Source organism: Desmodus rotundus, chromosome 12 (genome assembly GCF_022682495.2).
Source record: "Desmodus rotundus isolate HL8 chromosome 12, HLdesRot8A.1, whole genome shotgun sequence".
Lineage (NCBI taxonomy): Eukaryota > Metazoa > Chordata > Mammalia > Chiroptera > Phyllostomidae > Desmodus > Desmodus rotundus.
The window spans coordinates 74,719,193-74,776,563 of record NC_071398.1 but is presented as its reverse complement, the minus strand read 5'-3'; the positions used below and the strand labels follow the sequence as shown (position 1 = coordinate 74,776,563).

At 39.8% G+C, this 57,371-nt stretch overlaps 1 protein-coding gene and 1 pseudogene across 1 annotated transcript; one reads left to right on the top strand and one right to left on the bottom strand.

The window, feature by feature from the left end:
* The first annotated feature begins 12,257 nt into the window (after positions 1-12,257).
* Positions 12,258-13,272, top strand: LOC112314783 (annexin A2-like; annotated as a pseudogene).
* SLAMF1 (signaling lymphocytic activation molecule family member 1) lies at positions 13,061-49,950 on the bottom strand. Its single transcript, XM_024571326.4, has 7 exons — positions 49,604-49,950; positions 42,956-43,294; positions 40,801-41,085; positions 30,901-30,999; positions 25,996-26,069; positions 15,672-15,764; positions 13,061-14,258 (listed from the first exon to the last, which is right to left on the bottom strand). The coding sequence occupies exons 1-7, from the start codon at positions 49,677-49,679 to the stop codon at positions 14,208-14,210; spliced, it is 1,017 nt and encodes a 338-aa protein (XP_024427094.1). The 5' UTR covers positions 49,680-49,950; the 3' UTR covers positions 13,061-14,207.
* Positions 49,951-57,371: the final 7,421 nt, after the last annotated feature.

Genomic DNA, 57,371 nt, shown 5'->3' with positions numbered 1-57,371 from the left:
AATCAGCCACTCAGCTGCTCACAGTATGAGTCAATCTCCTGCACGGAGCCTGAGACAAGTGGGGTGCACGGTTCCCCTCCGACACTCACTCTGGGTGTGCACAGCTGAAATCTCCCTCAGGGCACGCCAGACACTGCTGGAAAGTTCCTTACAAAGCAGCTGCCCACCGTTCTTAACAAACGCCTGGCTTTTCACACTGCCCACTTTTCAAGCAGTCTGGAGACTATCCAAGTCAAGGTCTAACACAGCCCAACTCCTCCCTTCTCCAGGTGTCACCAAGCACCCCAGTTTCTCTGGTGCCAGTGTCCACAGTCCCAGCGGATGTGTACCGTCTCTGTGTGTCTTCCACTTCCACTCTACTTCCCCCAGCGACTTCCAGCACCCAGGTCCCTCCTAGTGCAGGGCTGCCCTCCCTGTTCTGGTAGGGGAGGGAGCTGGTGCTCTAACTCTCCTCCTGGTATCCTGCAGCAGGTGCCACGCCAAGGGCCACAGCAGCCTTGGTCCTGGCACAGATCCCAGGGACCTTACCATCCCAGAGCACTCTCCTCACTGTCTGTTTTTCAATGTCCTCTGCAAATTTTTGCCTCCAAACTTAATATAAGCTGGGATTATATTGGCTGTTCACTCTGTTCCTTGGAAGATCAGTTAGGTGCTCCAGCTGGGCACAAGGAGAACTGGGCCCCACTCCCACCTACCTCATCGCCATCTTCCGTCCCCTTTGAAGTTTTCTTTCTTTGTTGTGCCATTATCTGGTTTGGGGATTAGGATGATGTTGGCTTCATAAAAAGATTTTGGGAGTCTTCCCTCTTGGATTTTTTGGGAAAGTCTGTGAAGGATAGGGGTTAGCTATTCCTTAAATGTTTTGTAAAATTCTCCTGTGAAATTGTCCAGTCCAGGGCTTTTGTGTGCTAGGTGTTTTTTGACTACTGCTTCAATTTCATTGGCTGTTATTGGTCTGTTCAGGCTTTCTGCTTCTTCTTTCTTCAGTTTTGGAAGACTATATTTTTCTAGAAATTGGTCCATTTCACTTAGGTTTTCAAATTTGGCATATCATTCTTCATAGTACTTTTTTATAATACTTTGTGTTTCTGTGGTGTCAGTTGTAATTTCTCCTCTTTCGTTTCTGATTGTGTTTATTTGAGTCCTCTCTCTTTTTTTTCTTGATGAGTCTGCTTAAAGGCTTGTTGATTTTGTTTAAGTTTTCAAAGAAGCAGTTCCTAGATCTATTGATCCTTAGAATTGTTTCTTCAGTCTCTATTGTTTAATTCTGCTCTGATCTTGGTTATTTTTCTCCTATTTGTTCTGGGCTGTGTTTGTTGTTGTTCCCCCAGTTCTTGTAGGCATAGGGTTATGAAATGTTTCCATCTTTTTTAGGTAGGCCTGTATCACTATGTACTTCCCTCTGAGGACTGCCTTCGCTGTGTCCCATAAGTTTTGGACTGTTGTGAGTTCATTTTCATTTCTTTCCAGAAACTTTTTGATTTCTTCTTTGAACTAAGTCTTGACCCATTCATTGTTTAATAGGATGCTATTCAACCTCTATGAGTTTGAGTGTTTTTGAGTTTTTCCCTTGATGTTGGTTTCTAGTTTCAGGCCCTTGTGGTCTGAGAAGATGCTTGATATGATTTCAATTTCCTTGAGTTTGTTGAGGCTGGTTTTGTGTCCTATCATGTGGCATTTTTGAAAATGTTCCATGTGTATTTGGAAAGAATGTGTATTTGCTTCTTTGGGATGAAAGGCTCTATAGATATCAGTTAAGTTCATTTGATCTAAGCCATTATTCAATGCTTCAATATCTTTGTTGATATTTTGTTTGGAAGATCTATCCATTTTTGACAGTGGGGTGTTAAAATCCCCTTGTATAATTATGTTGCTGTCTATATCTTTCATGAAGTCCTCCAAGATTTCCCTTATGTATTTGGGTGCTCCTATGTTTGGTGCATATATGTTTATAATGTTTATGTCTTGTTGATGGATTCTTCCCTTGAGTATTAAGAAGTGTCCTTCTGGGTCTCTTTTTATGGCCTTTGTTTTGAAGTCTATTTTGCCAGATATAAGTATTGCTACCCTGGCTTTTTTCCCTGTGCATTTGCATGGAATACTTGTTTCCAGTCCTTCACTTTCACTCTGTGTAGGTCTTTTGTTCTGAGGTGGGTCTCTTGTAGGCAGCATAAGTATGGGTCATGTTTTCTTATCTATTCAGCTACCCTATGTCTTTAATTGGAGCATTTAATCCAGTCATGTTTAAGATAATTATTGATACTTACTTATTCATTCCCATTTTACTTCCTTCATACCTTTTGTTTTTCTCTTTCTCACTCTTTTTCTTCCTTTTCTAAAGCAGTCCCTTTAGCATCTCTTGTAGTGCTGATTTGGTGGAGGTATATTCTTTGAACCTTCTTTGTCTGGGAAGCTCCTTATTTTGCCTTCCATTTTAGGTGAGAGTCTTGTTGGATAAAGTAGTCTCTTTTGCATGCCTTTGGTTTTGCTTACTTGGAATATTTCTTGCCATTCCCTTTTGGCTTGGAGCATTTCCATTGAGAAGTCAGCTGCTAGTCTTATTGGGGCTCCCTTTTATGTTACTTCTTATTTCTCCCTTGCTGCCTTTAGGGTTCTCGCTTTGTCTTGGGATTTTGCCATTTTAATATGATATGTCTTGGAGTGGGCCTCTTTGGGTTCCTCTTGATTGGGACTCTTTGTGTTTCCTGGATTTGTGTGACTTTTTCTCTCATCAAATTAGGGAAGTTTTCCATCATTAGTTTTTCAGACAGGTTTTCTGTCCCTTTTTCCTCTTCTTCTCCTTCTGGTATCCCTATTATATGGATATTATTCCATTTCATGTTGTCCTGCATTTCCCTTTGTCCCTCTTCATTTTTTTTTTCAGTCTGTTTTCTTTTACTTGCTCTTTCTGGGAGTTTTTTCTACTTTGTCCTGCAGCTGGCTGATTAGATCCTCTTCTTTATCTAACCAGTGTTTGATTCCTTTTACTGTGTTCTTTATTTCAGAAACTGTATTCTTCACTTCCTCTTGGCTCTGGTTGATAGTTTGTATTTCCTTTTTTATGTTGATATAGTTGTAGTGAGTTCATCATACTCTCCCTGTATTTTTTGGTAGTTCTCAGTGAGCTCATTGAGCTTCCTGATAGCCGTTGCTTTGAACTCAGTATCTGATAGTTGACTTGCTTCTATTTCATTTAGCATTCTTTATGGGGCTTCCTCCTTTCCTTTTATTTGGGGTTTGTTTATTTGTCTTTCCATTGTTTGTCTTCCCATTGTTTGTGTTCCCATTTGTCTTCTTGTAAGCCTCTGCTTCTTAAATTGATCTGTTCTGACTCCCTGTGTTTGTGGTGTCAATTTCTATGGTAGTAGACATGCGAGATTCGGTGGTGCAGTTGATCTCCTGAACTTGCTGCTCTTGGGATGTCATTTATGTTGGCTCTCTGGATGTATTTGGGTTTAGATTGTTGGGTCTTTTTGGTGGGTCCTTCCCTACAGCTGGTTGACTGAGGGTTACTCTGCCCACCACATCTTGTATGTTGTTGTGTAGGTGTGGACAGGTTATGTCAAAGCTGGTTCTTCTGTCTAAGGTTATGAAGATTCTTTTTTGCTATTGCTCAGTTGTTCATTGTGGATAATTTCTCCACTGTTTGGTTATAATTTCAGATTGGCCCTGAGTGGAGGTTAGTGTGGCTTCTTCTCACTCATCCGCCATCTTTATTTATTATCTATTTTGGTTCCTTTGTTGGTGAGTTCTCTCTTCCAGCAGGTATATTGGTGTTCACAGCTCCCACCTAGTCTTTTATGTGATAAGTTGGAGGGGGAAAGCAAAATGGATTAAAACATTGGGAGTGTATTCTATGGTATTTAAAGTACCAACCTGTAGAAAAGAGATAGGAGATCCTTTGGGTAAGTATAGTGTTAACTGTGGTATTTCACCCAAGTAGCCGTTTTTTTAGAAAGGGTGGACAAAAGATAAGATTCTTGTTAGAGGGTGAAGGATTGTGAGTTGAACCCAGAAAACAGTGAGTTTGTGGAAGGTCAGATTATGCAATATAGTGATAGTAAAAGATAGAAAATAGGCATAGTGTGTGAGAGAACAGAGTTAACCACAACAGTAATAAAGTTCCAAAAGACAATGAAATGGACTAAGATCTGGGAGGGGTGCTGTGTAGTATTTACAATTGTATGAAACAACAATTATTTACAATAATACTGGAACAACAATCATATTACAGGAACTATATGATCTGAATAACAACAGTAGGAAGTATACAACCTAGAGTAGTGTGCTATTGGAACACAATTGAAGTGAAAGAAGGAAAATTAAAAATACAGCAAGAAAGAGAGAACAAGGAAAACCAACCAAATAATGCACTTAAACAAAGACAACTAAATAGAAAGAAGAAAAATAAGAAAATAAAAATAATAAAATAAAAGAAGTAAAAATAATGAAAAATAATAATACAAATAAACAATAACTTGCAAGTTCTCTGGAATAGCAAAGTGAAATTTGTCTCAGTTTCTCATTTGTTGGGATTAGCCTTGTGTTCCCTCTTTGGGTCTGCCTCTGGACCTTTCACAGCTCTAGGTCTTATTGTCTCACTTGTGGAAAAAAAGAAAAAAAAAGCCTCCTGCTGATTTTAAACCTGCCAAGAGAGTCCTGGATGCCACAGGCTGAGGGGGGTTGGTCTTCACTTTTCTCCCTTCCTATGGTTTTTTGAGGATAGGGGCCAGGTCTGGGCCACAAACTTCACAGTTTCCCAGTGTCCAGCCCAGGTCCTCTGTTCACTGCCAGGACCCCACTGATTGTCTGTGCCAGGCCAACACCTTCAATCCACCAGTCATGCCATCCTTGATGTGCACTAATTAGGGGCAACTCACACACCACCTTCTCCCTCTTTGCTGTCCTTGGTGCTAGGCATTCTCAGAATCTCTTCAGGGTAGTTCAGCTCCCCCAATAAGCCATAATGAGCTGGCAATCCCAAGCCTCCCAGTAAATGGACATCCTGCTCTTAGGAGCAGGTGTGAGTAGTTAAAAATGTATGCATCCAGACAGGCTGGTTCCAAGAAAGAGAGCTCAGAAGGGTCTGAGATGAGCTTGTTCAGTTTGTCTTCCCCAATTCACAAAACAGCTCATGTAGTCTTTCTCATGAGGTAGAGTGAGTGAAGGATGGGGTGTGGGATGTCAGGAATGTTACTCTGGCAGAAGTTAGAAGCATTCCTCTAGGAGGAATGTTGCCTCCACTTGAAAAGAATGAGCACATTGGGTCAGGGGGTTAGATTAAGAGAATTCAAGATTCCTACCACTTATTTAAATTTTTGAAGTTGTATTTCTACAACTTCAAATTCTCAGTTTTAGGCTGCTACTGTTTTCTTTAGTTTCTCCATCTCCATTTAGCACTTTATTCTGATCTTCTTGATTGCTCATTTTCCCGGTTGACTTAAATTCTATGTAGGCTAAGAGTATCTCTTTCCAAGACTAAATGAGTTATGATTCCTCCTTCCCTAAGGTTGGCAGTAAAGTGTTGCTATGATAATACACCAATCCATCTTAGTTATCCCAGTGATCCTTCAAGGAGACATAAAACAAAATTCTCAGATAGGCTTTTAGTAGATACTGTGCAGAGATAGAAGAGCACACCAAACAGAACTTTAGGCCTCAAAAAACGCCAATAGATCCCTTCTGGTTCTTATTGTGGAGCAGTTGTCATATCCTTCTTACTCCGGCTCACACACAAATACCTGGCCAAAAAAAGTTAAAGTCAAGAAGGGTCAATTAGTATAAAAAATAGGATAAATAGAGAAAGGTTGAAAGTAGAAGAAAATGAGAAGAATCAATGTCTTTAAATGTTTGATGGGTTTTCAGACAGATGAATTAGATTTTATTTCACTTAGCTGCAAATACAAGAATGGAGCTAAGTGGAGGTGAGGGGTGAATAGAGGGGGACCATGACAAGAAGGTGGATATTTGTTTCATTTCAATAACTCTCTAACAAACAGGGATGCTTTCTACCTTATGGAGAGAGTGAAGGTTTCTGACATGGATCCTGGCCCGCAGGATCCGTTGTGGTTGCAGTATTCAAATACACATGGACTACAGAAATCCTGTGGAGGAAAAGGGACAGCAGGCCACTCTCTCAAGAGGAGAGCCCTCGCTCGCTGGGACCCCTGCCTTGACAGGCTTTTACTGCTTTTCTAGGCCTCTTACATCAAAGATGGTCCTCCTTTACTATGCAAAGGTTTGTTTTGGGTGGTTATCTTTTGCAGACAAAGGAGAGGGTATCGCTGAATACATCAAAGGAGGATATTTGCAATGTAAAAGGAGAAATGGTCCAAATAGCTATCTCCCATACCTGGAAGGTCTAGCCCAGATTTTGGGAAGATAAAGGTACTCAGTAAACATTTGCTTCCTCAATTCAGGGTGAGGGAGTTTTTTAGCAAGAGCAAGTCTCATAGCAGTCTAGGTACAATGCAGGCCTGATTTCCCACTGGAGAACCTATCCATGGACGTGGGTCCTGCCCACCAAACTCGCTCCCCACTGGCTTTTCCGAGTGGGGGCTGAGCCACATTTCCCACGCTTGGAACAGTTCCCCACAGGTTTCCTCATTACTAGAGGTGGTGAAGCATGGGTTAAAATTTCAGGATGTAATAAAGGAGAGTGGGGACTTTGGCTAAGCAGTGGACTGGATTGATTGACTTTAAGGTCTCTTCCAACCCTGACTATCCATAATCCTATGAATAAAAATGTTTGACTTATACCCCTAAAGCAGGGGTATCAAACTCATTTTCACCAGGGGCCACATCAGCCTCGTGGTTGCCTTCAAAGGGCCAAATGTAACTTTAGGACTGTATAAGTGTAACTACTCCTTAACTAGGGGCAAGGAGCTCGGCGCTGCCACTGGGTAGAAACATGATGCAGGCCCAAAACAAGGTGGAGGGCTGGATTCAGACCACAGGCCTTGTGTTGGCCACCTGTGCCCCAAAGCATTTTGGGGGACAAGAAATTGCAAGAAGTTTATAAAAGCACCACTCTTCACTTAACCTAACAATCTTTATTTAATTTTCTCTCATTTCACAAAATATCTTGGTTTTATTTATTTATTTTTAATTCTGAGCTGCAATGTCTCATCTTTGGCTATCTCCTAGAAATTTTCTATTTTATTTCTATTGTTACTTTCAAATTTTACCTAAAATAAGCTTGCTCTCCTCACTCCTGAGGTCTCAGATTGATGCACCTCCTATGGGCTTACTGAAGAGTCTTTACTTCCTGTTATTAGGATGATAACATATCTGGTTTGCCCAGCCATTCCCCATTCTAATTATTGATAACATCTCCTTTTATTATCAAGTAGATCAAGCCCCAATAGATCATGTGGTTGTCTACCTATTATATAATATTTTAATTGCTTGTGTTCCTTGTATCTCCCATTGGATGACAAGCTCTAACAGTTGGAATGTTGTATTTGTTAAATGCGTGAAACATTGAGTAGAAACATTGAGTCTTCTATGAAATAAACTTATTTCAGTTAAATTTTGATTACAGTCTGTCATCAATCCACATTGAATCTCCTTATGTCTAAGGGGAAGGTTCAACTCTCCCTCCAGACTGTAAGTGTTGTGAACTAATAAGAATATAGCCACTTCAGCAAGCCTGTGACTTCAGTCCACTGCTTTTAGATGCAAGAGAAGTGATGTTGTGGATGCTTGTGGTAAGGTGGACTGTAGCATTGCCACGTCTCCCTCTTGTGGTTGTAATGTGGAACTCTTCACAAAAATCCTTTCTGGTTATAACTATAGTCTATGTTGGTGGTTCTGTGGATCTCAATGCAAATTTTATCCGAGTTTAAGGTAGGGTTTGGGCATCCGAATTTTTATTCATTTTTTTTTATTTTTGTTATTATATTTTTAATCTCTACCAAGAAATCCTTGTAACCCTTTTTTAAAACATTTTTTAAAATTGTTGTTCAAGTACAGTTTTCTGTCTCCCCCCCTACCACCCCAGCCCCCTCACCTCCTTCCCCTGTTCCCACACCTCCCCCATTGTTATTGTCCATATGTCCTTTATAATTATTCCTGTAAACCCTTCACCCTTTTCCCCCATTATCCCCTTGCCTCTCCCCTCTGATCACTGTCAGCCTGTTCTCAATTTCAGTGTCTTTGGCTATACTTTGCTTGCTTGTACATTTTGTTGATTAGGTTCCAGTTAGTGGTGAGATCATATGGTATTTGTCTTTCATCTCCTGGCTTATTTCACTTAGCATAATGCTCTCCAGTTCCATCCATGCTGTCACAATGGGTAGGAGCTCCTTCTTCCTTTCTGCTGCATAGAATTCCATTGTGTGAATGTACTATAGTTTTTTGATCCATTCATTTACTGATGGGCACTTGAGTTGCCTCAAGCACTTGGCTATTGTGAATTGTGCTGCTATGAACCTTGGGGTGCCTAAGTTCATTTGGATTGGTGTTTCAGGGTTCTTAGGATATAATCCTAGGAACAGAATTACCGGGTCAAAAGGCAGTTCCATTTTTAGTTTTCTGAGGAAATTCTATACTGTTTTCCATAGTGGTTACACCAGTCTGCAATCCCACCAACTGTGCACTAGGGTTGCCTTCTCTCTACAACCTCTCCAACACTTGTTGATTGTTGCTTTGTTTATGACAGCCATTCTGACCTGTGTGAAGTGGTATCTCATTGTGGTTTTAATTTGCATCTCTCTGATGACTAATGATGCTGAGCATCTTTTCATCTGTCTCTGGACCCTCTGTATGTCCTCCTTGGACAAATGTCTGTTCAAGTTCTATGGCCATTTTTTAAATTTGGTTGCTTGTCTTAGAGTGGAGTCATGTGAGTTCTTTATATATTTTGGAGATCAGGCCCTTGTCTGAGGTATCATCAGCAAATATGTTTTCCCATACTGTTGTTTCTCTTTTCATTTTAAAGCTGTTTTCTTTAGCCGTGCAGAAGCTTTTTATTTTGATGGGATCCCATTTGTTTATTCTTTCCTTTATATCCCTTGCTCTAGGGGACCTATCAGTGAAAATATTGCTGCATGGAATATCTGAGATTTTCCTGTGTATGTTCTCCTCTATGACTTTTATGGTGTCATGACTTATATTTAAATCTTTTATCCACCTTGAATTTATTTTTGTGTATGGTATAATTTGGTGATTGAGTTTCATTTTTTTGGATGTAGCTGTCCAGCTCTCCCAACATCATTTGTTGAAGAGGCTATTTTTGCTCCATTTTATGCTGCTGCCCACTTTGTTGAATATTAATTGACTGTAGAGACTTGGGTTTATTTCTGGGCTCTTTGTTCTGTTCCATTGGTCCCTGTGTCTGTTCTTCTGCCAGTACCAGGCTGTTTTGATTACCATGGTCTTGTAATACAGTTGATATCAGGTATTGTGATCCCTCCTACTTTGCTCTTCTTTCTCAAAATTGCTGCAGCTATTCAGGGTCGTTTATGGTTCCATATAAATTTTTGAAGTGTTTGTTCTACATCTGTGAAATATGTCATTGGTATTTTAATAGGTATTGCATTGAATCTATAAATCATTTTGGGTAGTATGGACATTTTGATGATGTTAATTCTCCTGATCCATGAAAATGGTATATGTTTCCATTTGGGGCATCAGCATTTTAAAAAATCTAACCTGGTAACTCTAATATGTAGATAACCTTAGGAATTTTTGCATGTCTGGGTCACGCTTAAGTGACCAGATGGCCACTTTCAAAATGTGATTTTTGATAGCTCTAGTTCTTGGTATATAGAAGTTTAGCCTACAGAGGTTACCTAGGTAGCCAGTATATTTCTAGATTTCTGGTTCTCAGTAAGTGAGAAGATTTTTTTCATGGGGGAACATTTGGTAATATTTGGAGACTTTTTTTATTGTAATGATGAGGAACAGGGGATGTGCTATTGGCATCTGCTAAACATTGTACAATGCATGGGACAGCCATGAAAAATAACTATCTGAACCAAAATATCAGTAGTGCTACAGTTGCTACAGTGCTACAGAAACTCTGCTGTAGGTTTGTTCCACAGGAGAATTTGGAGATGTTTGGGAAAGGCAGTTATTCTTACAGTGACAAAAATTGAACAATCCTTTAAACAGTTCTCTGCTCTGTGTGGAGGCTGGTTCTCAACTTTGGTGAAGAGGGCATAGAGCTAACCCTTGCCCATGCCCCAGGAAAAGGACAACCTCAGAGCTCACCAAAACAAATCAGCCACCTTTAATATTGTATAACTATAACTATAGAGACACAAGACCATGAAGCATGTCTTGCCATACTGCTATATCATGAACCCTCCAGGTAACACAAGACAGGAGTGCAATTTCCATAGGAATCATCTGTATTTTATTTATTTCCCAGGAGGTAGAAACAAAAACTTCAGGGAGAGAAGTAACTTATTATAATCAGTGGTTTTTCAGTTAGCATATGCACCCTTTACCAATCACATTCTGGTATCTGACCAAAGTTCAGTGTCCTGAAGAAGCTGGAGACTACTGCAGAACAACAGTCCCTTAAGACTAAAAATGTGTCTGCTCCTCCTGAGTTCTCCAGAATTCAGATATGCTCATTCAGAAGAAAACATTAGAGAAGAAACATGGGGAAATCAGACTCTAAAGTATCGGTTTTATTTTTTTAATTCTGAGGAAAAGTAATGTGCCAGCTGACTCACAGTGACTTTGGGGAAAACTGAAGGATTCTCTGCTTTTCCAGTTATTTGAAGGGTAGCACACAACACTCCACGACACAGCCATCCTCCCCAGGGAGATCTTGAGCCTGGGACAAAGAATTTTGAGGGGATAGCCTATTCTTTCCCCCTTTGTTCTTGCCCTTCCATTAAGTTGAATTTAGCCATAGGAAAAACCCAAGTGTTGGGACTGAGGTGCTAGCACAATCTGAGTTGTAGTAAAGGAGAGAGTGCTTATAGTAGACAGCTAATGAAACTAAGGTTAGACAAGGGTGATGTAGTGATGTGGTGGACATTTGTTTTTTGCCTTCCCAGCACTGAATTCTACTGCTTATGTTTGGGGGTTTTCTAACTCATAAGAGGCAGATCTTACTTACCACCATGAAAGTAGAAAATGACAGGTATTCAAGTCCCAGACTCCTCTTTGGTGTAGAACATGGAAGTTCAACCTATGATTGACCACTCAGTCCTAGACTCTGAATTAGAAACTAGAGATGGAGAGATTAAGAAGGGACCCTGGAGATGTCACTTTGGTGCAGGCAGTGCCAACAGCAATATGACTTTTCCACTCCAACTGAGGGAGTGGCAGAGTCTAGATCTAGTGCTGGGAGGACAATGGCAGTGCAACTGGTGCTTAGCATTCTCATCCCTGGGCTGGTTTTGCTATTTGGGGTGTGGTCCTAGCCACAGCCTATGTCTCCCCACTCCTTTTTGGGGGCTTATTTTCAAAGCATGGTTTTACAGAACCTCCTAACAGTTATTTGACCCAACCAATATCTTTTCAGGAGATTCCTTTTCAACATTAAAAATTAAAAAATCCAGACCAGTTTTTGTTAATTACAGCTAAGAACACTATCACCAAAACTAGTATCGGGAAATGGGCTACCTCAAGCAACAGAACTAAAATATGAATTGACCAAACAGAGGAAGTACAAAGTAGTAAGGACTTCAGAGTTTTGAGTGAGAAAGTTAGTGATCCATGTTTTATGGTTGTAAGATAGTTGGTGATTTCTTAAAGTATTCACTAAGGTCATACAAGAACCTATCAGAAAGAAGAAGAGCTTCAATTGAAGAGGGCCTATCTGAAAGCAAGAGAGTAATTAGATTAGGACCTTATGAAAAGAGGCTCTTTCTTTCTGAAATTTATTAAGCATTCAATTACTTGAAACTGTTGGGCTAAAATATGTTAATTTTCTACTTCAAGATAGATTTAGTGTAAGGGATTAGGAAGTGCCTGTTAGAGACCCTGGCAATGTGAGGCTACAGATATAAAATGGATTCAGAATCAGGTTGAAGAGTCTTAGCTGAAGCTCCAGGTTTGTTCTTCAGTGGAATAGACAGAGAGCTAGAATTTGAAAACAATTTTGGGAGGTGAAAAATCACTCCGGAACAAGTTCTGATTATTGTAAGTTCCTTTATAACAACATCACTGAATACTCGCCATTTTTCTTTAAATGTGAACACCATTTGCACATTCTTAAAACTATAATTTTAAGAATCTGGCTCTGCATCTGGGGACACTAACAGCTCTCAGCACCCAGCCCTGCTTCTTTCAAAATGTCTACTATTCATGAAACTCTGTGGAAGCTCAGCTTGGAGGGTGATCAATCTATACCACGAAATGTGTATGGGTCAGTCAAAGCCTATGCCAACTTTGATGCCCACTGGAACACTTTGAACATTGAAATGGCCATCAAGGCCAAAGGTGTGGATGAGGTCACCATCATCAACATTTTGACCAATCACAACGATGAATGGAATCAGGATATTGCCTTAGTCTACCAGAAAGAACCAAAAAGGAACTTGCATCAGCAGTGAAGTCAGCCTTGTCCAGCCACCTGGAGATGGTGATTTGGGCCTATTGAAAATACCTGCTGAGTATAAAGCTTCTGAGCTTAAGGAATCCTTGAAGGGGCTGGGGACTGATCAGAACTCTTTCATTGAGATGATCTGCTCAAGGACCAACTTGGAGCTGCAGGAAATTAACAGAGTCTACAAGGAAATGTACCAGACTGACCTGGAGGACATTATTTCTGACACATCTGGTGATTTCCGCAACCTGATGGTTGCCCTTGTAAAGGGTAGAAAAGCAGAAGATGGCTCTGCCATTGATTATGAACTGATTGACGAAGATGCCTGGGATCTCTATGGTGCTGGAGCGAAGAGGAAAGGAACTGATGTTCCCAAGTGGATCGGCATCATGACCAAGCAGAGCATGTGTCATCTCCAGAAAGTATTTGAAAGGTATAAGAACTACAGCCCTTATGACATGTTGAAGAGGATCAAACAGAAAGTCAAGGGATACTTAGAAAATGCTTTCCTGAACCTGGTCCAGTGCATCCAGAACAAGCCCCTGTATTTTGCTGACTGACTGTATGACTCCATGAAGGACAAGGGGACATGCAACAAGGTCTTGATCAGAATCGTGATATCCTGAAGTGAAGTGGACATGTTGAAAATCAGTTCTGGACTCAAGAAAAAGTATGGCAAGTCCCTGTACTATTACATCCAGCAAGACACCAAGGGTGACTACCAGAAAGTGCTGCTACACCTGTGTAGTGGGGATGACTGAGGCCTGAGATGGCTCAAGCGCCCAGGAGTGGTGCTCCTGTGCTTCCAGCTAGTGATTCTAGAAAATCAGCTTGCGACTAATGGTCCCCTGTGCCCATCCGTGTGAGGATGATGTTAGCATTGCTCCTGCCCCAACCTTATTTCAGTTGCCCAAGCATTGTCTGGCTTTCCCATGTAGCCTCTTCTTTTAGCCAAAGAAATGAATGTTCCAAGGAGTTGGGAGTGAAATCTATGATGTGAAACACTTTGCCTCTTGTGTACTGTGTCATAAACAGATGAATAAACTGAATTTTTACTTTAGAATCAAAAAATAAAAAAGAATCTTAGTGATTTTCATTCCATTATTTAAAGCCCTGAGAACTCAAAGTCATGTTTCCAGTTTATTGACTCTTTGGCTTCTTTCATCACAGTGTTTTACATATAATAAGGAATTCATTCTCCGTTGCCCATCCAGAGAGAGAAACTGAGGCACAGAGCCTTGATCAGGTCTGTGTGGTGATTGGGATCAGCTCCCAGAACCATGTCCAGACAGACAGAATGTAAACTCTCCCAGACTCTTGCAGGTGGTCAGCTGTCTGAGATAGGTGCTGGTTGTTCTGGCTTTCTGCCTTTGGCTTTCATTATGCAATCTCCGCAAAGAGCAAGATACTTGAAGGTCTGGATTCACTGGATTTGCATTGCCCATTTGTCTGCCACACCACAGAGACAGAAAATTCTGTCTGGGCCTTTGCCCTGCAGAACAGACTGAGTCCTTGGGAAGCTTCACCTCCTTGTGCATTTCACTGGTGGATGGTGGAAATGACATCATCAAGTAGTTAATCTGAGAAGAGTACAGATGCATAGAGTGTCACAGGAACTTGAGACCTGGGCCAAGTTCAGTGTTTATTTTGGCTCCTCCATGGTCCTTCAGATAGTCCCTTCATTGGGTCTGTGGTGTCAGCTCTCCGGAAGTGTCACACTGGCATAAACTGTGATGGAGCTTGGTTCCTGGGAGCAAAACATAAGAAATCTGTGAGTGGAGAGACTGGCACTAGCTTCACAGGAACAAATAGAAACAGTGCTGCTTAGGGAAAGGAAAGTGTCTCAGAAATCATGTAGCATAGAGACTTACTTGATCAAGGTATGTCACAATCAAGCATTGCTGGAGGCAGTACTCAGGTCCCAAACTATCTGTCCTGTCCACAAGATGGGCTACAGCTCCCTTCCGAGTATATACCTGCCATCAAGAACACTGGGAGACCTGTTCCAGTGATCTGAGGACAGAACTCAGTGCCCCTCAATCTCCTTGCTTTCTTCCCTTCCATTGACTTAAAAGGAAAACCAAGGGTTTTACTCTCAGACAAGGTGTGTGGTTTGGAGAAGCTAAGAGAATTCTAAGTCACTGAGCTTTAAAAAGGATTAGCGAGACCCAAAGGGAGAAGAAAGAAGGGGTTCATGCAGGAGAGAGGGAGGGAGAGGAAATGGGGATTTTAGGCAAAGACTTCTTACAGGGAGAGGACTCAAAAGTCTGAGAAAGAAAGAGACAGAAATGGGAACATTTAGGAGGTTTTCCTATAAAATATGAAATGTACTATTTTTCTTTCCCAAGAAAACTTTATTAAAAAATCTATATCATTTTTAAAAGATTTTGAAGTCAGAGCTTTGAAAAAGAGGGGTAAATGTTGGCATTTCTGTGGTGTTTCAATCCTCAATCATCTCCTAAAATGTTTTATTTAATAGAGTAAAACTGGAGCCAAGATTTCAGCTCAGAATTTATCTATGTTCATTTGGTAAAGGGAATGATCTCTGTCAAGTAAAATTAATCCAATGCTGATTTAGCAATGGAGTAGAATAGAATAGGTGAGGCTCATTCTGGGCTGCCCATCACATTCTCTTCTAGGCTTCATACCTATGCAGAGCTCAACTCCTAAATATTTTGATTAAATAGGTCTGGATGTAACCCAGACACAAGCATTTTTACAAAGTTCCTGGTGATTCTGTTATGCAGCTGGACTTGAAAACTCCTGCACTCAAAATGCAGTCCCCAAACTCAAACATGTGTCAGGATCACCTGGGGGATGTCATTATTTAAGGTGTAGAGGCCTAGGTACTTGCCATAGACACCGTGATTGAACAGAATCCTAGGTGGAAGGCCCCAAGAATCTTTATTTTTAACAAATATACCAGCTGATTCTGATGTGGCCCTTGAATGACTCTCAGAGAAATGTGGGTGAGCACAGCATGCTGTGACCCTCCTGTGAGCAGCCATGAGGGCTTTTCCAGAAGTCCTGCAACAAAGGCCACAGAAGCTCTATGTCACCTTCTTGTGATGGGCTGCCATTTCCATTTCAGGACTCTGTTTTATTTCAGCTCTGGAAAGGTCCCACCCTTGCCTCTCCTCTCTACAGAGAGATGCCTCACCTGAACAGGCTGTGGGACGGGCTCTGTGGCAGCAACGTAAATGGTGGTGCAGGGGTCCTGAGCTGGCAGGGGATCAGGTTCCTTCTGAACAGGCTACAAGAGAAGCAAATAAAGCAGGAAATTAGCTGAGCGGAGAATTATTTCCCATCCAACTCTCCCCATGGGGAAGCACAGAATCAAAAAGCCTTCCGTTAGAAAACTCCTTAGAATAATTTGATCCAGGTTCCTCCCCAGGAATTCTCTCCCAAATTCCCTGGAATTCAATGCTCTGGGCTTTGCTTGGACTCCTCAAGGGACATCTTGGAGCTCACAACCTCATGCGTTAGCTTAATTCATCATTTGCACTTCCCAGATGTTTGAAAGGTCTTCCTCACGATGAAATGAAATTGGTGTGGCTCTTACTGGGACATCTAAAGAGAAGCCCATCTTCACAGTATTTGGGTCTGGCTCATATCACCCCCTAGATGCAGAGATCATTCCATCCCCACACTCTAACATGGCTTTTTATTACTTCTCTTTCCTGTCCAAATATTAACAATATTACTTGTTAACAATTAACAATTATTATTTACTTAACAATAACCATATACATGTGATTAAAATTTACAAAGTCCTTCAAATATCTTTTCATTTGTCTGACAAACACTCTATATATTAAATGCTGTTGTCACTCACATTTTACAGATGAACAATGAAAGCCCAGAAAGATTTAGTACTTTCCTGATGTATACAATGCAAGAAGTATTAAAGCCAGGAGTCCCAATGAGGTCTTTTCTTTTTTTAAAAAAATTTTTATTGTTATTCAATTACAGTTGTATGCCTTTTCTCCCCATCCCTCCACCCCACCCCAGCTAAACCCACCTCCCTCCCCCTCCTCCACCCTCCCCCTTGATTTTCCTCCATGTGTCCTTTATAGTAGTTCCTGTAATACCCTCTCCTCACTGTCCCCTCCCAACTGCCCCCACCCCCCGGCTATTGTTAGATTGTTCTTAACTTCAATGTCTCTGGTTATATTTTGTTTGCTTTTTTCTTCTGTTGATTATGTTCCAGTTAAAGGTGCAATCATATGGTATTTGTCCCTCACTGCCTGGCTTATTTCACTTAGCATAATGCTCTCCAGATCCACCTATGCTGTAGCAAAGGGTATAAGCTCCTTCTTTCTCTCTGCTGCATAGAATTCCATTGTGTAAATATACCATAGTTTTTTGATCCACTCATTTGCTGATGGGCACTTAAGTTGCTTCCAGTACTTGACTATTGTAAATTGTGCTGCTATGAACATTGGGGTGCATAGGTTCTTCTGGATTGGTGTTTCAGGGACCTTGAAACACCAATCCACTGAAGTCTTTTAAAGTGTATGCTCTTTCCATCATACCATTCTTCTTTGGTTGCCTCAACATATAATGACCTCTCTTTTACCTAAATTCCTCAATATTTAAAGTCTAATTCACACACTATAACACTTAACTGTATGCTGAATTTAACACACTCATGTTTAAATTGTTTCCCCAGACTATCAGTTTCTTGGGAAATAGCCTCTATTTCTTTGCATTCCCCACAAAAAAAAGGGCACATAAAAAAAAACCTTCAGTTGATGTTGATGTTACTGTAAATGAATTAAAATCCACGATAACAGGATGAATCAGTGCAGGAGTAAATTGAGACCACATCCCTGTAAGATGGAGATGACATGATTTATGCCAGGGAAATTGTCCTTACAACACACTTTGGGTACACTGGTGCAGAGTGGTGCTACTCTCTGCCTTTCCTGATGTAGAGGAAGACTTGAAACTGAAGCACATGGTTTTTTAATGGGAGAGAACTTAGAATCTTGTCACCTGACGAAAGAGTTAAGGAATTAGAAAAGTTTACTGATGGAAAAAAGATTCCAGGTGGAATGTGATCTTTCTCTTCATGCATTCTGATGGATTGCTATGAAGAAGAGAAATTAGATTTGTTCTGTAGAGTCCTCCAGGTTTAAAACAAGGTTAGAATTTTAGGGACATTTTTGTTCAATATATTAAAGTTTTTTTAAAATATAAAAGGTGTTCAAATGGAATGGACTGCCTCAGGAGGCAGTGAATCCTTCATTACTGGAAGTGCTTGGGGTAGATTAGGGCTTCTCATACTTTAATGTACCTATGAATTACCTGGGGATTTCATTAGGAGGCTGGTTGTATTTCAGAAGATCTGGGTAGGACCTGGTATTCTGCATTTCTAGTAAGGTCCTAGGTGATGCTGCTAATTCTCGGTCAGAGACTACATTTTAGTAAACAAGAGCTAGCCAACACTTTGAAAATAATGTCATAGAAGGTAATCCAAGTATAATTGCCTGATTCAAATAAATGCCTTTCAATATCCCATACAACTCGTAGATACTATATTTGGAGAAATTTTGAATTTAAGGAAGAATTATTTTCAATCATGAGATGAATGAGAAGAATGTGAAACTATTGGAGAAAATTATCAACAGAAACATCCCCCACCTGTCTTCCTGTCTGGAAGGAATTTACTATGGGGGAGAAGGCAAATAACTTATGCTTTTCACATTTTATTAAAAAGTTTAGAAAGGAGAAAAAAGTATAGAGGAAATCACTCATAGTTTTATCACTTTGACACAATATGGTTAGCATGTTGTTAGATTTCTCTTTAGTATTTTTATTTAGGCATAGGAAATTATTTTAAACATAGTTGTAATAACTTAGTAACTTTTTGTATTTTGGTGTCTTCAGTTAGGGCACAATGCCAGGAGCATTACACTCCCATATTCTTTATGAATGCTATCCCCTAGAATTGGACAAGGTGCTACCCCTGATAAAACCTATAAGTGTCCCTAGCAGACAGCAAATATTTGGTAAATAATTTTTGGTGTTATTATAGTCTTTATGAGGGTATTAAATAGCCATTAAAAATAAAAACAAATAAAATATTAATAAATATGAATAATTGTCCATTTATCACAGTCTATGTAGAAAATCATATAGGCATTGTAAATATAACCAGAAATATTGTAAGGATGTGGGAAAGTCTAAATGCATATTGAAAACAATAAAATTATGTCTTATACATTTAAAAAATATATGAAATTAACATAATGACCAAAAAGGCACATAAGAGATGAAATTAAAGGTAGAATTTAAAAAATTTAAAAACTAAAAATTAGAGAACCAAGATGGAGGCGTAGGTAGACACACTGCGCCTTCTCGCACAACCAGAACTCACAGAAAATCGAACAGCAAGGAAGTCCAACACCAAGTTAGTAAAAAAGAAACATTCATTCAGACCGGTAGGAGGGGCAGAGATGGGCAGCCGGGGCGGAGAGGACTTGCGTGGCCGTGGTGGGACCGAGACTGGCAGAGTGTGGGACCAACAGGGCAGGCAGTCTGACCACTAGCAGACCCTGCGGCCCTACATTCACACACAGACAAACTGAGAGGACCGGACTAAGAGTGGTGGAGAACGGGGCAGGCAGAGGGGCGGATAGCACCCCGCGGCCCCACATTCACGCATAGATAAATCGGGACCCAGCATGGGGAAATAAAGCCTCAAACCTCTGATTGAAAACACCTGTGGGGGTTGAGGCGGCAGCAGGAGAAACTCCCAGCTTCACAGGAGAGGTCGTTGGAGAGACCCACAGGGGCCTAGAGTGTGCACAAGCCCACCCACTCAGAAACCAGCACCAGAGGGGCCCAATTTGATTGTGGGTAGCAGAGGGAATGACTAAAATCCGGTGGAGAGTGGAGCAGGAGCCATTGCTCCCTCCCGGCCCCTCCCCCATGCACAGTGTCGCAGCACAGTGACCAGTGTTACCTCAACCCGGGGACCACCTAAGGCTCCACCCCTTTAAGTAATAGAAGCACCAAGACAAAAAAGAAAAATGGCCCAAATGACAGAACACTTCAAAGTTCCAGAAATAATTCAACTAAGCAGCGAACAGATAGTCAACCTATCAGATCCGAAGTTCAAAACACTGGTAATTAGGATGCTCACAGAATTGGTTGAATTTGGTCGAAAACTAGATGAAAAAATGAAGACTATGCTAAGAGAGACAAAGGAAAATGTACAAGGAACCAATAGTGATGCGAAGGAAACTGGGACTCATATCAACAGTGTGGACCAGAAGGAAGAAGAAACATCCAACCAGGAAAGAATGAAGAAACAAGAATTCGGAAAAATGAGGAAAGGATTAGGGACCTCCAGGACATCTTGAAATATTCCAACATCCGAATTATAGGGGTGCCAGAAGGAGAAGAGGAAGAACAAAAAATTGAAAACTTATTTGAACAAATAATGAAGGAGAACTTCCCTACTCTGGCAAAGGAAATAGACTTCCAGGAAGTCCAGGAAGTTCAGAGAGTCCCAAAGAAGCTGGACCCAAGGAGGAACACACCAAGGCACATCATAATTACATTACCCGAGATTAAAGAGAAGGAGAGAATCTTAGAAGCAGCAAGAGAAAAGAACACAGTTACCTACAAAGGACTTCCCATAAGACTGTCAGCTGATTTCTCAAAAGAAACCTTACAGGGAAGAAGGGACTGGCAAGAAGTATTCCAAGTCATGAAAGCCAAGGACTTACTTCCAAGATTACTGTATCCAGCAAAACTAACATTTAGAATGGAAGGGAAGATAAAGTGCTTCTCAGATAAGGTCAATTTAAAGGAGTTCATCATCACCCAGCCCTTATTATATGAAATGTTAAAGGGATTTATCTAAGAAAAAGAAGATAAAAAATAGGAACAGTAAAAATGACAGCAAACTCACAGTTATTAATGACCACACCTAAAACAAAAACAAGAGCAAACTAGGCAAACAACTAGAACAGGAAGAGAACCATAGAGATGGAGATCACATGGAGGGTTGTCAAAAGGGGAGTAGGAGGGAGAGAGGGGGGGAAAGGTACAGAGAATAAGTAGCATAGATGATAGGTGGAAAATAGGCAGGGGGAGGGTAAGAATAGTGTAGGAAATGTAGAAGCCAAAGAACTTATAAGTATGATCCATGGACATGAACTATAGGGGGGGAATGTGGGAGGGAGGGGGGTGGGCAGGATGGAGTTGAGTGAAGGGGGGGAAATGGGACAACTGTAATAGCATAATCAATTAATATATTTTAAAAATTTCAAAAAAACCCTAAAAATTAAAAAAATGATGGAGTTAAAGTATTGTCCAGTAAGGAAGTAAATATTAGACTTTGATAAGTCAAGTATGCATTTCTTTATTTCTAGGATAGCCAATAAAAGAATAGAAAAATTTAAGTACTAATCTAACAGGCAAATGAGATAATAAAAATATAATTTAAATCTTCCCTCAAAGAAACCCTTGGCTCAGAGGGCTTTACCCATGAATTCTGGTAAATATTTAGAGGAAAAATAACATAAATTCCACCCAAACATGTCCAGAGAATACAAAAAGAAAATACATCCTGTAATGAGTTGAATTGTGGCCCCTTAAAATAAATTCACCTAGAATCTCAAAATGTGACCTTATTAGGAATAGAATCTTTGTAGATATAATTGTGGCAATAATTTCAAAATGAAGTCGTGCTGAATAAGGATGGATCTTAAATCCGGAGACGAGTATCTTTGTAAGACACAGAAAAGGAGAAGACACAAAGTCACGGAGAGAGGAAAGTTGTGTGAAGATGGAGGCAGAAATTGGGGGTATGGAGCTACAAGCCAATATGCAGAGAGTGCCTGCAGCCACCAAAAGCTGGAATATGCAAAGGTTGATTCTCCCCTATAGTCCCAGCAGGAACATGGCTCTAGTGACACCTTCATTTTGGACTTCAGGCCTTCAGAACTGTTTGAGAATGCATTTTTGTTGTTCTAAGTCACCAAGTTTGTAATAATTTGTTAAAGTAGCAGTAGGAAACTAACACATCCCAACTTATTTTGTAAAGTTAGCATGTTCTCGATATAAAACCTAACAAGGGCATTACAAAAAAGAAACATTACAGGCCAATTTCATTCAGAAACATAAACAGAAAAGATTCTTAAAATATTTGCAAATAAAATCTGGCAAAAAGGATCAGACAAAATTGCTTCTATCCCAGGAACACAAAATTGGTTTAATCTTTGCATATCAGTGTAGTTCAGTAGATAAGTAAAAAAGATAAGCGTTTAAAAATCATAAGATTATATCAGTAGATGCAGTGTTGATAAAATTCAAGACCAGTTCACTCTTGATAAAATTTCTTAGCAAACCAGAATTGGCAGAGAACATTCTTTTTTCTTTTTTACTTTTGAATTTTAATAATTCAAAATTATAAATTATTAATAAAAATTAATAATTATTAATTTTAAAATGTATTTAAGTTAAATCCAAATCCCTCATTAAGAAATAAAGTTCAGGCTTATAAATTTTATTCTATCCAAGCACATTCTAACAATTATTTTAGGGGAAATGATACTCTTTGAAGGCTTTAAACTGCATTCAGAAATTTTCACTGCTCCATTCTCTCTTTAGAGTACTCTAATTGTCTACAACTTAACTTTTAGAATTGTATTTTTTTATTTTTAAAAATATTTTATTTATTTATTTTTAAAGAGAGAGGAAGGGAGGGAGAAAGAGGAGGAAAAACTGATGGGTTGCCTTTTACATGCCCCCAATCAGGGACCTGTCCCACAACCCAGGCAGGCATGCGCCCTGACTTGGGAATCAAACTGGCAACACTTCAGTTTGCTGGATGATGCCCAGTCGACTGAGCCACACTGGTCAGGGCTTAACTCTTAGAATTTTAATCTGAAATGTCAATGCGATTAGTTCTTCATCTCTCATGTTCCCATACTTGTAAACATAAGCCTAATCTTCTTATTCAATTACTTATTTTAAGTTTAAGCACAAGAATAATAGTTTCCTCATGGGCAACATTTTAATAAATTTTAATTATCACTAATATTTAAAAATGCAGATGTAAACAAATTGGTCTTAAAAATAAGTAATTGATTTACTTTACTATTTTTACATAGTTTGGAGAGAATATTCTTAATCAGATAAAAAGGTAGCTACAAAAAACCTTCAGCAAAAATCATACTTAATGGTAAGATATTGAAAGTTTTTCTTTTAGTTTGGAACTCTACAAGAATACCAGAAGTACCACTTCATTTAACATTTTGTGAGACATCTCAGCCAATAAAAGAGCAAAAAAAGAAGATGAAAAGGAAAGAGAAGTTACATGAATTGAAAATGAAAAAAAAAGTATAATTTTTTTTAGAGATGATTATGATTGTGTACAAAGAGAATCCAAAATCATCTATAGACAAATGCCTGCAGTTTATAAATGAGTTTAACAATGTTGCAAATTTAATGTTAATACATAAAAATGCATTGTATTTCTATATATCAACAATAAAAAGATACTAAAGAAAAATTTTAAAGACAACCTTGCTGATAGTATTCCCAAATGTCAAATGCTCAAATGCCAAGTAAAAATTATGAAGGATGTACAAGTCCTCTTATGAAAAAAAGTGTAAAACATCACTTAGAAAAAGTAAAGATCTAAATTAAGAAAGACTATATCATTTTTTGAATTGAAAGACTTAGCACTATAATTATCAATGCAGGTCCAATTAAAATTCCAGCAGGATTCTTAGGTGAAACTTGACAAACTGAATTGAAAATATATATGAAAATACAAAGACCAAAAATGGCCAAGAATTATTGAAGATAAACAATAATAAGTGAGAAAACTAATTTTACCAGATATCAAACTTATAATAAATCTATAGTCACAGATTTCTAAAGATGCTATGCTACTTGTGCAAATATAAATGAATAGACCAATGAAGCAGAATAAAGAACCTCCAAATAGATCCATACATATATGGACCTTGATTTATGATGAAGGTTGCACTGCAGTGGGCAAGGACAATCTTTTCAACAAATGGTAAATAAACTATCCATATAAAAAAATTAAAGTTGACCCATTTCACATCATACTCCAAAAATTATTTTCAGTTACAGAATAAATATAAATATAAATGGAAACCATATGTCTTTAAGAAGATGACAGAATATAATAACTTCATCACCTGGAAGTAGAGAAAGATTTCTCAAAAAGGACATAAAAACTGCTGTCTATAAAGGAAAAGACTAGTAAATTCTTCTACACTAGAAAAAAAGAAGAAAGAAAGAAATAGTCCTTATCAAAAAGTATCTCTGAGAAACTACAAAGGAAAGCCAAAGAATGGGTGGAAGTATTTGCTAACATATAACTGGCAAAAAGGCAAAAATACTTAAGAGCTTATACTAATCCATTAAAGAGCCTGAGACTCAAAGGAAAATGGACTAGAGAGTTAATTAGTACTTTAAGAAGGAGGATATTATCAATATGGGCAATAAACACATGGAAAGTAGTTCAACTTCCTTAATAATTAGGGGAACGCAAAATAAAACTATAAAAATCCACATCCAACAGAATGATTAAAATTCAAAAGATTAATAATATCAAGTTTTGATCAGAATGTATAGCAACTGAATCCCTTATATGTAGCTGGTAGAAAAGTAAATTGCTACACCCACTTTTAAAAAGTTTGGCCTTATCTAGTCAATTTGAGGATATGCATACCTTCTGATTCAGAAATTCTACTTCTAGGTATATGTCCAACAAAAATATGTGCATGTGCCTACCAAGGGAGAGACATATGTATGAATGTTCATAGTGCAAATTTATAATATCCTTGAACTCAAAATAATCCAAATGTCCATTAAGTCAACTGGATAAACTCTACTATAGTCACACATTGACATCTATAAAACAAGGAAAATTAATGTAGTATAAGCTCAAAGACATGAATGAATATCATAAAGATAACATTGAGCAAAAAAATCAGACACAAGAAAAAACATACTGTAGGATCTCATTTTTAGAAAATCAAGGAAAAAGAGAGAAAACTAAACTATATTTTTAGAAGTCAAGATAGTGATATCTTAGGGGAGGAGTGAGAGGATCGTGATTGGAAGGGGCATAAAGAGGTCTGGGGGCAGCTGGCAATGTTCTGCTCCTTTATTTGATAATAGATTTATGGTATTAGGAAACTCAGTACTGCAGAATGTAATTTCTCCTCAAATAGATCCGTAGATACAATGCGATCCTAATAGGAATTTTTTTCCTTTTTGTGATTACTGAGAAGCTGATTCTAAAGTACGTATGAAAGTACAAAGGATCGATGAACACCAAAAATCTTAAAGAAATACAAGGTAGGAAGATTTGCTTTACTAGATATCAACGTAGGTAAGTCATTGAGCTGACACATACATTGTGGACTTTTGGCATATATGTCATACTTTACAGTAAAAAGAGGGATGCTTACTGCATGGAATAGGGTAGATAGTGATGACATCATAATAAAGTTGAACCTGGTTACCAAAATGTGTAAAAGCAAGGGTGGAGGTTGCTCTTGGGACTCTATATATTTAAATGGAGTTTTGTTCTCAGTTGTGATCATGGGCCTGTTATAGTTAGCCCTCCAGGCCACTAGAGGTCAGAAGAAATAAGAGCTTTGTCCAAAAGTTCATCTCTGGTTATCAGAAATCCATTTATTGTCATCTGATGCAATTTCCCAAGGAGCTAATCAAAGCTGTCTTTACCTTTACATCTGTTACTCCAGAATTTGCTTCCCCATGCACCCTGAATGGCCAAATTTTGGCCTGTCACCTAGAATTGTCTTCATGTCTGAAAAACTATATTGTCACAGCTAATCATAATTTCTTTAGCCTCCCTCTTGTAACATCTGCTCAACTTCATCATGACTCCAGATTTCGTTATCCCTCTCTGATGTCTCAGTCCAACCACTACAGTTTTGCTTTCTTTCATTTCCAGCCTATCTATCATCTTCCATCTCTTCAACCACTCTCTGGCCAGAATTCTCAAATCCTCTTCCTTGTCTCTTTGACACTTTACAAAGTTCTAAACTTGGATTAAACCAACATGTCACACAATAGGTTTTCTAAATCTTTCCCTCTTTCCTCAAGTCTATACCCTTTTCCCTCGAGAAGGGCACAGTTTCATAACATGGAACTATAGACCCCTAGAATGCCAAAGCTGAAAGGAGTCATATGTCACGTCTTTCTAATGTCCTCATTTCTTTTCCCATGAAGAAACAGACAACCAGAAGATTACCCATCTGCTATTTCATTAACAAATAGTCCCACCTGACACTAAAGCTTAATACCCTTTTAGAGAATTCTTGTTCTTGATTTCTGTGCCCCTAATTTCCCCTGCTTCAGAACCCATGTCTGTAGAACTGTGAATGTCAGAAATACATGGTGAATTGTCAGGAATCCATGGGAAACACCCTCCAAAAAGAAAGTATAGAACTTACACCTGATTTCTGGACTTCAGCATAGATAGTAAGGCTTTTCGCTTCCACTGTCGGTTGATGATGGTCTGCTTTACCTGGGGAAAAGGAACCATAGTAGTTATCTCCCTGTTTCCCAGCATGAACTCTGCTCAGACCGTCTGGTTTGCCCTCACTGCTACCCCTTTGCATACGGACCTTCCCAGAGGGTACCACAGGAACAAAGCACTGAGTCCCTGCACGTTTGTCATATGACACTAGGTTAGTTACTTGAACTCCCTGGGCCTATTTTCCTATCTGTGAAATGGGTTGAAATAACCTGCCTCACAAGGCTTTTGTGATGATTAAATGAGACATTAATTGTAAAGTGTTTAGAATAGTGCTTGGAACATAGTAAATTTGCAATACATGTTAGGTGTAATCAATTACTTTAATCTTAATTTTTTACTGCATGTATCTGGTCTTTTAATAGGATTCTAAGTTCGTTAGGAACAGGGCAAGTTATTTATACCTCTTTTGTATTTTCAGCTCATAACCTGTTGTCTCACTCACATATGTCACCTCCCTGTTTCAGTGGGACTTGGTGTGTGTGTGCAGCGGGGAGGGAGTATAAGAAGGATGATCTAGCTTTAGCCAGGTAGTTCAGTTGGTTAGAGTGTTGTCCTGATTTGCCAGGTAGCAAGTTCAATCTCTGGTCAGGGCACACACAAGAAACAATCAACGAATTCACAAATAAGTGGAACAACAAATCAATGTTTTTCTCTTTCTCTCTCCCTTGTTTTCTGTCTCTAAAATCATTAAATAAAAAAGAAATTTATAAGAAGGATGATCCACCTGAGACTACTTGGAAAACAAAGTTGTAATGTCATTCTATTGTTTATTAACTAGAAATTTTGCTCAGAGCTCAGGGTTTCTGGAAAGTAAAAATTAAAATACTTTAATTTTTAACCAATTAAAAAATTTTTAAATTATACAAATAGTTTATTCTTATTACAAAAATTAAAATTGTATAGATAAGAAAGTATGTCTCTATCCCCATTAATGTGTGCAATTTCATTTTCAGAAGTAATAGCTTTTAACAGTTAAATGTATATCCTTCCAGACCTCTCATTTTTCACAGTAGAACTTTCTGCAATGATGGAAACGTTCCATCTGCAGTCTAATATAGTAGCCACAGGTGGCTATTGAGCACTTGAACTATGGATAATGCCACCGAGGGACTGAATTTTAAATTTGATTTGATTCTAATTAAATTTAAAAAGCCACATGTGGCTAGTGACTACCATATGAGACAATGCAGTCCTGTACACTTGCTGTATTGGTACAGATATTTTTTATGCAAATGGGTCATTCCATACACACTTCTCTGTAACTTGACCTTTTCACCTAAAATGCATTGAGGACATTTTTTACGTATCTCATTCCTTTTAATGTTTCATGTTATTGATTGCATGCATCATGTAGTGATGAGAAGGATGGAGGGAAAGTAACACACTCATACATGGAGGCCTATTTGGGGACTATTACAAAGTCCAGGCAGAGGCAATGGAGAGCTGACACAGTAAATTACAAAAAATCTTTAGGGTACACTTATTTTAATACCAATGAATTTATCCTCTTAAAAAAAACTAGGAGCATGCCTCTGAGGGAACAGCAATTAGGAGAGGTATATTTTCTTTCGAAAGGAAAGAGTGTGTGATCCTTGGGAAGAAAATGATGGGCGGTCATTGGGGAAACTCAAAGAACTCAAAGAATTCGAAGAATGTCAATGTATGATTTTCTTGTGTGAGTGTGGGCATGGAGTGCCTGATGGTTCTAGCTTCACTTTTTTGGTCAGGACTGATACTGGCTGAGGTGTGTGTGTGTGTGTGTGCATGCATGAGCATCTATGTAGAGTAGGGGTGAAGTGATCAGAGGAGGTAATAGAAAAGTGCAAGTTAGTTCCCTCAAACATGTCTTTTCAGTTCAAATCCACAAGTGTTTGCAGTTAGAAGTGTCCACTCAACAGTGCCCCAGGTGCTATAGGAGAACAAACAGAGGACAGACCCTTGCTCTTAAGGACTTTCAGTCTTATATGTTAGCTCAGGCTGAAATTTATTTTTTATTTATTTATTATTTATTTTATTTTTATTCAGTTACAATTGTCTGCATTTGCTCCCCATCCCTCCACCCCACCCCAGCCAGTCTCACCTCCCTCTCCCACCTCTACCCCCCCCCCTTGATTTTGTCCTTGTGTCCTTTATAGTAGCTCCTATAGACCTCTCTCCCCACTATCCCCTCCCTACTCCCCTCTGGCTATTGTTACATTGTTCTTAATTTCAATTTCTCAGGCTGAAATTTAGAATTGTGGGGCCAGTCCTAAATGGTCAGATGGAAAAAAAGTAAGGTTGAATATTGCTTCTCAAAAATACTACTGGATTAAGATAATTTAGTTTCATATTTGGTTCCTAGTGAAAGAACAGGTTTTCACGAACCAGCTCAAGTCAGCTCAAAGTCGGTAAGACTTTAAGGTCTAATGGAAAAAGGCATTAGAATTAGGGCATCTACATTCTAGCCCTTATTAGCTGTGTAGCATTGGACAAAACATGTCATCTGAATGGGTGTCTTCTGTTACTATAACTGTAAAATGAAGATGTAGACTGCCTAATGTCTTTTTCAGCTCTCACCTGAAGCATAAAGCTACCTGTACTTTAAATCTTGAAAACTAGGTACTGTTCCCAGATGCTCCCTGTTCTGACCTCTGCTTGCCATAAAGCTTAAACATTGATGTTTTAACTTGCCAACATTAAGAAGCTTGTCTATGTATATATGTATGCATGTATGCATCTACCTATCTACCATCTACCCACAGAAGCCATTGTATCCTGTGACTTCTATGTTTAAACTCATGGATCCCCACAACACTACCATGAAATACATAACATTATTCTTATTTTGCAGAGAAGAAGTTAAGTCATTTGTTTGGTCTCACAGCTTGTCAGTGGCAAAGTCTGCATTGTGTGTAAATTCATCTAATGTCAAAGTCCATGTTCTTAATCAGTGTACTCTGAGTATGAAATTGCCAGAGTCCATTTGAAAACCTTCAGAGTCTGACTGCATTCTGGAGGTGGTACCATTAGAATCTCTTGAGCAGAGTCTTTAGGAGGGTGCAGCAATTAAGAATAGGTTTTTCAGAGACAGACTCATGAATGGAGAACAAGTGAAAGCTAGTAGGGGAGGGGTGGTGAGGGGGTAGAGGGATTGAGCAAAAAGGGAAAAAGGACTCATGGGCATGGACAACAGTGTGGTGATTGTTGGGGGTAGGGGATATATGGGGACTAAATGGTAATGGGAAAACATATATAATAATGATTATATATTTTTAAAAATGTTTAAAAAGAATAGGTTTTTCCAATTTTGAGGCAGGGTTTTGTGTGTGTGTGTGTTCCTGGCTGACAAGGAATACAGGGTGACTGGAGATAAGGATGTATATGTGTGTTGGAATGGTGGCAGGGAAATGTAATAGGATGGAGAGTATTAGTCCCTTCAGAGCACACCATTTGATAAACAGACTGTAGTTGAGCAAAGAATGTGGGTGACGATCTCAGCACCTTCCACTAACTAGGTTAACATGGGTGTGTTAATCTATTTTCTCAACCATGGATTCTTTATTATCCTTTTTCCTCACTGTTTCCTGATTATCCAAGCCATTTGTGGTCGCCCTGCCCCATTCACTTAATCTGTCCTCGTGACTTCTATCTGAATCACCCCACTTCTCATCTCCTCTCCAGCTAACTCTTAGATAAAGGAAATGAGACAAAAGTGGGTGGCTGTGCTGTGATCTAGATTTTCTTATAGAGGCAAAACCAACATCAGAATGCTAATGTAAGGGCTTTTCCAAGAAGGTTACATTTGAGCAATATGGATCTTCCAGAGAATGAGATCAGCCATCAGTTCGATCACATGAAAATCAAGTTCTCTCCTCACCAAGAGAAGGCCACCCAGGGATCTGTTCTGGTCTTGGTGCAGGGTCTTCTTACTCTAGTGTGGGTGGTTGAGAGAAATGTGCTGGAGGGGAGCACACTGCTCTGAGATACTGAATCATAGGACAACTTGGAGGAGAAGCCAGGAGAAACTACTTTTAGGTACTTAAATTGCAAGAAAATAATTGGGCCTTAATGGTTTCAGTGTACCATGGGTGGCTTTCTATACTATTTAGCTTGGCTTTAAGCAAACCTCAGAAATTGTACACTTTACCAGGGTGAGTAAGAATTTGTGCTAAAATCCTAGTGAAGAGTGTTCCTTCTGCTGTCTTCTGATGACCAGAGGGCCTTCCAAGTGGAACATACCCTGGTAGTTGGGAAACATAGTTACAGTTCTCATTCCCTCACCAACCAGCTGGGTGACCTTGCATGAGTCACTTAGTCTCTCTGTGCCTCTGTTAGCCCACTGCTAAGTCCCATAAAAACAACTACCCTACTTCTCTTAGAGCGTTATAGTAAGGATAAAAAGAAATTATAGAAATATTTCAACCTTTTGACAAAAACATCTTATTATAATGTCATTTCATTAGTCAGTAATTATAACTTTTCATGAATGAGATCCAAGAGTCCTCTGAGTTCTGCTCCTAGTGAATACTGTTAAGCCTCTTGTTTAGACCACTCCACCAGTATTTGTCATATTGAATTTAAATTATCTGTGTACAATGTCTCTCCTGTTAGGTACCTATGGCTCATCTCTCTTTTTCCCCCCATAGACTAGTATAGGGGATCAAGACATTTTGAATTAGACTGAATTGAACAAGGTCACAAGATATGTTTGTTTAGTGTTTTTGCAAAGATGCTCCCTGAAGAAAGCTAAATTGAAGAGAGCAAGTTCGTGCTTGTGGTGAGAGGTTCCCTGCTTACCACAGAGAGTCTGATAAGCATCTCTTTATTGGCAGACACCTACCTCTTCTTGTCAACAGTAGTATTACCACTTGAAGGACCACGGTGACACCAATGATGCCCCCTAAGAACAGCCCAGCATACAGTCCCCATTGTCTTGATACTGAAAAAAAAAAAAAGTCAAAAGGCAGTCTCAAATGTACTGAGATTGTCAAAACATCCTACACAAAGGTGGGGAAGATGAACATGAGCCTCGTGTTCTCTTTCTACTTCCTCTCTCAAGGGAGACATTTGTTTTCTGAGTTTTAAAGATCAGCTTTAGACTACTGAAGATTTTCATATCTGTTTTCTTATCCTCATTTCTCTATGTTTGACTTTCATATTCATGATTTCTGTCAAGATTTTTCTGTTCAAATGCTTTATTTTTACTTCAACTCCCACATTACATGTCTAAAATCAAACTTATCTTCATTTCTCCTCAGTCATCTTCTCTGTCCAGTTTCTCTATTTTAAAATCTCTAATACATTCTGTATCCATTTTTATAAAGAGAACATGATGGCTTCATGTGCTGTCCCCATACTCCCACATCATTCTCATGATTCACTGGGAGGAAGAAATTTCTACTTTTATTTTTAAAAAATAAACATAGTAGTGCTATTATTGTCCTTCCATGCAAATAATTGTGTTGAACCCACTAGACCTGAACTGGAAGAAAGCAAGTACTTTTTTCTCAATCATTCCCATGTTTAATATTTGCTTTATAGCACCAATCACTCAGGTTCAAAATTAGCCAATTTTTATTGCTTTCTCTCCTTTACCCATGTTACCAAATCCTTATGAACCAAGGAGCACTTTTTGATTGAGACCTATTGCTCCAATAAACAAGACATTTAGCTCAGTAAGATAACAGACAATTCTGAAGCATTTACAATGGGCTAGGCATTGTTTTTTATTGCATCATCTGTATTGATGTATTTAATCCTCAAAACAATCCCATCAGGTAGGTACTCTCATTACTCCCATTTTGTGGATAAAAAAGCAGGTGTTTTTAAAAACTAGAGCTTGATCCAGGAGTAGAAATATACTGAAGACAGACTCCTTGGAGAGACAAAGAGAGTTATGGGCTTGGGTAAGTTACATCAAGGTAATGAACAGTGGGGGCCAACTTGAGGCACCAGGGTTCTACATAAAGTAATAGCATTAAGGTTCTAAATAGTATATTGGCAGATGTTAACATTAATGTGTAAGGGTAAATTTTCAGGACGGTTGTGGAATAAGCCTGTTGTTGAACCAGTGATGAATTTGTTGGGAAGAAGTTGAAAGGAAGGAATAGGTAGATTACAATGGAGCAGAGTGCTTGAAGCTACAAATTAGATGTCTACAGACTGAAGTCTCAATGAATTGAGATAAGGCATTCCTCTAAGGCCCAACTGGGCCTTCAGCTGAAAGCTAACCAGAAGTTGCCTCCTGGTTTTAAAAATAGTCTCTCTTTTTCTTCCTAGGCCTTTCAGACATGAAGTCATCCCAAGGAATCTCATTTAACTGGCTTTGTAAATATCTTGATTATAGATTCTCTTCCCCAAATTAAATGTGAACATGGAATCAATGCTGAGGTTAGAGTTGCTCTGTAAGCAGCTTCACTCTGAATGACCACTCTGAATGGCTTATAGTTGCTGAGAACCCTCTGTGCAGGCGTGTGTGTGTGTCCAAGGTAACGAGTGAAAGATTGATTATTTAGGGCTTATGTTGCCAGCACCATGGACCTGTGGAGAAACTTCCTAAATTATACGATAAGAAGCAGAGGCAGCAGCTTGGGCACCACCATGTCTCCTCAGCCCATAGAACTGACCAGCACATTATTATAGTAGCCTTTCCTATTGAGACTATTTCTTGTTTCTTTTTCTCACATGTATTTGGGGACCTTCTAAAACAACAGTTAACTTAAGAACAAACACTCCAACCATTTAAATCATTTTAAAAGGTAATATTTATCTCAAGTTTTATTTGAGATAAAAATAAAATAAAACAAACAAGGAGGTACCTCTAAAACTAGAAAATAGCAGATGGCAAAACTGCACCAGTAACACCAGTCAACTGAACCTTTCTCCTGTCCCCTGAGGCCTGCTGCTGACAGCTCTGCCAACTCCCTACTCATGTAAACGAACAATGTCTAAAACATGTTACTGAGGCCCAAAGGACACAATAACTCCAGTCCTGCCTTTCCTTTTCTTCTTCATTTTTTTCTGCTTTTTAACTTTTAAAAAATTTCAATTACAGTTTACTTTCAATATTATTTTCCATTAGTTTCAGGTGTATAGCATAGTGGTTAGACAATCATATACTTTACAAAGTGTTATCCCCAATGTTTCCAGTACCCACCTGCACCACACATAGTTATTAGAATATTATTGACTATATTTCCTATCCCATACTTTATATCCCCTGACTATTGTTAAACTGCCAATTTGTACTTCTTAATCCCTTCACCTCTTTTACCCAGTCCCCCCAATCTCTCTCCTCTGGCAACCACTAGTCTGCTCCTATCTTTCTTTTCCAGGATCTCAGGAGTATGAAAATTATCTGCTACCCTTATCCTGTGATATAAATGACCAGCTCCTGCCAGTTCAGCCAGATATGAGAGGCAACCAGGCCGTATTCCTTAAAGAGATTTCATAACTTTTAATTTTTCTTCTAGTCTTTAGATATAAAGTAATATGAATCTGTTGGAGGATTTAAGTTACAGGGCCATAGGCTTTCTTAACATTAAAGGAACTATAGTACAAGAGAACCAAGATGGAGGCGTAGGTAGACACACTGCTCCTCCTTGCACAACCAGAACTGACAGAAAATCGAACGGCAAGGAAGCCCAACACCAAGTAGATAAAAAAGAAACATTCATCCAGACCGGTAGGAGGGGTGGAGATGGGCAGCCAGGGCGGAGAGGACTCGAGCGGGGCCGTGGCGGGATGGAGACTGGCAGGGTGTGGGACGAATGGGGCAGGCAGTGTGACCACAAGCAGACCCTGTGGTCCCACATTCCCACACAGATAAACCAGGACGAACAGCGGGGGAGCAAAGCAGACTGCGTAACCCAGGGCTCCAGCGCAGTGAAATAAAGCCTCAAACCTCTGATTGAAAACGCCCGTGGGGGTTGGGGCGGCAGCAGGAGAAACTCCCAGCCTCACAGGAGAGGTCACTGGGGAGACCCACAGGGGCCTAGAGCGTGCACAAGCCCACCCACTCAGGAACCAGCACCAGAGGGGCCCAATTTGACTGTGGGTAGCAGAGGGAGTGATTGAAATCTGGCAGAGAGTGGAGCAGGCGCCATTGCTCCCTCCTGGCCCCTCCCCCATGCACAGTGTCACAGCACAGCGACCAGCGTTACCTCAACCTGGGGAACACCTAAGGCTCCACCCCTTTAAGTAATAGAAGCACCAAGACAAAAAAGAAAAATGGCCCAAATGACAGAACACTTCAAAGTTCCAGAAATAATTCAACTAAGCAGCGAACAGATAGTCAACCTATCAGATCCGAAGTTCAAAACACTGGTAATTAGGACGCTCATAGAATTGGTTGAATTTGGTCAAAAACTAGATGAAAAAATGAAGACTATGCTAAGAGAGACAAAGGAAAATGTACAGGGAACCAATAGTGATGCAAAGGAAACTGGGACTCAAATCAACAGTGTGGACCAGAAGGAAGAAAGAAACATCCAACCAGAAAAGAATGAAGAAACAAGAATTTGGAAAAATGAGGAGAGGCTTAGGAACCCCCAGGACATCTTTAAACATTCCAACATCCGAATTATAGGGGTGAAGGAGGAGAAGAGGAAGAACAAAAAATTGAGTTCACAGACTTGTTCTGATAAACCAATGAAATAATGTATGGAAAGCACCCAGAGCAATGATTGGGATTCAGCATATGGTGAAGGAGCCTGTTAACTCCTTCCACTAGCCTCAGTTCCCCAACTAGCTGCTAGACTCTTGGAAGCCAGAGACCATCTCTTCACTTCTTTTGCAACTCTCTTAGTACTTGGAACATATAGGTCTTCAGGAAATTCTTGCTGGTTGATTGGAAGAACAAAGAGATAAGTTTGATTTCAAGTTCAGAGGGGTCCCTTTACTGATGTCCAGAGATGCTTCAGCCCCATCCTGTTTTTTCACTTATCACTTAGTTTCCTGATCTGTCTAGCAGGCCTAAGTATATTTGCACTTGGTGCTCATCTATTTGATACTATATAATTATGATATTTATATGGAAACTAAATGTCAGGGACTCTATGCCCTCAGGAATTTGGGTTAAGATAGACAAAATGCTATTTTTATGGCTTGTTGTGATGAGTATGCTCAAAACTTCTGTTGGTTCTGGCAATAACTTCTTTTTGGTCCTCTTACTCTTTCTTTCTGCAGCTCCACATGCTCTAATATAAGCTATCCTGGATGCAAGGTTCAGTGCCTTCATCAGTTTTTACACACACACACTCCAAAACCAAAACCAAAAATCTATACTAAGAATTTTATGGGTTTGAATCTTCTATTGTAGATCTGAACGGTCACAGGAAGCAGACTCCATTGTGAATCAGGCAGCTTAGGCTCAGACCATTTCTTTCTCTTCCTATATCTTCATCAGCAATGTCTTCCCCCTTTCTCATACAGAACCATCTAACCTACCTCCATATTCTTTGGAGGTGAGGAGGGGTCTTACCTTCTGTCCTCTAGAATTTATTAAGGTACTATCCTAAACAAACACTGTTCTCTTCAAAAGAGGAAATCTAGTCTCAGTTTCTTTAATATAATGATAATATTTTTCTACCTTGTAAGGTATAGAAGCCCCACCTAAAAGGGTAAATTACTAGAAAATAAACTCTGTACCTTATGCTTTACATCCCCAATTCCACCTGATATAATGTAGGGCAGGGGGCACTAAATATATATGTGATGAACTAAATTAAATTAGAGAAAGAAGCCAGGAAGAGACTGTCTTGAACCTTTTTATTAATAATTATCAGAGTGCTAAATATAAGAAGGTCTCAGGGAAAACGTAGTGTCACCTTCTGAATGGCCCAGGGCAGGAGTAGAAAGGAATGAGCAATGACCTACTTGGGATATGCTTTATAAAAACACATGGAACCTGCAGGAAAGTTTGTCTGTGCTGTCAGCACCACCTGTGTTCCCATTTTCAAACCACCATTTCCTGTGGTAGAAAAGCCAGCTCTCCCTCTTTATGCTCAGAAATGGGGTGGGGCCTTTCAGAATGTTGATGCTCAGAAATCAGACTAAGGTTGTTCTGCTGCTCTAGGGTTCACAGGCCTCATTCATTCACAAAGAAACCCTATTTGAAATTCTTAAACAGCAAGTTTGGTACATTCCCTGCACACACCTTCCCCTGCCAGCCTCTTAGAGAGAGCTAAGCAGACTGATTGAGAACTCCACAAAGTATTTATAAGAGTACTTTGCACGAGTCTCTACCTTTTGATCCTCTAGTCTGTTGGCTGTGGTTTAAACACGATAACTTGGCCTTTAGTGATGCCTCCAAGAAAATGCTGGAAAACCTTTTTTCAATCTCTGAACGTCTGCTGCCACAGAAACACAAAAGCTCACCTCTCTCCTCAAGTCTCCAAACCTTAATCTTTAGGGGAGATAAAGAAGAAAACAAAAACGAATCTGAGAAACAAATGCAGCTTGTAGTTCACCACGGGAGATACTGAGATGCTATTGTAACGGTCTGAGAATGCCAGATCTCTTTCCTGCCTTTCATGTGGTTCCATCAGCAAGGCTGCCTGCATGATGTACATTTACTCAAAGAAGTCAACCATCTTCAAGAGATGCCTTCTTGTTGGTGACAATTTCCACTCAGAATTGGGGCTGGGGGAAGGATGATTACAAACCATATACTAATTTAAGATCTGAGACCATCTTAATAAAAATTTTTACAGTTCAGAGCTTTCAGGAAAACCCCTCACACCTAACCAGCATTGTGTAGCAAAGGCTACTAGTTGTGCCCCCGCTGTAACTTCCCCCATCCTTCCATGGACAAGTCTTGTCTAGACACATGGCTGCCCAGCTTCCTTTCTAACAGGTGGACAATGTGACAAGGTGCCTTTCCACCATTGTTGTCATGGTTGCTGGATTGGGAATAACATGAAGGACCTGCCCCTCTGCAGGAAACATCTAGGTGGCTCTGTAACAATGGGAGCTTTCTGTTGAACAAATGGCCTTGGTAGAAAGGGAGAGCCCCGGGAGCTCACTGGCAGGTGTCAACTTTTTCTTCCACTGAGCTAACCTAGACTTGCTGAGCCAGCTCTTTGCCAATCTACAGATAATGTGTCTTCTTTTCAAGATGAGCTTCCAAGGTTTTCTTTCAGTTGAATTAAGGTTTTGTTATTCATAACCATAACTATAATAGACATAACTATTTCAGAACACAGTCATGAAGGACTGCAGCAAATCACACTGTCCAATGTTAATCCACATCAGTATGCTTTGTGTGACCTAGTGAGAGTACTTTGTAGTACCCCAGGATTTGGACTTTGCAGTAAAGATGGTTCATAATGATAGACATTAGGGAGTTTCTTACTGTAGAACACTAAGGTGACAATTGGAATAAGGTTGAATATACTACTGAGAGCCTAGACAAATGTCATTAGAAAAAAAAGATTATGAGGCACAAATATGTTCTGTGCAGTTTAGTTTGAATCATGACAAGACAAAGTGCTGATATATCACATTTGGTCTCATCACATTATTAACCACTTTGAATTTTTCATTAATATAAGTAAAAAATGTCTTAAAATTACTGTACTCATCATAGATGGTGAAGTGACCTCTAATAAACCCTCAGACCGTACCACTTCATTCCAAGTCTGAAGTCTTTGGTAAACTGGCACTGCACTTGCTCATCACCTTTTGATGGATTACTGCAATAATAGCCCCTTTCCATAACTAAATCTTCTTTTTTCTTCCCTGACCTAGTCTATGCTTCACACCACTGAATTTTCTTTCTGAAATGCAAAGCTGATCATGTTAGTCCTCTCTATTTAAATTTATCAGTTTCCATCACTTGCAAGATAATACAGAGCAAGGCTCAACTCTGTCTGCGTTTCCCTTTCCCTGAAATGTCTTTCTTTTATCTGCTTTGGTAATCTCTATTTATTTTTCAAAGCCCAGTTTGTCATATCCACTGTGATGCTCTTTCTGATTCCCTGAGACAGCACTAATAATTCCTTCCTCTTTGTTACCTTGCACATACCTGTTTTACACCTATCACACTATGCAATCTAGGATAATTAGTTACTTACAGAACTATCCCCTTCCTTAAGGGCAAAGAAATGCCTTTTTTTCAGTCTTTGTGTACTCAGAACCTAATACAACATTAGAACATTGGTAGAACCTCAATAAATTTTTGTTGAACTAAGCACAGTATCTTAAGAATTAGTAGTACTCATCTGTAAACACAAGTCAATGAATTAATAAAACTTTTTTTCAGTATTTTGTCAACATGGTGTATTGGGAACAGCATGCCACAAACCAGATGTGGGAGCTGGTTTTGACATGCTGTGGTTCCCCATCCCTAAAGGCAGGGGAGGGAATTTCTCCTTGAGTTATGGATTGAATTGTGTTTCCCTCAAAATTCATAGGTTAAAGTCCTTAGAATGTGACCTTATTTGGAGGCAAAGTCTTTACATAATTAATGAGGTTAAAATGAGGTCATTAGGGTGGTATTATGAGCTAAATTTTGTCCATCAAAATTCACATGTTGAAGTCCTAGCCCCCAGTACCTCAGAATATGAGTGTATTTTGAGATAGGGTCTTAAAACAGGTTATGAAGTTCAAATCAGGCCATTAGGGTGGGCCTGAATCCAATCTTACTAGTGTTCTTAAAGAAGAGGAAATCTGGACACACAAAGAGAGACCAGGGATGTACATACACGGAGGAAAGACCATGAGAAGACACAGGGAGAAAATGGCCACCTAGAAGCCAAAGAGAGGGGACTCAGAATAAAGCAACCTTGTTGACACCTTGATCTTGGACTACCAGCCTCCAAAATTGTGAGAAAATAAATTTCTGTTATTTAAGCCCCCCAGTCTATGATATTTTGTTACAGCAGTCCTAGAAAACTAATTATAGATGGGTCTTAATTCAATGTGACTAATGTCTTTATAAGAAGTGGAAATTAGGACAGAGATATGTATAGAGGGAAGACAATGTGAACAGACATGAAAAAGACAGCCATCGATAAGCCAAGGAGAGAGCTCTGCAACAGATCCTTCCCTAAGAGCCCTAAGGAACCAACATTGCCAACATCTTGATCTTGAACTAGTACCTATGAGGATTCCAGGGTTAGGCAACACAGCTCTGTCACTTGCTCTGTGATCTTTTTATATTTTTATTTTCTCATCTATAAAGTAAGGATACTAATGCTATTATATTTTGTTGCTGTGAGAATTGAGATGCTACATAACTGGCATCTAGTAAGCAACGCAGACTTGTCAGCTATTATTTTAGACACAGAATCTAAATCTTAGGTTAAGTGACTTGTCTTTGTAAGTTAAAAGGGCAGGATTGGATGTAGAACCTCTGGGGCCAGTTTAGTGTGGCATCTAAACTATGCCACACTGCTTTCTTGGTCCCACCAGCACATTATCAATGACCGTGGGCAGGGAGAAAGGTCTGAACTGGGGGATAGTCTCCTCAACATAGTTTGTGTGCCAGGTGGACAAACAGCCAGACACATTTAGTAGGTAGATAGATGACTGACTCTGCCATGAATGGCTGGAGAGGCAATATGAATGGCAGGTTCAGTCCATTAAGGAACTTGGATGCAGACTGGAGGCCAGATGGAATTTTCCCCCCAGTTCATGTGGGAATACCTCAGGGGAGTCTCTGACTGGAGATGCTTTGCTGAGGGGTATAAAATGGCTGGCTTTCCCTGCCCCCACATCCCTGGTCATTTGGAAATCCCTCCATATAAACACCAAGCCCACTGTCAGCAGGAGTCTCCTTGGAGACTTCCGGTGGATGTAGAGAGGGAATTTTAGGGCATAAGTAATGCCTTGTAAGACCAGTACCCTGGTCCTCTGTCCCTGAGAGAGGGACACAAAATATGTTGGTAAAAAGAGTCAGTGGTTGTCTTTTTCGAACTTTAAGTGGTTATACACACTTACTTAACCAACCCTCTTTTTTTTTTTTTTTTTTTTTTGGATAACAGAATAATGGTGCTTTTCTTTCTAGAGAAAAAGCAATTAGAAGATCTAGGTTTAGGTGCTGACTCTACCATTTATAAGTTGAAAAAACTTGAGAAAGGTAGTTAAGTTCTGTGAGCTTCAAGTGCCTCCTTTGTAAAATGAGGATGATGCTGCTAAGGTTATTGTGAGGATCAAAGGAGATTGTAACACTGAGTGCTTTGCCAATAATAAAGTGCTATACCATTTATCTTTATTCCCATACTTCCTTATCCAGGTTTTAAAAGAACAAACTCCCTGATTCCTCTCACTTGCTATGGGATCCACTGTCAATTCCATGAAAGTGGCCCTTCATCATATCCTGCTTTTCATTATTAAGCAAGTGTTTTAAGTCTTATCTTTACAACATGTTGCTGGAGAGTAGATCATGTCAAATCTATTCCCAAATTCCTACAACTTAGATGATCAATAAATACTTACTGATGGTATAAAACTGTCCCACCATTAGTGGAACAGGGATGTGGGAGTCAGTACCTGCCATCCACACTCCCTCACCCAGCCACCCCCACTGACAGGCACAAGGCAGGAGAAGAGGTGAAGGATCACAACTTGGACACCTGGGCTCTGGGTCTACCTCCATCATTTCTTATTGGTTTCCTCAACTGTGAACTGAAGGTAAAGTGTTGTTATCAAGGTGAAGACCATGGTTATGGAAGCAGAGTGATTGGTCCAGGTGGGACTAAGCCCCGATCATTAATGTGGCACACTAGCCACCACTCACCTGGGGAATATGACCTGCATCTGGGCCATGGGATGACCGTCTGGGAGAGGTTGCTGATGGGGTTGCTTGCAGTGCAGATGTAGGTACTGTCAGCATGCTGAGGGCCAAGAGTGAGATACAGGAGGTAGGAGCCATTGGCTATAATCAGCGGGTGGGTGCCTGTCTCCTCGCTCCAGCTGTACGCCACATGGTCTCCCTTCTCCACCTCACAGGCTAGCATCAAGCTGCAGTTTCCATTCTCCTGGGTCAGGTTCAACACCTTAATTTCTGGAGTGGAGACCCGCTCTGTCAGGAGGGGGAGGAAGGGAGCCATCACTGAAATTAAGCCCCTGGAATTCTGGCCTGACCTTTTAGTTAGAAGAAAATGCAGACTAGTGGCATTTTTGCTCACAGTGGGTCTGCAAGTATGATTTGTTTCTAGTATGAACCTATTGCTCTGCACCATCCTTGTCTTTCCACATACTCCCTTCTAGGACCACCTTGGGATTAAACAGAGAAGAAAATATTGTCTTTTAGTTCCCTCCTACCAACACTGTTAGGGATCCCCTTGCCTTCTCTGATGTCCTTGATCTAGGTTGTTCTTCTGTATTCTATCTGTGGAGTTTGCTGTCAACAAATCCCCCATAGGTTTGGTCGTCATTGGCTAAAGTATCACCTCTGTGACCTAAAAGAATGACTTGTTAATGGCCGAATTTTATCGTATGTGTGTGTGTGTGTGTGTGTCCAGTGCTGCCTATCCCTACATCAGAATGCCTGAAGTAGGGATAGGCAGCATTGACCCATCTCATCCTAATGCCATGAAGTAAGCAGGGGAAAATAAAATGTTTTATTTATTTAGTAACTACTATATATTCTTTAATCTTTTTAAAAATATTCTTTAATCTTATCAAAAACTTTCTCAACAATTACAACCCTAGTTATAATTATTCACATTTTATATATGAGGAAACTGAGTCCCTCATCAGAGTACCTTATGTAATGTCACTCAGCTTATAAGCAATCAAGCTAGGATCTGAACCTACATCTGTCTGACTCAAAAATCCAGCCTCTTTCTTTGACTTGAGAATACCATGGTTGCAGAGACCACATTTTCCAAGATAATAATTTGATCCCAAAATGTGACAAGAGGTCACAAAGGCAGTGAATTGTTCTGGAAAATGCATGCTCATGGCAGCCTGTGCCAGGACCACTGTGGGAGTGATCAGAACTCCCTGGTACCTGCTGGAAGGCTATAGAAATTCTGTATATGCTATTTGGAGGAAAAGAGATGCTGGGAGCAGGGAAAAGGTGGGATGGGCATTGCTGTCTTTCTGTATGTACCTTAGGATTTCAAAGACATGCTGGAGGGTAAGTGGGGCTCCCTGTCCCAACCTCAGAGATAAGGAAGCCACTGTGAAGAAGCAGGACAGCCCACATGGTGACCAGAACCCCTGAGAATTCAAGGGAACCTCTGGGCCTAAGAGACAGAAACTGGGTGCATTCAAGAGGGGCTGGCATTAAAAAGGCTCAAAAAAGCACACACATGGGATTCAGATGAACTTAGATTCTAGTTTAATTCTGCAACTAAGTGACTTTATAACCAGCCTTTGTTTAAATGAGAAAAGGGTGCCTCTCCCACCAAGAAGATACAATGCTATGCCAGGGCACAGGGCTAAGAGAGTGATGTGTAGGCTGAGTTCCAGCTCTCCTTCTCCCAGGACCCCTAATGCAGTGAACCACCCACACAGATGTATGAAATCATGTGCAAACCACTTCTCTGGATTCCAGTGTCCTCATCTATGAAAAAGAGGTGGGGCTTGATCAGTGGTATTAAAACTTTTTTAAAATCAGGGGAAAGAAAATCTTTTCAAACAAAATCTTATTTGCAAATTGAGGTTCTTGGGGCTCTGGGCCCTCTAACCCACAGGCAGCTGGACTCCTTTCCTTTGGGAAATTGGGGTAAGGGTGACTATGCTAATCAGCTATCACCAATGTGCAGTTGGGACAAAAAAGATATGTGATCCTCTAACACTTCCTCCTAAAGCACAGTTTAAATGCCCCCAGACTAGATCATGAAATTGTTCCCAATTCTGAATGCCCTTTGCTTCTTAGAGGCCTAAGTTCTTAGGCCATGGACCATCTTGGCCTACCAGTGTGGAGAAGCCATCATTGTTACCATAGAGCTCCAGCTGCAGGCAAAAGTGCTGGACTGAAACGTTTCCCTCCAGGGTTATAAAATACCAGCCCTCATTCTCCTTCTTGCTTTCCAGGATCCCCAGGTTCAAGTTTTCCAGATGAAATTTATAGCCATCTTCCAGATAGTGTGGAGAGACCCCTTTTGGCAAGTCAAGAGACACAATTTTCTTTTTGACGCTGTTTCCTGGTGATTCTGCCTTTGTAACGATGATGTGGATGCTCTTGTTCATACTCTCACTCATCCCTTTAGGTGTCAGGGGCAGCAGCACGCTGCTTCCCAACTGCTCACGGATTGTTGGGCATTTCATCAAGCCCTCAACTGTTGGAAAAAGGAGAAAACAGTCCCTTATTACAGGGGCCTTTTAGAATCATAGCCTGAATGTGGGTCAGGAATGACAGACTAGAGTCTCTCCTTCTTCCTCTTTGACCATCCGTGGGCTTTCCAGGCCTTAGTGATCTATAAGGACTGTCACGAGGGTCCTATTGTGTTTGCAATATTCCAGTGGAAATGTTGAAGTTACTTATTATAGAGCTGTATAGGCGAAGACACTCGGTGTCTTTGATCTGGGAGGGAATACTGTCAACTGAGATTTATAGTTAAGGTACCTAAGACACAGAGATGTTAAATGACTTCCCTAAAGTCATGTAACTAGTAACTGAACTAGAATTCAAGTCTGTTAATTCCTCGACCAGACTTCTCACCACTATATACTATGAAGGATGGGGAGCAACTGAAAGTGATTCTGAGCTCGTGAACCCAGGAGACCAAGGTTACAAGAGCATCATTGCAGACAATGAGGAAAGAAAAAAGGTGGAGGAAAGTGGAGTCAGGGAGGTTTTGAGTCGAGTGTTCGAACTGTGGTATCCTAGCCCTCTAAAAACCCATAAAAAGTAGTGAATCATGTTGAGGATGAGAAATTATTTGGTTTTTCTTTTTCAAAAAAGCTGAGCCAACAACAACTGAAAAAAAAAACTTTCAAACCATTGCTGATTATTTAACACTTCCTCTCCCATCAAACCATAACCCTGCTTCTCATTTCACTGAAGAAGAAGAAAAAACAAAGAGAGAACTTCCATTAATTATCACCACCAAATCAACCTACCTACTTTGATGGATTGTCTATGCTCCCATTTAAGGCTAGCTTCCTCCTTCATGGACCACTCACCTACTTCAAGGCTTTGCTTCTACAATTGCCCTACCCCTTGCATCATCAGCCTTATTATGGTATAATACATGGTGGGTTATTTCCATCAACACACAACATGCCAATATATGATTTTCTTCACTTAAAAAACCCTGTCCTGATCCCAGGTCTACCCCTAGCCTCCTCCTCATTTCTCTGTTTTTCATTATCACAAAGTCCCTTTATGTGTGCTTATATTTTCTGTCTCCACTTCCTGGCCCATTTTCCTTATACTCACTCTGAACAGGCATTTTTTCCTACTGCTTACTGGAATCACTATTATAAAGGTCACTGTATATTCCATGATAACAAGTCGACTCTCCATCTTCATCCTATGTTCTCAGGAGTACTTGACATAGTACATTAATCCCTCTTTGAAACACTGTCTTCATTTGGCCTCTGGAACACTACACTCTCTTGATTTTCTTTCTATTTTATTGGCTGCTCCCCCTGAATCTCCTTGACTGGAACCTTCTGCTCTTAAAGAACTCTAAGTATTAGAGCATCACAGAACTCATACTCAGACATCTTCTCTTTACCAGCTACACTGATCAAGTTGAACAATTCAACATATTTCTGAAATGCTTACAGAGATATTATATCTTTCACCCAAGCTTTTCATTGTACTCCTCAGTATTTGGAGGTCTAAAGAGCATCTCTAACTTAGCAAATGAACTTTTGATTCCAGAGCCCCTTCTGCAAACAACATCACAATTCCCCCAAATTCTCAGGTGAAAACATAGGAACCATCCTTGGTTCCTTTCTTTCTCATACTCCACATTCAGTTTATCAGCAATTCCTGTTGGCTGTGCCTTCAAAATATGTCTAGCATTCCAGCACTTCAGACCTCAATTGTTTCTGCCACCATCATCATGGGTCTGGGCACTGCCATTGTCTTCCAACTAATCTCCTGCATCCATACAATGGGCAGGGTAATCTTTTAAAACTGTGTCAGATTTTGTTTCTACTGCTTTTGAACTTCCAGAGATTTCTAGAACCCATAGAATAAAAACCCACAGTCCTTGTTTTGGCTTCAAAGACTCTGGACAACCCAGCTCCTGATACTGCTCCCACTCCATCCCCTTCCATCTCTCTCTGCTCTCTGCTTTCTGCTCTATGGACATAATGACTGTGGCTGTTTCTTTATTCATCCAGGACATTTCTAATTTGGAGCTTTTGCATTTCTCTCTCTCTCACCCCCCTCCCAACACCTTTTACATATCTGGATAGCTCTTTCCCTCACTTTAAGTTTTGCTATAAAAAAAAAAAAAAAGATCTCTGTGAGACCTGCTCTGACCTTCCTGTCTAAAATGGCATTTCCTTTCTTGTTGTACGTTTCACTGTCTGTTATATTATATATTTGTTTATTTGTGTCTTCCCCACTAGAATGCAGACTCATCAAGTGGGAGAATTTCATTTTGTTCACTGTTTTGTCCTTACAACCTACAACAGTGGTTGGCACATAATAAGTTTTTAATAAATATCTGTTCAATATACGAATGCCAAATGCCATATCACCTGACTAAAATCTTTCTTATTTACCTTGGCCCAACATATAACTGATCTTATAACTGAACTTAACCATAAGCTAATGTTCATAAAATAAGAAGTCTATGACTCAGAGAGAGCATAGATTGCTCTAGTTGATAAGAAAGTCAGAAGAGAAAAATAAAACTGTTTGCTTAAGTAATGCAACCACCTAGAACAGGCATGGTGAACTTGTAATTAAGATGGGTTGTTGGAAAATTAGAAAAACTGCCCAAAATGTTCTTGATACCAAAATACCCTGAAATCTTAATGCTGTCTTGTAAAGGGCCCAGCTAATATCAGACTAGAGAGTCAAAGCATGGGAAAAAAGAGAGAGCAGTCTACCTGGGCTAATGTCAAGATTAGAGTGATTGAGATTCATAATTATTACGGAAAGGTGAGAAAGGCAGTTAGGCATTTTTAAACAAAGTATCGTTAATATAGCCACTCTGAAAACAGAATGCTCTCCTTGTTGCTTAATTGATTAGATGAGGAATTGTGGTGTTAATGCTGGTGTTTTCACAAAGATAATTGCAGAAGCATGTTGGGATTTCTTTCTTTTCTTAATTTTTTAATTTTTTAATTTTTATTCAGTTACAATTGTCTGCATTTGCTCCCCATCCCTCCACCCCACCCTAGCCAGTCCCACCTCCCTCTCCCACCTCTACCCTCCCCCTTAATTTTGTCCTTGTGTCCTTTATAGCAGCTCCTACAGACCCCTCTCCCCACTATCCCCTCCCCACTCCCCTCTGGCTATTGTTACATTGTTCTTAATTTCAATGTCTCTGGTTATATTTTGTTTGCTTTTTTCTTTTGTAATAGCATGGATAGAACTGGAGAGCATTATGCTAAGTGGAATAAGCCAGGCGGTGAGGGACAAATACCATATGATCTAACCTTTAACTGGAACATAATCAACAAAGGATTTCTTTCAACCACATTAATGAATACATGACGGTCCAGATAATGTGGTAGGTATAGTACCCAAGAGAGTAACCTCTTGCATCCTGAACTTAAATTTCTACATATAAAGAGATGACAGAAAATTAGGACCATACATGCAAGAAGAAATGTCCTGTGGTACACAAGCCCCTTAAATTTTGTACAAAAGTTGTACAGAGAAGCATATGGACATTTTTTTCTGAGAACACAACCATAAATGTCATCTCTCAAAGGGGTCTGAGGTTCAAAACAAGAACCACTATCGCACTGTCTATATTTTTAGACCAATTTCAATACGGAGAGAAAAAATGGACAGATTCCTCCTTTCACACCATAACCCTCCCCCATCCTGTATCTCCCTTATGCCTTACCCCCATTTAACCTAACACCCCTTCACCATGGATGCATTCAGAACTCAGAATTGATGGAGACTGGGGAGCAGAGAGGATATAAGATGAGAGAGGGAGTAACAAAATAATATAAAAGAAAAATAAAAGAAAGAAAGTAGGAAGGGAAAGAGGAAAAGCAAAGAGGGGGCAGAGGAGAAAAACAGGTTGAGTGGTTTGTGCACACTCAGTCATGGGAAGTGGAATCAAAACCTGGTTAGGAAGAGACCCTCACACCCCACAACCACATAAAAATGATGAGGTAAAAGCTGTGTATGTGAGTGGCTTGGGGAATTGAAATCATCACTACTTAAGCACGAGCGGAAAAATGAGTGGTAACTTTAAAGAGGTTCATAAAACCCTTCAAGTGGAGTCCCCTGCTCCTGAAACATGCTGCTGCCTGATGAGTGTTTTCCAGTGGGTCTGTGATTCAGTCATGCCTGTTTATTGAAAGGGTCTGGAGAGAACATTTATAACTTTTAGCACCAACTCACTTTCCTTTGAGGGTAATTCTATTTAGAAAGTAGAATGATTCACATGGGCCATGGATATTTTCCTGAAATAAGTAGAATTTAGCCAAACCTTTCACAAGATGGGATTCTACCTAATGATAGAATTACTCCACCACTCCACCACTCCTACCCCATACATTCACGTGTTTGTAGTATCTTGCTATACCACTTCTTTCAGGTAGAGGAGAGCCAGGACTTACAAAGCCTCACAGTTCTTATGGCAAATCTGGGCCAGAAAGAAAAGATAACTTGTCGGAGGCTGCTTTAAACTGTACTCCCACCAGCTGTCCTCTTGTTCCCATCCCTTGATATTGCTGGGTCTTTCTATATTAGAATATTTGTACTTAGCACGCCCCAGCCCGAAAACCTGTTGTTACCCTTTGTTTGCTTGGCTAGCACCTTCCATCTCACAAGTCTCTGCCTCCGACCCCCAGCTGAGATAAGGCTTCTTGGTTGGGTAAATCTGTCACGGTTGACTTATCCTACTTGCAAAGTATTACTGTCTGGATTTTATTGGGGTTTCACAATAGGGTGTGTGTTTAAAAATAAAAAACACTGTAAAATTTTTGTGCATATTTCAGAGAAGATGCAACGCAAGGACAGGAGTCACTGACCATTGGGTAGACATGCCCTATGGGGCTGGGCTGTTACTCACTAACCCGTGACCTCCACAGCCTTCAATGGAACAGCTGTCAGTCAGCAGCACCTGAGACTCCATGGGCCAGGAGGCAAGCAAGCACAGAGATGAAAATATCCAGTGCACTGTTCAACCCCATTGCTCCTGATAGTCACTAAGAGGTATTCCAAAAATGGTGAAGTCATAAATAGGGTACAACCAGGAAGGCCTGGCTCTTTTTGTAATGGCTTAAAATGGTTCAGTTTGACTTTCTGAGCCTTGAGCTCAATTATTCTTCTCCTACACATCAGGCAGCAAGAGCCATGGGTCTACTTCATTCTGAGGAATAGTGTGGTCAGGAAAGGCCTTTTCATCGGGGAGACTGGAAAAAGGTAGGTCTTATGTGCAGTCCTTCTGATATCCCTAACATATCGCTGGGACTTTTCTGAAAAAGTCCATAATGGATTTGCAATCTTGAAACCCCCAAGTGCAAAACACCTGGAGTCTCAGGATCCACCCTCCTCACACACCACCCCCCACCCCTGCCTCAAATGCTGCTTCTGCTCCAGGCTGCTTCCTACACTCTAACCAAAGTCCCAAGGTGTTTGAGCTGAAATGGGATTCTTGCCCCAATACCCAGTGTACCTGAAGTTCACTTCTTTCTTGGCTTTTTCTTTCTCAAATACCTTTTTTCACAGCCCTGATACTACTAAAGAGAAACCATCAGATTGCCTTTGGAGGAAGACAAGAAATACAGGAGCAGAACCCAGCTCCAAATGCTCTGTTGTGTCACTGGCCCTAGCTGAAGCTGCCCTGACCCTTAGGGTTCCTCATTTGCATTTCCCATTTACCGTAAGCCCTGGGCTCCAGGAATACTGGCCTCTCCCCTCTTGTTGCCTTGGAATCTTCTCTTCCAGGAAAGTAGCCACCAGTACAACCACACTGTGGCCACTGTCTGTTCTTAACAGAATGTCTGGGATTTTCACTTCTACCCCCTCTTCCCACTATAGGCCTTCTTTGTTCTCAGACTATGTTCCTGATCCCCTTCCAGGGAAAGGGTATGGGAGTCATCTTCTTCCAAAGCTCCATCTTCCCATCTCAATCTCTTAGCCTGGGTATTTGCCAGAAGGCTGCCCATGCAAAAACAACCACTCAGCCGGGACTGACAGGAGTCTGTCATTCTGAGAGGCTGATCTAGATTGTGACCTGTGCCTTTGTCTCAGAGCTCCTGGTTTCCTTGAAATGAGGATTGGTGGGTCTGTGCCTTAGAACCCAGGGGCCCAGGAACTCATAATGTTCCTTCCTCTTAGAAAGAGGCAGGCAAAACTCAGAATGAGTCCTTAAGGAAGAGGCAGATGAACCATAACTCCCAGACCCTGTGTCTTCTCTCAGTCCATGGGGCTAGCTGACTCCATGGCAAGTACTCATAGAACTTAAAACCTAAAGTACATGAACACTCACCTGTTCTGCAGCTCAGTTCAAATGCCAAGGAAAAAAACAGCAGAAAGTTCAAGGAGAGAAGCTCCTTGGGATCCATCAGCCAGTAAGGAGAAGGAAGGGAGCCTGACGAGAGGAGCCCAGCAGTTTCTCGCAGAAGAAATAGCAGAGGCAAACTGTATCAGGCAGCCCTGCCTCTGCTGTCTAGTTTATGCATCAGAAACCAGCAGTCTTCCTGTCTTACGGGACTTTTTGTCTTAAAAATTGCTCATCTCCTTTCAGGCCTTAAATCACTTTGTTTTCCCAAGAAGTTCGAGTCAGGCGCTTAGACCACTAGAGGTGGGAAGAGAGTGCAGTCACCTTGACCAACTACGGCTATGAGCAGAAATGTACTCCTTTTGTTAGCTGTCTTTAGGAAAGGGGGACCAAGTTCTCTGGGTATTTTCATCTGGTAAATCATCTTAAGAGTGCAAGGAAAAGAGGAAGTTTTGTCAGACCACTCCCAAATTTGGGTTAGCTAGTTCAAAGTGGAACTTGGATGACTGAAGTTTAATGAGTTAATGGACCTCTTATTTCTGATTTATTCCATAATTTCAGACAACACCTCTACATGTAGTCAGGTTCTGATGCCAAAGTCACAGAGGGATGGGTGGGCAAGTGCAGATCAGTTGTCAGAAATCCAAATTCCCTGCTGGATAGAATGTGGTAAGATTCAGGAGCCCTGTGGTATGTTTGGAGGGGCCACTTTTATTTTTGATCTTGTGTCTAAATTTTTGTTGAGGAGAAGGGACTAGAATTAACAGAAGAAAGACCATGTACTTTTCCATGAGTTATGCTATACCAATGAAACCCTGGAAAGAGCTTATTACCAGTCCTCACAAGGAGACTTTGAAAGACCAGGCTAGTGTTTTTGAAGTCCATTTTAACAGTTCAAAGTCACTCTCCAATGGGCTTCCCTAAGGAGACCAGGGTAATAATAAAAATGAAGATTTTCTTAGGTAAATAAAAATTGAGGGAATTTGTTGCCAGTACTTCTGCTTTGCAAGAAATGTTAAAAGAAGTTCTTTAGGGAGAAAAAAATAACATAAATCAGAAACTCAGGTCTATATAAACAAAGGAAGAGCATTAGAGAAGGAATAAGTGAAGGCATAACAAAAACTTCTATTTTTCTTCCTCTTAATTGATCTAACAGATAACACATTGTTTAAAATAATAGCAACAATGTATTCAATTATGTGTGCTTATGTATATATCTTATGTATATTACATGCTTATATGTGTTTGTGTATAAGTAAAATGATGACAGCAATGATACAAGGGACAAGAGGGAGAAATTAGGATTATTTTTTTTATTATAAAATACTCACACTACCCATGAAACAGTATAGTGTTATTTGAAAGTGTGTTTGGATTAGTTGTAAATATATACTGCAAAATCTAGGTCAACCACTTTTAAAAAACATGCATAACTAATATACTAAGAATGGAGGAAAAAAATGAAATCATACAAAATTCTCAATTAAAACCACTTAGGACAGAAAAAGAGGGGAAGGCAATGACAACAAAGAGCAAGGGTAACAAATAGAAATAGTAACAAATACGATAAATATTAATTCAACTATATCAATAATCACTTTGAATGTCAATGGTCTAAATTTAAAGACAGAGATTGTTCGAGTGGATTAAAAATAAGACAACTGTATGTTGCCTGAAGGAAACCCATTTTAAGTGTAAAGACACAAATAGATTAAAAAGTAAATGGATGGAGAAAAAAAAAACATGGAAACACTAATCAAAAGAAAGCAAAGTAGCTGCCTTAATTTCAGACAGAGTAGACAGCAAAGCAGGGGAAATTATCAGGGGAAAAAAGGGACATTACACAATAACAAAGTGGTCAATTCTCCAAGAAGACATAGCAATCCTTAATATGTAAGTGCCTAACAACAGGGCTTCAAATATGTGAGGCAAAATCTGATAGAACTCTAAAGAGAAATAGATAAATCTGTTACTATAACTTGAGATTTCAACACCTCTCTATCAGAAATAGACAGATCCAACAGGTAGAAAATCAGTAAAGACACAGTGGAGCTCAACAACACTACCAATCAACTGGGTATAATGGACACCAACAGACTACTTCATCCAACAATAGCAGAATACACATTTTTTTCCTTAAGCTCACAAGGACTATTCACCAAGACAAGCCACCTTCTGGACCATAAAATACACCTCAACATATTTAAAAAAATAGAAGTCATCCAATGTCTGGCCTCAGACCACAATGGAATTAATCTAGAAATCAATATCAGAAAAATAACTAGAAACCCCAGAATATATGGAGCTTAAATAACACATGGGTCAAAGGAAGAAATTTCAACAGAAATTTTAAAATATTTTGAACAAAATGAAAATTATCAAAATTTGTGTGATGTAGCAAAAGTAATGCTTAGAGGGAAATTTATAACATTGAATACATATATTAGAAAAGAAAGACTTAAAAATCAATATTATAAGCTTCTACTTTAAGAAACTAGAAAAGGAACAAATTAAATCCACACTAAATAGAAAAAAAGAAATAATAAAATACTGAGCAGAAAGCAATGAAATTGAAAACATGAAACCAAGATAGAAAATCAGTGATCTTTGAGAGATTAATAAAATTGATAAACCCCTAGCCAGGCTAAATTATAAAAATAGAAAAAGGAAATGAATTACTAATATCATAAATGAATGAGGAGACGTCATTACAAAGCCCATGGACATTCAAATGATAATTAAGACATACTATGAACAACTTTATGTCCACAAATTTGATAACCTAGGTGAAATGGAACACTTCCTTGAAAGACACAATCTACCAACACTCACAGAAGATGAAATACACAATCTGAGTAGGCATATAATTTATTAAAGGAATTGAATCAATACTTTGTAATGTTTCAAGTCAGAAAGCACCAGTTTCAGATGGGCTTACTGGTGAATTCTACCAATAATTTAAGGAAGAAACTACACCAATTCTCTATAATTTCTTTCAGAAGATAAAAGTAGAGGGAATTCCTCCTAACTCATTCTGTTCCATATGCCAGCTCACTGTAATATCAGAATCAGACAAAGATATTACAAGAAAAGGAGAACACAGACCAATATCTCTCATGAATGTAGATTCAAAAATTCTCAATAAAATATTAGCAAATCAAATCCAACAACATATAAAAAGAATTATACATTATGGCCAAGTGGAATTTATCTCGTTGGCAAGCCTGGTTCAACATCTGAAAATTAATTAATCTATCCTGTTAACAGGCTTAAGAAGAATCACATGATCATATTAATAGATGCATAAAAAGCATTTGACAAAACTGAACATTCATTCATGGTAAAAACTCTCGGCCAAATATCCTTACCATGATAAAGAATATCTACAAAAATCTATAGTTAAACCAACAAAGATTTATTCCATTAATCTTTGTAATGATAAAAAGCAGGCATTATTATCACTCTCTTGCAGATTGAGGTACAGAGCTGCCAAATCACTTTTCTAATGGCTTAGAGACAAAAAGTGAAAGCGTTGGATTCAAATCCTGTGTTACCTGACTTCAGAGTCTATGCTCTATTCACTAATCATGCTACCTCCATTACACTGGGGAAGAACTTTAGCCAAACTTCAGGTTCATGTTAGCTAATAGCCCATTTCCTATGAAACATTGCCTCAGATACAGACAAAGGTAAGGGCAACAGGAGAATCCTGGGTGAGCACAGTTTCCTGACCCTCACCTTCATCATCTGTGACAAATAGCACTTCCTGCCTTTGGCTATGTGGATCCCCACCCTGAGATTGAGGAAGACCACAGGCTTTCGGGAAACAACCGTCCCCAAACACTCTCAGGTTAACTGGACAATGAGACCATCCCCTGCTCTTAAATAAAAGGGTGTCACATCCCCTTCAGACTTGCTACTGTCCTGACACTTTATGGCAAGATGTGGCAAAGTAACCTGCCTGAAAGTGACTGGCACTGGGCTGCCTCTGGCCTCCCAGATAATTATCATCATGATCACAGCTTCTGACCAGAGGTCCTTATAAACATGAGACAACCCCACAGGGTAGGGTCACTGAGGGGCAAGCCAGACCACTTGGCCACTTGCAGCCCATGATGAGCACATTTATCTGTATAAAAAAGAAGAAAAACCCCACAAAAACAAAATGAAAACATAAAATTTCCCCAAACTCTGAAACATCTCCTAGGAGACCTGATCACAGAGCCTTAAATTGGTCTGGGGAAAGCACTGGGAAAAACACCCAGGGTTCAGCCCTGTTGGGTGAGATGAGGAAGCCCATGAGAACAGGTAACTGATATGGTGGCTGAGCAAACCAGTCGACCAGATAGCTCTGTTGTGGGCTGGGATTGTAAGGGTTGAGGGGAGATTAGAGGAAACTAGGCTATGAAGTGGCTCTAGCTCAGACCTAGGCCCGGGTTTTACCCAATATTTTTATCCTGAGTGTTCATGCCAGCCAGTCACCTTCCTGAGCACATGGATGTACTGAGTAACATAGGTCCAGGTTGGGGATCTGGGGACATGGCTATAGGTAGCCTATGAAAACAGATGCCCTCTGGCAGTATCTTCTGGCCCTATCTGTTCTGTGGTGCTGAGATTGCCCACTGAAAACTTTCTACCAAGTTTCCCACCTCAGTGTCTCCTCCAGGATTCAGATCCAGTTTAGAGCACTGGAGTTTGGAGGTTGAGAACAGATGTCCAACAGCATCTGTAATCTGAGGATTTCCTCCCCAAACTCTTGTCACTTTCAATGATGCTCCTGCCATCCTTCCAGACCCCAGAGCCAATGTGTGCACATCTCTCCCTTTCTGGGTTCTTCCTTAGACTGGCCTTGAACTTCTCATGTTCCTGCAGTCTCCACAGCTCTTTGAGAAGCATTCTTGGTGGGGTTAGGGGTGCTTCCTGGTATTCCTTAAATTACCCTATATGGCAGCCATGTAGTTTGCCAGCCAGCTTCCTGCTAACACAAGCTGCTAGTGAAAGGGAAATGCCCATATCATTCCACTCCTTCTAGGAAGAAATGGGGTTAAGAAACAAGTCACAGTGGCTGTTAAGTCACCCACCTCTGACCTTTCCTGTGCACCAAACATTGCCTCCCATAGCACTTCTTAGACAGAGTGATAAATATGACAATAATTTGCAAAGTACCCTACAAATCTTGGGTAACCACTCTCAGCCTGTTCTTCTCTCCAAACAAAACTCAAACAAAGTTCTACTCTTCAGCAGTTCTAGAATGCTCTTTGGCAAGTCTACTGAGCACTCTTCCTGCAAAGGCTGGCAAGTATCAAGATTTATTCCTTTCTTTCTGAATAGTTATAGTCTCCGACCAACAATTGCTTTCCTCAGATGCAGAGACAGCTGGGGAAGTGGGAGCTGCATGCTCTATGAGGTCTCTTAATGATCCTCTAAGATGCCTATGAGTCATGTATGGAGCCAAGAACAGGATTCCTGTGCAGTCACATCAGTGAAGTGGGCTGACCTGAAGTGAGTCCAGGAGAAATGGAAAGCTTAGATACTTGAGAAGTTTGGAAAACCAAGAAATACACTAGAAAGCTTCAGTTAAAAATTCTAGCTGGAGTCACTGGAGAGAGCAATGAATTGTGGGAGTGGTCCCAAATGAAGCACATGGGGAAAGGCCAAAAGCTTCCTTTCCTCCATCCACTTGCCTACCCTAGCACTAACTATAAGAAAACCATTCCATCCAGTTAAAATATGACTCTAAACATCCTTTGATGATGTAATCATACAATCATACTAACACACTTGATTATCAACTTAATTATCAATTACTAGAATGACCATTCGGAATCATTTCTAGTTAAGAGCAGGATACTTAGGAAATGGGATTTTTAAATATCAAAGTTTTGTCATGTTTTTAAAATTGCAAATGAATTTTTAAAATGTTCATAGTTTTCTAACCTTGTCATAACTACCTTCAAGTTTGCAAATCTCAAAATCTGTTTTTAAGGCACTTGAGTAGGCTAGTTCAGAACTCTGGTTCTGCGGTCAGAGAGACCTGGGTTCAAGTCACTGGTCTGTTATTTATGAATCATGCAATCTTGGGAGAGTTATTTAATCTCTCTAAGCCTTTTCTCAGTAGTGACATAGTTAAGATGAGGAACCATCTCATAGGGCTCTTGGGAGAACTAAATGACATTAATTCAAGCAAGGTGTTCGGCACGGTGCCTGGCATGTGGTAATCTTTATTTGGTGTCTATCATTTTCATGATTGCCTGAATATGGCATAAGTGATCAAATACCAAACTTCATTGCTCTGATTGGGTGGATCAATTGGTTGGAGCATTGTCCCATACACCAAAAAGTTGTGAGTTTGATTCCCCATCAGGGCACATATCTAGGTGCAGGTTTGATCCCTGGTCAGGAGCATACAGGAGGCAACCAATTGATGTTTCTCTTTCACATTGATGTCTCTCTCTCTCTGAAATCAGTTTATAATTAAATAAATAAATAAATAAATAAATAAATAATAAAACCTCTGGTGATGCACAGGAAGTACTATCTTGTGGTCAAGATTAAAGACGATCCTAGGAGAATGCTTCAGGCACCCCAGATATGAACATCACTCCTGGGCTTCTCCATAATAGGCAACAGTAGTTTTGCAGCATAAATTAAAGACAAAGCACATTATGGGCCATTAAGAACTTTGAGCAATTGAAGACAGAGAGATGGATTTTCTGTGATAAGTCTTTTAAAGACCTGTTATGGAGGAACTTAAAATTCTCAGCAAAGACTATCACATTTCATAAAAAAAAATCTATGTATAAAACAGAATAGGAACAATAAAATAAAATATAAATCATAAGAGAATATGTGAAACAGAATGAAAATATGAACTAAACCCTTAGCTACACCTAATTCGCAAACTCCATGCGTGAAAGGATTTGAAGTCAATATAAAAGTCACACAATATAGCAATTGCAGTTATTGTATATTTTAACTGTGACTACATAAAATACTTATAAGGTTCTCATTTTGTATGGTGGATTTGGTCACCTTATTCTTTTGCTGTAGTATAAAATTTTAAGTCAAAAAATTCCTCTGGGGATCATAATAAGCACACATCTGATAGTGGGGCAAATTCCAATAATAACCACAGTCACAATGCTGGTGCCCTGTAGGAGGTTGTGGAAACAAGGTTCCTCACTGAGCAGTAGCCTAAAACAAGTGTGTTCTTGCCTCAGCAGGCTACTCATTCTATAAGCACATTCGTAAATAAAATGACTGATGTTCACATACTTTTGTGCTCTTTTTAAATTTAACATAATGCATAAAAATGTATTATTATGTGCCATTGCCTAGTTTTATGAGCAGAGATTTCTTAAAGAATATTGTGTTAATTATCTTGCTTGGAAAACAGAACAAATACAGATAGAACAAAAACAGAACAAGAGGTAGTTTAAAATGTTAAGTTTTACATGGACGAAACCAAGGGGGAGGGTGGAGGCAGGGGAGGGAGGTGGGTTTGTCTGGGTTGCGATGGAGGGGTGGGGAGAAAATTCAGACAACTGTAATTGAACAGCAATAAAAAATGTTTAATAAAAAATGTTAAGTTTTAGAAAGCATTCTGTGGGGTAAAAGAAGTATTTCTAAGTTTGCTTTGTTTATCAGTATAACAGAGCAGGTCCCATCCTAAGAAATTTTTCTAGAAATGAATAAGTTAGTTAAGAAGATGCTTCTGTTTCTGTTGTAGTGTCCTTAAAAAGGACGGCTCCCAGCT

Excerpts from the sequence above, each read along its gene's own strand:
- SLAMF1 (XM_024571326.4), bottom strand. The coding sequence starts at position 49,679 with ATGGATCCCAAGGAGCTTCTCTCCTTGAACTTTCTGCTGTTTTTTTCC. Across the intron at positions 31,000-40,800 it reads ATGCAGGTCATATTCCCCAG|TATCAAGACAATGGGGACTG; the intron begins GTGAGTGGTGGC and ends TTTTTTTTTCAG. Across the intron at positions 15,765-25,995 it reads CTGAAGTCCAGAAATCAGGT|CCTGTTCAGAAGGAACCTGA; the intron begins GTAAGTTCTATA and ends CTTCTCTTGTAG.